The sequence below is a fragment of the Lepisma saccharinum genome, chromosome 11 (genome assembly GCF_977018435.1).
Source record: "Lepisma saccharinum chromosome 11, izLepSacc3.1, whole genome shotgun sequence".
NCBI lineage: Eukaryota > Metazoa > Arthropoda > Insecta > Zygentoma > Lepismatidae > Lepisma > Lepisma saccharinum.
The window spans coordinates 33,451,008-33,523,096 of NC_139239.1; the positions used below are offsets into that span (position 1 = coordinate 33,451,008).

The 72,089-nt window shown below is 36.5% G+C and overlaps 2 protein-coding genes across 2 annotated transcripts; one reads left to right on the forward strand and one right to left on the reverse strand.

Annotated features, from left to right (window-relative positions):
* The first annotated feature begins 22,635 nt into the window (after positions 1-22,635).
* On the forward strand, positions 22,636-55,296 carry LOC145995194 (armadillo repeat-containing protein 6 homolog). Its single transcript, XM_083131750.1, has 7 exons — positions 22,636-22,719; positions 32,265-32,406; positions 39,033-39,678; positions 47,033-47,178; positions 48,932-49,051; positions 51,418-51,567; positions 54,635-55,296. The coding sequence occupies exons 2-7, from the start codon at positions 32,290-32,292 to the stop codon at positions 54,845-54,847; spliced, it is 1,392 nt and encodes a 463-aa protein (XP_082987876.1). The 5' UTR covers positions 22,636-22,719; positions 32,265-32,289; the 3' UTR covers positions 54,848-55,296.
* Positions 27,169-27,612, reverse strand: LOC145994995 (uncharacterized). Its single transcript, XM_083131527.1, has one exon. The coding sequence runs from the start codon at positions 27,610-27,612 to the stop codon at positions 27,169-27,171; it is 444 nt and encodes a 147-aa protein (XP_082987653.1).
* Positions 55,297-72,089: the final 16,793 nt, after the last annotated feature.

Consider the following 72,089-nt stretch of genomic DNA (forward strand, 5'->3'; position numbering starts at 1 on the left):
ATGGTGATAATGAATAGTTATAGGAAAATAGAGTAAGAAAAGGTCACACCTTACACAAGTTAACCTAGAATGCCTATATAGCAACCACCCCATCTCGAAGTTGTACCTATATGGAGACGCATAGTGGTTCGGATCCCACTTTAAACTGTAGTTCCAGTCCCAATTGGCCTTACTGTGAATAAAGTTGACTTAAAACACCAAATCAATCAATCAATCGAAGTTGTATGAAATTTCACTTTTCTGGTTTGCATGAGAGTAATTTCAACCCATTTCTAAAAACGTGTGAATGTTTGTAAGATATATTATTAACTAATCACTGCATGCTTATTCATTTTAGTATTTGTCAAAAATCCCTAATTTTTAATCTAGAATGGGAGTAGGAGTATGTCATACAAGCGAGTTTTGTTCGAAGTTACTTACTGGAACCACTCTACATATTGACTACAATTTCATCATATGGCATTACATATTTCATAGTTACACAAAAATCTGCACTCGAAATATGAATGTCTTAGAAAAAAAAACAAAGCAGTCATTGAGTATGTAGGATCAAGCTAGATAAGCACACTCCCAGCCCCCCACTCCTAAACACACACAATGGAATTAAAAATACACCACTGAAAGATCTTATCCTGCACAGATATGTATTTTATATATTCATATACTTAATACAGTACTGAAGATGATACAATCTATGCATTCAGAATAAATATTGCACATGAATTTTTTAAAGCTAATTAAATAACAAAAGAAATGTGCAAATTTCCAGCTGATGACAAAGAAACCAACAGTATTTTTTTGCAATTTAGAGAGATTTCACACTAAAGTGACATGTGACATATGCCACTTGGAAATGAACCAATGAACAGCAACATTTCACTCATAGTGGATGCCATATTGACAAAATCCCTGCTACTTCTAAATAATGTCACACATGTTTCTAGGCAGTCTAAAAGAAAGTGAACATAAAGAGTTAATAAATAATCATTCTTTCAAGCTTCACACTATCAGGTCGATCATTGGTGCAAGTTTCTCATATCATCCCTTCCATCAAGAAGTAAATTTAACTTGGCCTCGTATTGAACATAGGTATCTCACTCATGATGATTTGCTGCAAGGGCTAGACCATCCAATGTGTCATGTCTAAATGTTAAGTGATTGGCTTATTCCTACCTAATGTGTAGATTATACTTTCCTCAAACTTTTGATCTTACCAATTATTGACCAGGTTGGGAGATAATGAAAGCACTTTAAGAAATGTCATTACCTTTTTGAGAAGAGCTGGCTCTTATACTGTCTCTGAGGAAGTTCGTAGTTTTGTGTATATCCTTTGCAAGTCTTTATAACATTTCACTTTCAACCTTTCTCAAGGGGCTCTTCACACCCATTTTTTAACTCAGGTATGGGTTCGATACCCGGTGGAGACCCATAGTGTTTCGGATCCCACTTTAAACGGTAGTTTCAACCAAATTAGCCTTTCTGTGCATAAAGTAGACCTAAAAGAACAGTTCAAACTCAAGTAAGGATATTAGATAAGAGGATTCTTCCTCACATACATTGAATGGCCCAATATGGTCATTATGCCTACAAGTCCCAAAATTTATTTCAAGCATCTTACTTCCAATTACACATAAAAATTATATTGTTAGCATTAAACATATGGAATATAAAGTAAAAGACTATAAGAAATCCTTAAAACCCTACATCAAATAATTTCCACTGTATTGAATATTATCATAATATTGTTAATGAAATTCCATTAGACAAACCATTGATAGTCATACTGATAGGTTTCTTGGTCGGACACTCACTATGGTGACATGTTATACTTCACCAAGAATGAATTTACATGTTGAAATACTCCAGAAGAAGAGAACAGTTTCAGAGTAAGTACATTACTCTTAATGATTTAATACTCATACTGTGGAAATGTAAAACATTATATTCTATTGCTAATAACAAATGTAAGGGAAAATAAACAAACACGTTGTTATTCAGGTATATATATATATTTATTGAATCACTAGTAATTAACATATTTTGCATAAGGTATGATAATCTCTTTGAGGTCCTACAGACTTTCACTGGAATAAAAGTTACTGAAATTATTAAAGCATCATTAACACACTCAACAAACATTTCCATAGTAGGTTCACATATGTACAGTCTCAAACAGAAAAATATGTGCATTTTATTTCCTTTAATCAAACTTTTCAAATATTTTACAGGACTGTTAAGCTGAAAATCATATCTTTTTCATCCATCCTGCTTGGAATATTTAGTGAAACATTAAATACATTTGTTTCTAACATCCTCAAGCAATGTATCGTGTTGTTAGGTGTTATGTACTTTAAGCAAAATTTATCTCTAAAGCATATATTTTTTTAATGCAGAAAAATGAAAATACAATTTCTTATGCATGAGCCACATAACTGATGACAATGTTATTCCATAAGAAATGCAATATACTTACTTGGTTCTACATCTAGATATGCATCATGCACTAACTTATTTCTATTAGAATTCATAAACATTTTCTCTGAAAAATTGTCTCCACAAACTCTGTAACTTTTGTATGTTTTGTGCCTCAAGTCCTTTCGCCATATTTTCTCCAACCATATCTCAGCTCTACGAGAAAAATAAAAGACGAAAAATTATTTTAGAAACATATAACTATGCAAGATAAAGCATTCTGCATTTTATGTCACTCAAAAAAGATAAATTCCAAGATGCAAGAGTTGTTAGTGAGCTAAGGTCAAAGCGTGTCAACACAAAGAAAAGTTACTGAAAATGAATATGCATTAAATCACTATCTGTATCTGTTGAATAAAGTAGTGTCAAATGTATAAGGGTCCATTCTATGATAGCTCCTTCAACAATTGCGCAAAATCTTATGAGCTTGTCACCATTCAATTGATTTATTTTTACTCAATTTTCACATTATTTCTCATCGTAACTACTTCTTATGGCACCATACAATGTGTGGTAATGCAAATAAAAAAATATTATAGATATTGCACTAAACTTCCTAACATATGAAGCAAAGTTTTACCACATTATATTTTAGAAAGAGTCCCTGAAGCTTACTGCCTAACCTACAACTGGCTAACAATGCAATTTTTGTCATTAAATGGATCATGGAATCTATTCCCGGGAGTGCTTTCAAGAAAAATGTTATGACACAACATATTTCTGAAGAAGATACCAGGGCAGGAAATATGTCAACAAATCAAAATCACTCATACCATCTAGTAGATCAAAGCCCATGACCAACAACAAGAGCTATTACAGCAATAATATTAACTACAGGTATAATTAGATGATTCAATCAACAAAATATATTATTATTAATAATAAGAGTAACATCCATAATTCTGTAGGGTTGGATTAAAGCACATAGATTAAAATGCGATTTGAAACACAAAATCTTCCTCCCGTGGCACCAGTGAGAAAGGATTTTTCTTTACAGTAACACATGTGTAAATGTTCGTAAAATATTTTGCATATAATGCACATGTAGGTCATTTCGTTTCCAAAACTAGTGATTACTTATGATTTGGTTCAATGTATGCTTTCGTAGTTAGGTTAGGCAGGCCAGGTTTGGTTCTCTTAGCATTATAAATAAATTACCTAAATTCATTTTACTAAGGTTCCGATTTACTTCTACATTAATTCCCACTAGTCTACGATACTTACAGTCCCTTGTCAATGGAAAATACATTGTCCTTGGGAAGCGTGCAAGCTTGCGTAAGGTAATTTTTAAGTTGTTTTTTCAACATAAATATTTTTTAAAAAAAATCCAAAGAGTGCTAATTACTTTAAGAAAGGTTCAAATTTCGTGTGACAATGATTGCTAAAATTCTACGATAATTAGTCTTCCTGCTAAGAGAATTTTTTAAAAAAAATCATAGAACGATAGGAACCGTTACCTTAGGTTTCATTGCTTGGAACGAGTTTACAATACCGGACCACTCTCCAATTTCTATGAAATTTCGCCTACTCACTAATTGTGAACTCCTAATCACGAATCTGCATGTAATAATTGGCGGTCAAGTATGGAAATCGAGAAAAAAACGAAATAAACTATGTTTTCTTAACGTTACGTTACCCTACCATAAGAACAATAGCTCCACGGAAGACGCCATTTTTTCAACATGAAGAAATCAACAGGCAAGACAAGGAATAGTTCTCTTAGCTAAAACATTAATTTTTCTTTGTATTTATGCTAATGGAACCTAACCTAACAGGCCTAACCTAACCTCGTAGGCATTCCTCGTCTGACGTCAGCAAGATTGTTGTGCGTAAAGAAAGACCATTAACGAATTGCGAAAGAAAGGTGGTTCCGAATTGCTGTGTATGGACAATCACCGTGGTAAATCGCAAGGTTATTTTACAAGTTCTACACGTACATGTACAATATTAACAAGTGACCGCCAAATATGAACTACAGATACGTCATCAGGACACCGAAATTAGTAAGTAGACGAAATTTTATAGAAATTGGAGAGTGGTCCGGTATTGTAAACTCATGCCCATTGCTTTAATATTTACACGCTTTTTTTCATCTCCTGTACATGTTGACAAAGTTTTAAATGCTAGAAGAAATAAACTTCATGCAGAAGCGAATAGGAGCGCGATAACTTGCAACTTTCTGCATTATAACATGCACAAATGAGCTTTTCCGAACTTCAAACAAACTTCAAGTCATTCCTACTATTCTCCTGTGTAACTTATAAATAACATTAAGTTACAAAATCGAACCTTTAATCTTTCAGACGTTTTTTTTAACACATGTCCTTTTACTTAAATGAAGCAAAATACAGAATACGAAGACATGCTAGGAATTATTCTCCGTGGAAACTAACTTTATGGAAATTATTTTTACATAAAGAGCGAACAGAATTCATAAATAACTAACCTTTCAGGATATGACAGAACACGAACACAGCTCTGGATTCCTCTTCTGACAGTTTTTACAATAAAAAGCTGCACAATAAGCCGTTGTTTTTATTTTTTGTTCTTCTACATCCTTATTAAAATAGTTAGTGTACGTCCATGACAGATCATATGGAACGATGTTACGTCATGTAGAAGTATTGACTTTAATAATACGATTTTTCTTATACATGTTTAAGAAGGGAAAGGCATTTAATAAAATACAAAATCACGTACAAGTGATCATCATTGATTAATAGATACATAAACTAAATTTTTAATGAGAAAATTAGGATTTAGCATCGATGGTGGTGCCGACTGGTAGCTGGTTAATTCATGCACGAACAAATGAATTCCGAAATTAACCTTATTCGGATTTTTGCACCAGTGCGGGAGGCCTGACGGTACGCTATTCCTTATAGCCCCAACAGCGTGAGGGAAATACGTGGCGCCGCTGGTAAAGGTTGAGGCTCTTAACATAACATGAGAAGTTTAATTTCACTTTGCGGCCTCATTAAACTTCTTGCATCTGTGAGATTTGCTTTTTTCTTATTTTCATTTTAACAAATTTAGCAACGTGCTATAGCACGGTAGCACGTATTAAGCAGCCGCCACTGATTTTAAGTCATTTTTCTGCTAATTTTGATAATGACGACGATAAGGTTCAATGGTGATTAGATTAAAATAACGAAGAGGCGAAAACAAACACATGATGACACTCAAAATACAAACCCTCATAAATGATTACTTTGACAGTGATTCCAGGCGCCAGGACTCGTTGGCCTGAAAGAATAAAGTTTGCAGGGTATGCTGCACAGGATAGAGGTTGACATTCTAGTGTGTTCGAAATGGTCATACAATACAACCCAAGTCATCCATGAAAAATAGATGAATTATTACTGGTACGGTGATCAACTTCGATGACTTCCTTGTGTCCTAAATCATTTTGTTACCTCAAAAAATATGTTCAAGTAGCCATACGTGTTTTGCTTGCTTCTCCCGCATTAGTAACATGACAGTTCAGAAAACGAATAGCAACTTAACTAATAATCTCTTTAATTCTGAACAGATTTTTCAATCTTACACAGTCCGTCCAGTGGGAAAGGTGACAATGAGAAATAAAAGACAAAACGTTGTGGACTGGTAGTTTACAATAACGTTTATTCAAAATAGACACCTTGTGAGTCAATACATGCACTGAAGCGATTTTAGAACTTTGTGAAGCAGTCTTGGTACTCCTGTTTTGGAATTGCCTCCAAAATCGCGGTCGAAGCCTTTTGGATGTCTGGAATGGTGTCGAAACGACAGTAGAATCAATAACCCTTGGGAGCTTTTTTCATCGATTTTCTGTCATTTTTAATTATGATTAATGGGTTTTTTAATTCAGTATCGAGGGGTGACGCTATTGTTAATTAATCAAGCGCCACGTGTCGTGGGTGGAGGAGGAGATGAGTCATCGATGACTCATGCACACGTGTGAGTTTGGAATTAATGGTTTTCCATTATTGCACAAAATATACTATTATGTACAGGCGCGTGCCCAGGATTTTCGTAAGGGGGGGGTTATCAATCTAACACATTTTCCAGTTCACAGGTCAAATTTCTTGTAATAAATTAGATAATTAATATACTTGGATTTTACCCCAATGAACGCAATCAATGTATTTGCTATGGATGCTTCATGTTTTTATTGCATCATATAAAAGCACCTGCTTGAATATTTCCAAATTATTAATATTTTATATTTAATTGCTCAAATATAATTTTTAAACAAAAAATATGTACACTCAACATTGTAACAACATTAAAGAGATTAAGACTACTTGATGTCTTAAAGACAGTAATAAATAAGGTACCACAGTTCAACAATTTAAATTCTGAAATTTAGGCATCGAGGTTTCTGTGCGAGTTCTGACAGTATGTCGTCACAAGTAACTTTTATATCCCGGTGAATGTTCAGAGCAGCTAACCCATTTAATCTTTCTTCGCAAATGGTATTTCGAAGATAGGTCTTCAAGTGCCTCAAAGTTGAGAATGATTTCTCATTTGATGTTGTTGTTACCGGGATTGTACATAATATGAGCAAACGTGTGTTTACCCAAAGGAAATATTACTTCACTGCATATATCAATTGCTTCAAGAGCATTTACTAGACGTCTTTGCATTGCTGCAAGATGACGATACCACAGTTTCATTTCAGTGTGAGCGTCGTCGCCTTGTAATCAAGGTGTCCCGGGTTCAATACCCGGTGGAGGCTAATAGTGGTTCGGATCTCACTTTAAACTTTAGGCCCAGTCCCGATTAGCCTTACTGTGCATAAAGTGGATTTAAAACATCAATTCAATCAACATTGTACTTGTTGTGGAGATGGTTTTGCTAAATATTGTGTACATTTTTGGCATTGTATTATTATATTATTGGTCAAAACATTTGTTTGACAGTCGACAAACAAATACGAACCCCTTCAGTAATTAACATTTTCTACTACAGTGTCATTAATGTGTCATATTCATTTTCATATTAGGTCTATGGAGAGGAATTTTGTATAATGTTAACGTTATGGAACTGCGAAACCAACTGTTGAAGGGGCCACTCCCCCCTTCCCCTCCGAAGCCCAGTACCGCACCACAGGATCTGTCACTGAGCCCGACAAAATCTTGCCAGACAGTGCTCGAAATGCAAATTCGTAGCCGAAAAGGGAGGGGATGTTTGATCGATTTTGGAAATACGAGGGGGTACATCCTTGTATGGATCAACATGGAGACAATACAGTAGGTGGAGGATGCTCAATATGAAAATTATTCTAATTGGGGGTATGATTTGTGAAACTTTCTTAACTGAAGGCAGCATCCCCTACTTCGACCACTGATGCCAGAAAAGATGCTTTCAGAAAATGAATTTATTACTGCACACGTATATTACTTATTGTATTTGTTGCGTTTGTACAAGAGAAATATTCAGAAGATTTGTAAGGAATATTTACAGTTAATAGGATGCCTATCTAGTCTATCCCGTGTCGTAATACAAACTTTATCCCTTTCCTACAAAATAATAAAACTGTCCATGCCAACCGTGATTTTATAATGTGGTTGCATACATATACACTAGCGACATTAGTGCCACTGCTCCGACGCCAGGGTTTCAAATACCTTGGTGGATCTATAAGATAGGTAATATCGTTTTTCGAGGGTTCGTGAACAAAACAAAAAGTAAATGATTTTAAAGTCCATTTTATATTCAGATACGTTAATCGGGACTGGTCTTAAAGTTTAAATCGGGATACGTACCACTGTGCAATGCACCTTCACAGGGGATCAAACCCAGGACCTCTTTGATTACACCACCATCGGTGAGGCCCCTGAAATCATTGAGGAAACTTGTACATCATAATGTTCTCTCGCCCTGCGAAAGTTTATTGGTGATATAGGGTGACATCCTACACACGTCTTCCAGACATACACACGCGGGCACACCCCTCCCCTGCACACACACGATTGTATGCTTACAGCACATGCTATGCCCTCCCAGAAAAACAATTCTAAATCCGCCTATGGATATATCTGCTATCAAATAATGAACGTCACTTACCTCGACAGTTCCTTGACATAATTTTGCAACAAGGTTTGCAATATCTTCTGTTATGCCTTCTTGTTGAATATCAAGAGTCTGAAAGTTCGCACGTTTCACTCTCGCAATTCGGATGGAATTCCTCTGAACTTAAATCGACCTTTTCTGACGTTCTATTTGTGGAAGGTGAAGCTTCAACTTCCATTTTTTGTTTCTTTTTGAAATAATCTAATAATGTATTTCTCCTCTTTTTTCTATCCATCTTTAGTTCCACGTCAAAAATCTATTACACACGCAGAAACGTAACACACAACACGACCACTTCGACTTGCTACCTTGCAGACTGCAACTCGCTACAACCCCAGTGAACACCAGGACTTGGGACAAAGATACCGGGCGGTCGAATGTCTGAACCATGCATCCAGCTTGGTCCAGCTCAAGTTACGTCACCAGTGTTGACAGCAACCAGTAGTGTCAGTGTCAGTAGTGTTGGCAACTGCTAAATTATTTACGCACAAATTCAAGCGAGATCTTTCACACATGTTACAAGAAAATTCAATAAACTGAAGGCTGGAAATTGGTTGCGAAAAAATATCTAATTTGTAAAGAGCACAAGAGTAAAACGTATAATATTTTGGCATATTAATTGCTTTTATTTTGTTTATGAAACTGACTGGGCCAGTTGCGCTATATAACGCATCCTTCACCCCTCCCTTCCTCCCGACATGCTATTGTACAAAACATCGCTTGCCTCCTTCGTAAAACCAAGCCTCGCTACTGCCTGCAACAATTATTATTATTATTATAATTATTGATATTTTGAAATAAATATGCATCCAGGTGCGAAATAAGATTTTGACTTACTTTGCCTACTAATTGTAGTGATTCAAATCTCACAGAACTTTGCTCTGCTGGTATAAATGGTATAAGAGGGGGAAAGAAAGAAAAGGGAAGTTAGCAGCACTGTCGTAACAGGAAAGGGAGGGTCATTCTCCTAAGAGGGTCATCGTGCGCGAAAGAAAGGGGAGGAGGGATTCCTTCAGTTCGCATTCCAAGGGTTGCGGCTCTTTTCTTGACCATACTGAGAAGGAAATTCTCCTTCCTTTTCAGTGACTAAGGAATGAATGAATGCTTGTGCATTGCTGTAACTCAACTCCAATATTATCAAAAGTAATTGAAGAAGCAATACATTTCTCATTGCCAAATGTAAACATTTTACAATATTGGCAATTTATGAAATAAAATGTATTTCTGCTTTGAATTTTTTTAAATGACGAAACCAATGGGGGGGTTTTAACCCCCACCAACCCCCCCCCCCTGGGCACGCCACTGATTATGTATCCCGTTTTTTACCCTAACCTAACCCTATTGTTGTATTTTATATATGCGTTTCTGCCGGATATGAGTCATGAGTGCTTTATGCACACGGGGGAGTTTGAAATTAATGGTTTTCCATTAATGTACAAAAGACACTATTGTGGAGTTCGTTTTTTACCCTAACCTAACTCTATTGTTGTATTTTATATATGCGCTACAGCCGGATATGAGTCACAGATGATTTATACAGACCAGGGAGTTTGAATTTAATGGTTTTTCCATTAATGTACAAAATACACTATTATGGAGTTCGTTTTCGGACTATTCTAACACTATTGTTGTACTTTATATATGTGTTTCAGCCGGATATGAGTCACGCATGATTTATACAGTCATGGTACTTGAAGTTAATGGTTTTTCCATTAATGTACAAGCCATTTGATGGCGTCAGGCAAGGTTTCCAGACGTCGATGATGTCATGTGGCGCCGGTGCTGGATTATATTAGCTATAATTAAGGATCTGGATTTACCCGAATTTAACCGGTGCCGATGCGATCGATCAGAGGTATAAGATATTATAACACAATATATGGCGTTAGCCTATGTTCGCTTTAAAGGCGAAGAAATTGAACGATGTAGCCTATATGAAAACGAAGTATACGGGCAGAATGCATGTTATTAATAATAATTGCTCTTAAAAAAGGGAAGAATACGCTTACAGCAAGAACCTGTTACGTGGTTGCATTCATTGTCACCCCAAACCGCGAGCGTTCATTGACGCGTGAGGGGAGAAACGACTCTATTGTTATGTCCCCCTTACGGGAGCTGAATGGAAGTCAAGTGCCGCCAATTTTTTTACACGCGTGTATTGATTTTCTTTGAGGTTCCCAATTTTATTTTGTGGAAGTAATTTACGCGTTCTTTTTTCTTCCGCCTTTTGTAACATTGCAAAGACTCTTTGACCTAAGGCGTAAGGAATTTGGCTGAACTAGGAACAATCAGTTCCAGTATCTACAGGTTAAAGTGGATGCGATCCACTATTTGCCCTTATTTCTAGGTTGCGAACCACGGACCCTTTGATTATTGACTTATAAACATCAGGATTCACGTAAAATTGACCAGATGTTTTTACTGTTAGGGCCAATATTTCGCATTTTTTGTGTATTTTTACTCAGAAAACGCTATTTGAACGATTCAAGCAAGAGTTTGCATCGCAATTTAGACACACAAACTGTGTTTCTTCAACTTTAGCTGAAGTTTAGGTTTATTTTTTACTCTAATATCACAATTTCTTCTATTCAGGCAACATTTTTTATTAAATTTTGGACTCACAAAGACATTTTTTCAACTTTTAACTTGCTATTTTAAAAGTTTATTTCCATTTTTTACTCTAATATCACAATTTCATCTATTCTGGCAGGAGTGTTTATTCCAGTTTAGACTTGCAAAGATAATTTTTTCAACTTCTTTTATTAATTTTTCTATTTATTGCCTTTTGTATCTTATATTTTTTAATTCTTAACTTTGAGTTTTGTTCTTTATTTAAAAAATTTCTCTAATCACTAAGGAAGAAGTACTTTTAAGTAAAACTGTACCCACAAACGTTATTATTACTATTATTATTATTATTATTATTATTATTATTGTTTTTGTTTTGATGTAGTTGTTGAATCTTGTTGTTGTTGTTAGGGTTTATTGACTTCCACTACGCTATTTTTGGTTTGCTTCGTAGGAAAGTTTGTTTATTTTAGAGTTTCCTCGGTATTTTCTTACTGCTAGGGTAGGTAAAGTTTCCTAAATATATGAGTAGGGTTCCATATATTCTTGTTCTTGCATGTTTTTTTCATATGATGTGATCACCACAACTCTCCAAGTGCTTTTACTGCATGTTTCCATTTTATTGAGGCTTAGTGATTCTTAGAGCCACTTTATGCATGAGAGAAGCTTGAAAATTTCGATCTCAGATAACCGTCAACCTTATGTCAGAGTATTTTCGAGTATATTTTAGACTTATTATGGACCACTAGAATATCACGGCTTGCTTAATTTTTAAGTATGTTGCGCAGTTATTGTATTTTTGCTTTTGCTTTCAAGATAAACTATATGAAATGTTTAATATATATGTTTATAAGAGGCCAAACTTTTACTGTAACTAAAATTATTATGTCTCTAAGCACTGAAACCCCTTTACCAAGAGTACTATAACTGAATGTTTATTAATATTGTTTCTTTCATCCTTTAAATATAACAATTTAACAATATAATGACAAATCACAGGACAAGTCGATGTTAGCAGATGACTACGTGGCTCTTAAGTCCACCTGCCAAACTTTTCTTACCATGCTATTTACCCTTATAGTCTCTTATTCGGGGTACGTTTCAAGTACTGTTGACTTTTTTTGAGTGTTTGATTAATGCCAGGGGTTATTTGTATCTGTTATGCTGTATTATTCGAGGCTTCTATTTTTTATTCTACAATCACTATATGTCCCTGAGAACTAAATTCCACTGACTGAAGCTTAAAGCTTAGGCTCTACAGCAAAGCATGTTGAATGGTTAAGCACTGGTCAATATGAATTTTACAGAGGCTAGGAGGAGGCATAGGAACACACTCCAGAGCCTTATTAGCGTGCAAGAAGCACTTTCAGGGAGTTCTACGAGGAAACGAAGTTGATTTTTTGAGTGCTTTACCAGTTACACAGCCAATATTTGCTATTTCAAGTAACTACATGTACCAGAACATTTTACAGCCCAACACTAACTAGACTTCAATTTATACTTTATTAGGTGCTAAATGTAGCAAGAACACTGATTGTACATACTTTTGAGAATCCAACTATATCAGGATTTTTTCTATGTAAGTATATTTTTATTGATTACTAACTTTAACAAACCAATCAGGAAGACGGCAAAATTCACTAAACTTAGTACTATAGTGTAGGTGATTGCATGAAAAGTAGAAATTATAACAACCACAAGATTTCGCTTTTTTGCTTTTGTGACTAATCGTGACGCTGAGGATGAATGGATGGCCAAAAATCTTAAGGACTGGATGTATTTTACCACCACAGACGCCTATGTAGAAACACTAGAGTACTGTTAGCTTTCAAAATTGAGGTTATACTGTACTGTTTCTTAAATCTTTTGTATTTGGCACGCTTAACAAGTTACACTTATATCCATTTCAGGACAAATATTGTTAAAACTCTCAAATTTACTGTGTACAAGTTGATATTTCTGCTATCAGAGGAATTAACAACCCTATTTTACAAACAAATGGTATTGTTTACAAGTTTATGAGTATAGGGTCACATGCAAATGATTATTCAAAGGAGCTTCGTAGATCAATAAGACAATAGCGATTAAGTACTGCAACTTGACCGAAAATAGGAAACCTACACAAGAACATCAACAAAAGAAGGAAAGATACTTACTACCATTACAGCAGCCACTCAATATCACAAAAGACCATGCAAAATATTCTACAACAATCTGCTTCATAACATAAAAAACTGCTAAGTTCCCAAAAAGTATCCATCAATGAAAGAAAACTGCTTGAAAAGAGAGAACTCTCTACAGTCTTGCAGAATTATAGGAAAATAACAGCAAAACTTGGAAGCATACACACTCAATAATGCTCAATATGCATACACTTCACATGCAATCCCCTGCAAAAGGCACATAGCAGACTCTCATCTGAACTTGGACACCAAAAAACAGCACTTTGGGATTACTAATACTCATAAATACTACATTGCCTGCCCTTGTTTGAATAGCGTGGATGCAAACTTCATAGCACAATATTGAAAAACGTCAGATGTATATTCGTATAAGTGTGTAAGTGTGTGTGTGTGTGGCGTGCGTGTGTGTGTATAAAAGAGAATATATGTGTATTTACCAGAGTGTGATCTTACATAAATAGATAAAAACAGCAATATAGAACCTGATAGAATAAGAAATAGTAAAAATAGGGTTTTTAACATGCCAAAGTAATTAGTTTAGTTTGTTAATTATAAGAAACATAAGTTAATTACAAGAAATATAAATGAAATGCGCTAAATAAGTACAATTGTTTGGTTTGAAGGTAGTGAATATATCGAATTTGTGCAAAAGTTTGCATTATAACCATTGAATTAAACAACGTTTGCGTTAGAATAGCACAAAATAGCATACTTATTAGATAAATAACAAACTTTCTGATGCAGTAAAGTATTGACTAGGGCTGAATGATTCAATTACTGTAAAATATTAGTCTCAGATTGAAGTAAATAAAGTGTAAACAATACAATTTGTTTGTAAAATAGGGTTGTTAATTCCTCTGATAGCAGAAATATCAACTTGTACACAGTAAATTTGAGAGTTTTAACAATATTTGTCCTGAAATGGATATAAGTGTAACTTGTTAAGCGTGCCAAATACAAAAGATTTAAGAAACAGTACAGTATAACCTCAATTTTGAAAGCTAACAGTACTCTAGTGTTTCTACATAGGCGTCTGTGATGGTAAAATACATCCAGTCCTTAAGATTTTTGGCCATCCATTCATCCTCAGCGTCACGATTAGTCACAAAAGCAAAAAAGCGAAATCTTGTGGTTGTTATAATTTCTACTTTTCATGCAATCACCTACACTATAGTACTAAGTTTAGTGAATTTTGCCGTCTTCCTGATTGGTCTGATAAAGTTAGTAATCAATAAAAATATACTTACATAGAAAAAATCTTGATATAGTTGGATTCTCAAAAGTATGTACAATCAGTGTTCTTGCTACATTTAGCACCTAATAAAGTATAAATTGAAGTCTAGTTAGTGTTGGGCTGTAAAATGTTCTGGTACATGTAGTTACTTGAAATAGCAAATATTGGCTGTGTAACTGGTAAAGCACTCAAAAAAATCAACTTCGTTTCCTCGTAGTACTCCCTGAAAGTGCTTCTTGCACGCTAATAAGGCTCTGGCGTGTGTTCCTATGCCTCCTCCTAGCCTCTGTAAAATTCATATTGACCAGTGCTTAACCATTCAACATGCTTTGCTGTAGAGCCTAAGCTTTAAGCTTCAGTCAGTGGAATTTAGTTCTCAGGGACATATAGTGATTGTAGAATAAAAAATAGAAGCCTCGAATAATACAGCATAACAGATACAAATAACCCCTGGCATTAATCAAACACTCAAAAAAAGTCAACAGTACTTGAAACGTACCCCGAATAAGAGACTATAAGGGTAAATAGCATGGTAAGAAAAGTTTGGCAGGTGGACTTAAGAGCCACGTAGTCATCTGCTAACATCGACTTGTCCTGTGATTTGTCATTATATTGTTAAATTGTTATATTTAAAGGATGAAAGAAACAATATTAATAAACATTCAGTTATAGTACTCTTGGTAAAGGGGTTTCAGTGCTTAGAGACATAATAATTTTAGTTACAGTAAAAGTTTGGCCTCTTATAAACATATATATTAAACATTTCATATAGTTTATCTTGAAAGCAAAAGCAAAAATACAATAACTGCGCAACATACTTAAAAATTAAGCAAGCCGTGATATTCTAGTGGTCCATAATAAGTCTAAAATATACTCGAAAATACTCTGACATAAGGTTGACGGTTATCTGAGATCGAAATTTTCAAGCTTCTCTCATGCATAAAGTGGCTCTAGGAATCACTAAGCCTCAATAAAATGGAAACATGCAGTAAAAGCACTTGGAGAGTTGTGGTGATCACATCATATGAAAAAACATGCAAGAACAAGAATATATGGAACCCTACTCATATATTTAGGAAACTTTACCTACCCTAGCAGTAAGAAAATACCGAGGAAACTCTAAAATAAACAAACTTTCCTACGAAGCAAACCAAAAATAGCGTAGTGGAAGTCAATAAACCCTAACAACAACAACAAGATTCAACAACTACATCAAAACAAAAACAACAATAATAATAATAATAATAATAATAATAGTAATAATAACGTTTGTGGGTACAGTTTTACTTAAAAGTACTTCTTCCTTAGTGATTAGAGAAATTTTTTAAATAAAGAACAAAACTCAAAGTTAAGAATTAAAAAATATAAGATACAAAAGGCAATAAATAGAAAAATTAATAAAAGAAGTTGAAAAAATTATCTTTGCAAGTCTAAACTGGAATAAACACTCCTGCCAGAATAGATGAAATTGTGATATTAGAGTAAAAAATGGAAATAAACTTTTAAAATAGCAAGTTAAAAGTTGAAAAAATGTCTTTGTGAGTCCAAAATTTAATAAAAAATGTTGCCTGAATAGAAGAAATTGTGATATTAGAGTAAAAAATAAACCTAAACTTCAGCTAAAGTTGAAGAAACACAGTTTGTGTGTCTAAATTGCGATGCAAACTCTTGCTTGAATCGTTCAAATAGCGTTTTCTGAGTAAAAATACACAAAAAATGCGAAATATTGGCCCTAACAGTAAAAACATCTGGTCAATTTTACGTGAATCCTGATGTTTATAAGTCAATAATCAAAGGGTCCGTGGTTCGCAACCTAGAAATAAGGGCAAATAGTGGATCGCATCCACTTTAACCTGTAGATACTGGAACTGATTGTTCCTAGTTCAGCCAAATTCCTTACGCCTTAGGTCAAAGAGTCTTTGCAATGTTACAAAAGGCGGAAGAAAAAAGAACGCGTAAATTACTTCCACAAAATAAAATTGGGAACCTCAAAGAAAATCAATACACGCGTGTAAAAAAATTGGCGGCACTTGACTTCCATTCAGCTCCCGTAAGGGGGACATAACAATAGAGTCGTTTCTCCCCTCACGCGTCAATGAACGCTCGCGGTTTGGGGTGACAATGAATGCAACCACGTAACAGGTTCTTGCTGTAAGCGTATTCTTCCCTTTTTTAAGAGCAATTATTATTAATAACATGCATTCTGCCCGTATACTTCGTTTTCATATAGGCTACATCGTTCAATTTCTTCGCCTTTAAAGCGAACATAGGCTAACGCCATATATTGTGTTATAATATCTTATACCTCTGATCAATCGCATCGGCACCGGTTAAATTCGGGTAAATCCAGATCCTTAATTATAGCTAATATAATCCAGCACCGGCGCCACATGACATCATCGACGTCTGGAAACCTTGCCTGACGCCATCAAATGGCTTGTACATTAATGGAAAAAACATTAACTTCAAGTACCCCGACTGTATAAATCATGCGTGACTCATATCCGGCTGAAACACATATATAAAGTACAACAATAGTGTTAGAATAGTCCGAAAACGAACTCCATAATAGTGTATTTTGTACATTAATGGAAAAACCATTAAATCCAAACTCACACGTGTGCATGAGTCATCGATGACTCATCTTCTCCTGCACCCACGACACGTGGCGTTTGATTAATTAACAATAGCGTCACCCCTCGATACTGAATTAAAAAACCCATTAATCATAATTAAACATGACAGAAAATCGATGCAAAAAGATCCCAAGGGTTATTGATTCTACTAACGACTTCGTTTCAACGCCAATTTCAGTTTTGGAAATAGCCAGAAGTCGCATGGAGCTAAATCTGGAGAATATGGGGGGTGATTGAGCTCCACTATCCCTAATTTGACCAATAACTCGCGTACCAACTTCCTCTTGTGCACGGATGCATTGTCGTGCAACAGAGACCATGAGAATTTTTCCCGATATTCAGGCCGAAATATACGAATCCTGGCCAAGAGACAATGCGTAATACTCAGCGTTCACAGTGTGGCCGTCTGGAGTGAATTCCTTGTGGATGATGCCTTTGGAATCGAAGAAAACCGTGAGCAGGGTTTTGTTTCGGCTCTTCCGCATGCGCTTTCTTCGGTTTTGGAGAGCCTGGACCCTGGACCATCACGAAATCTTGCATACCACTTAAACACGTTCTTATGGTTCAATGCCTCAATACCGTAAACAGTTTAAATCATTTGAAACGTCTCTGTTGCACTTTTACCCAATTTGAAACAGAATTTAATGTTGGCACATTGCTCCGTTTCCGACCGATGTTCAGCAGATACTGTCAGTCACGAGATCCCTATGCGTCGAAAGTCGACGCTAGTGCTTTGCAACTTTGCCGGAAGAAAGTCGAAATGTGTCGCTACGTAGTACATATATTTCTCTATAGATGGCACTGGTGGTTCCGTGGTAAAAAAAAAAATCAGTTACCTTTCCTACTGAACGGACTGTGTACTTGTTTATTACTTATGAGTGATATTTTGTCAAAATAGCCTTTGATAAGCCTAGGAATACTTCATGAACAATGAACAAAGAATTGGTTTTCCGGTGTGGTTTATATCATTCCTAATAAGACGTTCGTTTTAATCCAAACATTCAGTGACGGCGATTAGGGGGAGCGAGAAGTGGGAGGATGCAGTTCCCCCCGCCACTTTTTGCCCCCACACTATCACCTCTTTATGCTAACCCTTTTCTGCCAAGAAAAAGTATATTGTCCTTGCCCCTCAAATGTTAGCACCCATTCGCCGCTACTACAAACATTCAGATAGATTTGTCAGTTGTATGTACAAACCTTGTAAGCTAGGAAAAATTACCCCCAAGATGTAAGATAACTCTTTGTCAAAAACTCATACGATGAAAATACTATGCTCAGGAACATGCATTTAAATTACGAGAAACTTCACGATTGTCTACCATCACAATTTCTATTATTGTCTACCATCACAATTTCTATTATTGTCTCCGAATACAAAATCAAGTATGTGCCTTGTATTTGCAACACAAGCTTAAACCTAATTCACATTTACTTCACTGTATTAACATGCATGAAAGAATGTGATCAGATGTATGGCTGCGCATGGGTAAACACTTCCTTGAAATAATTGTGTCCATCAGAGACAAAGCGAGAGGAAATGGAACAAGATGCGAGAATAGATTAGAAAAGAATAAAGAGGAAAACAAGAAAAGGAAAGAGAAAAGAAGTAAGAGGAAAATCGGAAGTGTAAGAGAGAAGGGGACACATACGTCTTACATACACATATTTATACTGCCCACCCTACTCTATCAATATGGAGCTTCTGCCCACTCGGTCGAAAATTTCTGGCGCCGCCCCTGACTGTCTACAACTGTGGCCCGATATGTAGTCGACTGTAGCCTGTAGACCGCTGTAGACAGTTTCGAGAATCGCAAATTCAGGAAATGACTACAAACTTGACCACAAACCTGACGTGGCTACATATTAGGCCACATATCGGACTACTAACAGTTCGTGAATCGCGCCCCTGGGGTAGAAGATATTATAACACAATATATGGCGTTAGCCTATGTTCGCTTTAAAGTCGAAGAAATTGAACGATGTAGTCTATATGAAAACGAAGTATACGGGCGGAATGCATGTTATTAATAATAATTTATTTAAAAAAAAAAAGACATGAACACGTTGACCGCAAGACCCCTCTACAAGGTTGCGGACGAAATTCGCACCAGGAAAGAAGAATATTTCCCCCACAGCCAACCCCGAACCGCGAGGGATCACTGCAGGGCGAAAGGAGAAAGGGTCTCTGTCCATTGTCAGTTCCCGCGGTCAGTGCCGTGCCCAGGATTTTCAAAAGGGAGGAGTTATGTATTCTTTTTCTTGGTGATCAGCCCTCATTTTGACATATTTTCCTACCTTTGATGTTGTTTTTTTAGGAATGCTGGGCGAAAGGGGGGGGTTATAGCCCCCATCAACCCTCCTTGGGCACGCCACTGTCCGCGGTCACCCTACGGGAACTGTATGGGATAATAATTTGTAATGGAAGTCATGTGCCGCCTATATTTTAACACGTTTGTATTGATTTTTTGAGGATCCAATTTTGATTTGTGGAAGTAACTTAGGCGGATTTTCTTCCTCCTTTCGTAACATTGTAAACACTATTTGACCTAAAGCGTATGGGATTTGTCTGAACTAGGAACAACGCGGGCCAGAATTTACAGATTGAAGCAGTTTCGAACTACTATTTGCTTTTATTACGGGGTTTCGAACCACAGACCCTTTGATAATTGCCTTATAAACAGCAGGATTCACGTAAAATTGACCAGATCTTTTACTCTTAGGGTCAATATTTCACATTTTTCGCGTATTTTTTACTCAGAAAAAGCTATTTGAACGATTCAAGCAAGAGTTTGTATTGCAATTTAGACACACTGACACAACGTGTGTTTCTTTTACTTTAACTGAAGTTTAGACTTATTTTTACCAAAATAACGCTATTTATAGTATTCAGGCAACATTTTTTATTAAATTTTGGACTCACAAAGACATTTTTTCAACTTTTATCTTATTATTTTAAAAGTTTATTTCCATGTTTTACTCAAATAACACAATTTAAGCTATTTGAAAAAGTCACGCCACGCCACTGGATATATTTCGTACAAGGTACAGTCAACGAAGTTAGTAATAAGTAAAGCCCGGATTTCTATGTAATTACATATTCTTTTCCTTTATATGTACAAGCGTGAAATTAAAATATATTGACGAATTACGTCAGTAGAGATGTCACAGTGAAGTTTTATATTACATATTTTTACATATTTTACTAAATGTTACATATTCCTAAGATATGAAATATTTTTTACATAAAACAGTCCTTAAGAGGAAAATCCAATGAACTTTTGGCTTACTAGTTAAAAAAAGTATCTTCTCACTTCCCCTCCCCATTTCCAGGTCTAAAAAATATAGTAACTTAAAAGTGCGATTTGCCTTCGTTGTACGTACATAACAGTTCGTTTATTCGCCGCATCGTAACAATTACATCAAGATTCGACAGTGTTTCAGTTTCCAGTTTGTAACATGGAGCGGCAAGCAACACACACCGAACGAAGAGAACCAACAATGGAAGGCGGCAAGTACAAAGCTGAGAGGCACTTAACTTTCATCCGTACATTGTTGTGATCGTTTTGATTTTTGCAGCCGGCGGCGACAAATCTTGAATGAAGTATTGTTAACTCAACCGTAGAATTTCGTATATATATTTCGTCGCCTTTTCATTTTAACCATTGGAGTATTAAGAAGAGATTGCCTCAGTATTTAAACAGTGTTTTAGCTGTAGAAAGCTGGAATGGTTCCGCCTACCTCCTCGTTATCTCAAAAGTTGCGATCTTGGATAGCAGTCGATGATGCATTTACTACGGATGGTAAAGTTATTTTTTGTCGAGTGTGCGATAAAAAAGTTGGGTGCACTATGAAGTCTCAATTAGATCAACATGTTCGCACTTCACTTCATGTGAAAAACAAACAACTACGGAGTGAAAAGAAGCTAGTTTTACTAACCCAGATGCAAGAGGATTCTTCATTCAGTGTGTTTTACAAGGAAATGTGCGAAGCAATGATTGCAGCAAACATCCCTTGGTATAAAATTCAAGTACCGAAGTTCCGGGATTTTCTGGAAAAATATTGTGGCCGTAAACTTCCTGACGAGTCAACCCTTCGAAAGCGATATCTTCCACATTTCTACAAATAAACTTTAGAATCAATTAGGGCAGAAGTAGGCAGTTCCTATGTGTGGATTTCCATCGACGAAACAACTGATGCTTTGGAATTTCATTGTTGGAACGCTAATTGCTGATTCTCCATCTACACCACATCTCATTGCATGCAAAGTTCTAGAGCGTACTAATCATTCCACCATAGCACGATTTGTGAATGACAGTCTTAAATTGTTGTATCCGGATGGCGTACAAGAAGAGAGAGTTCTTCTCATGTTCACAGACAGTGCGTCATACATGTTAAAAGCTGCTACGGCACTTAAAGTGTTTTATCCTAACTTGATCCACTTTACTTGCTTGGCACATGCTCTCCAACGCATTGCTGAGGAGGTGAGAGGCAATTTCCCGGAAGTCAACCAACTTATTTCTTCCACGAGAAAGGTATTTCTGAAGGCACCACAACTTGTGCAAGTTTACAAGGAACAATTGCCAGGTGTACCACTTCCTCCGGAACCTATTCTTACTAGATGGGGCACTTGGATCCGGGCAAGTAAGTTTTACAACGAACATTTTGAAGAAGTGAAATCTGTGCTTGACTCATTTTCGGCGGACTCAGCTGTATCGGTACGCACTGCTCAAAATCTCTTCAAGGACACCAAACTTGCTTGCGATATGGCATACATAAACAGCAATTTTGGTTGGATTGATACAAGCATAAAAAAACCCTCCCAATGATATTTCTCCCGACCACATTCACCTCCTGAAGTACGCTCCGGTTACTTCTTGTGACGTGGAGAGAAGTTTCTCTGCGTACAAGAACATATTATCTGATCGGCGACAAACATTTACTTCTGAACATTTGGAAATGTACCTGGTAACATATTGTAAGTTAAATAATTAAATACAGTGCCTGCCCCAAGATCAAAGGTAACCTGAATTTTTGTAAGTGCTTTTTGAGTGAAAAATTTGGGCAACGAAAATTTACTACTGAATATTTTGAATGGTACATGGTGACATTGTATATTAAATATTGAATATATTCAAATTGTGGTTAATATTTTTGCTCTATAAGAACATAAAAAATACTTAATGTAAGCATTGTAATATTGTAACTTCAATTTTTGTAAGTCTTTTTGAAATAAACATATCCCTTTGTGAGGAAAAAATGTAACAAAAATAGGAAGTAACGTTTGGAATAAATATTTATAGTACATATTTCATTATGAATTTACATATTTTTTACATATTTCAGACATTTTTATTACATATTTATGTACATATTTTAGGGGTTGATATTAAATAAAAATCCGGGCTTCAGTAATAAGGCATGTTTTATACAGCGTATATTGATACAACTGTAGGTCTTCTGGAAATAGTGTACAAAGAAACACACTGCCGGAATTGGCAACACTGGTCGATTGTCTTTTATTGCGGTGGGAAGTCTGGCGATTGACTAATATTTTTGTTTTTGTGAACAGGTGTGTATTATACTTTACTTTTGGTAAAACCGAAGTGTTATGGAAATCTGGTGTTTTTGTATGGTTTCGGTATGAAAACTTTCGATATTCGAAATAATAGTATTTTGGAAATTAACGTAACGAAGTTTCACATGACGTCTTGCATTTTAAAATTTATAAACTAGCCTAATCACATACTATACCTATATGGCATAGTATGTGACAACAGTATGATATAGTGAAAACACATTTCACTCGTTTGTTTCCGAATTATTTACATTTGTACTTACCTTATATGCATAGTGGGACAATTTTCAACTTGGGATTATGTTTTTTTCACTGAAAAAAGCGTAATTTTTCACATTACAAGTATTTATTGGTCGCTTTCGTTACACATAATATGGCGGGCAAATCTTGAGTCACGTTGTCTATCATCAAACTAAATGTCTGTTATATCGGAGACACATTTCTAACGCATATTTTAAATTTCAAATGGTTCATACTTACCAAGTGTGGGTAACACTTTACTATACCGGAGACGGATTTCGTCAAATTTACAGGAGAAAGTACTTACGCGAATAATTTTCTGTAGCGTTGTTGATGTTCAGGAATGTAGTTTTGATCCATTTTAATGCAAATGCATGTAGTTTTCTATGAAAATCTATTTCCGACGCGCTATTGCTGCTGCTGCCATTCGCTTTCTGCACGAGAGCACAATACGCGCTATTTCTGCTGCTACAAGATGACGTGTCGAGGATGCGTCGTGAAGTTGTTGCCGCGTGTGGAAGATGCCATGAAATTTGTAATTCCGATGTTGTCCGTATATGCTAAATTGAACGTAAGGAGTGCTAATGGAACCTAACCTAACAGGCCTAACCTAACCTAGTAGGCATACCTCGTCCCCGTGATGGTTCGTGGGGCTATCGTATGTAAGAAATAGACACTATTTTCGTTAGAAATAAATCATTTCACCTAAAGAAATGTTCCGCAATGCAGAATAGTATGTTAGCAATCTAAAAAATTGTGAAATAAATCATAGATAGGTGTCTCCGGTATATTAAAGTAGTACCCAATTGTGTATTGCGGAACCTATTTCAAGGTGCCATTATGCTTTTTACATGAAAATAACTTTGATTTTTCACATTACGAGTAATTCTTTTGGGTCCTTTCTTCCGTTGCGGAACATACAATATTTCGCGCACAGCTGTGGATCATCACGCGTCGTGCTTGTGTTTTGTCGATTTGGAGTGGGCATGCAGTGTTGCAACCTTCTTAACCGAAAAATACCTACTTTCGTGTTCATTATGTCATCACAAACCATTGACGGATAGCCCCAAAAACCATTCATGTTAGCCCCACGAAACATTTCTGGCAAGGTTAGGTTAGGTAAGCATAGTTAAAAAAAATAAAAATAAAAAAATTCTGGTAAAAAAAAGGCACGTTTGGAAACACTTATTCCTCTTGCGAGACCGCGTGACTCTCGACACTCGCGCCATCTGCAGGTTCATAATGGAAACAACAGCATAATGTGTCGCTTCGCACAAAAGGCTACTTTATTACATCAAAAGTGCTTATTTTCTGTTGTGCAGCATTCCATAGTGACAAAATACATCCACGAAGTTTTATAAATGCAACAGAAACTCAAAACTCATTTCCGTAAGTAATTTCTCCTGTAAATTTGAAGAAAAGTGTCTCCGATATAACAGACATTTACCATCATCAGCTGATATGCAGTGTTTCCAAACTTATGAACTGAAAAATGCTGCACAAACTATTCACACAAGGTTTTTAAGCGAAAATTGATCCACAAACCATTAACGGAAGGTTAGGTTAGGTTAGGTTCAGTTAGTTTAGGCAAGCATAGAAAATTAAATTGGAAAAAAAAACGCTCACACGTCATGTTGTAAAACTACCACGTGGTTGCTACACTAACACTTATTAACCAACAAATGCTGCACAAACTATTCACAGATGGCTTTTAGGCTAAAATTGATCCACAAACCATTCTCGGAAGGTTAGGTTAGGTTCAGTTAGGTTAGGCAAACAGAAAATAAAAAACCGTTCACACGTCATCTTGTAAAACTACCGCGTGGTTGCTACACATGTCAGGGGGTTACATAATCGAATGCATGGAACATTTGATTCACGTAGTCGATGGTAATGGTGGCATGAGCTATCATGCAACGGAGATACATTAATGTCGAAAATGACATTATTTACCGGCCGAATAAGTTGCACAAATGGAAAAAAATACACTATTCCCAGCTTCCAAAAGTCCACAGGAACTCAATTCCGTAAGTAGTTTCCCATCTTTTCTCCTGTAAATTTGAAGAAATGTGTTTTCACTATATCAGTCTGTTACCCATATTTGCATGCATAACCTTATCTTACGTCCTTTCGTTGTCACCTTGGGATCAAGGATTCCCTGGTTCGATACTCTGTGTAGGCACATGGCACAGTGGTTCCGATCCCAGTTGAAACACTGTAGGTCCAGTACCAATTAGCCTTTCTGTGCATTAAGTGGACTTAAAACCACAATGAAATGAAATAACCATATCTTAGTAAATTAAAAAATACACTTTGCATGAATTCCATTTAAAAGATGACGCAATACGATAGTTCTATTTTGCAATATTTTTATTGGTAAAATTTAAGTATCCCCAAAACGTATTTCGTCAATTTTACAGGAGAAAGTACTTATCGAACTGACTTTCCGTACACTTTTGAAAGGTCGTGCAAGTGTTTTTTTCCCATCGCTTAATTTATTTCGCCGGTAAATCATGTATTTTTGAAGATTAATGTCTCTCCAATGCACGAAAGCTGTAGCCTCTATGTCCTTCCACTACGTGAATCAAATGTTGCATGCGTTTGATGACATAACCCCCAGTCAGTGTTTCCAACCACACCGTTGTTCTCCAACAACATGAGAATTTTAACTATGTTTGCCTAACCTTGCCATGCATGGTTCGTGGGGCTATTTATGAATGGTTGTGGGGCTATCCGTGAATGGTTCATGGGGCTAATTATGAATGGTTCGTGAGGTTTTTGAACCTGGAAAAAAATACAAAATCAGTAACACGAAAGTAGGTATTTTCGATGAAGAAGGTTGCAACTTTGCATAACCACTGATTATTGACAACACTAGTCAAGATTTCTCCGCCATATTGCATGTATCGCAAGCGAAAACGAAGAAACAAGAATTACTCGATATGTCAAAAATTGAGATTATTTGCATGAAAAAAAAAAACAAACGAAATGGCACTTTCAAGAATCCTTAGGAATGCACAATACGTAAGTACCGATGTGCAAAAGAAGAAAATGAAGGAATTTCAGACGTTTCGGGGATACTTAACATTTATGTTTTTATTTAACCCTATAACACTACCATACGTAAAATTTACGTATGCTTCGCGCTCAATTCCCTCCCCTACCTCCCACATGGCACCCACCTACCCCTCTGCCTATGGTATTCCTCGGGCATTCTGTCAGGCACGTGGCAGCACTGTGGTAAGGAGGGCGTAAGCAATGAACGTCTTTAGTTTGTTCGTTATGTGGGACTCTGCACGTCAATAATACGTAGCGATAGTAACAAGAAAAATCTTGCACGTAATTTTGACATGCATGTAGTAATAACGGCATTTGTATTCACGTAAGATAGGCGTGCAGGTAGTAATATGCATAGTGAAAATGTCTTAAAAACGTATGACAACTGATATTTTGGTAAGTTGTGAAGAAGATATTTTGGAAGTTGAGGACTCTGATATTAGTGATTATGATAGCGAGGACCCAGAATATGTTCCTGATGATTCGGAGTTACTGTGAAAAGATACAAGAAGCAGAGGTTTGCGAAGAAACATCAAGGACTCAGGACAAAGGTCAGAAGAGGAAGCGGACCTCACGTGTGGAACGTCATCAACCACATCAAATTGGTTGAAACTGTTGCTGGAAGCAACAGGAACATGACTTGTGACAATTGGTTCACAAGTGCTCCACTTGTTGAAAAACTTCTCAAAGAAAAAATACTAACAATGGTCGGAACAATAAAGAAAAATAACCGAGAACTGCCATCAGAGTTCAAAGATTTAGATTTTCAAGATAGAAAGACTGGATCAAGCCTCTTCCTGTTTCACGACGATGTAACTGCAGTATCATATAACTCCAAACAAAACAAAATTGTGGCTTTAATTTCAACAATGCACAAAGATGCAACAATCAACAGTGAAAGTAAGAAACCTGAAATAATTTTGACCTACAATTCTACAAAGGGTGGAGTAGATACCTTTGATCAAATGTGCCGACAAATTAATGCTGGAAGAAAAACTAAGCCATGGCCCTTCTAATTTTTCTACAATGGTGGCCAAAAGTCTCGAAAATCATCAAAATTTTCAATTATTCATACTTTTAAATTCTCTCACCCTTAAAACAATTGATGAAATTTTACATATTATTTATAAAATGTATACTATAAGATTACGAACAAATATAGATACAAATTATCATAATTTCCATACTCTCGTATTTTGTAGCATGTCCTTTGATTTTTAACACTTCCAATATCCATTTGGCCATAGAGTGCGCCAAGCGTTGACAGTAATCTGGCGTAATTTCAGTGACCCATACTTCCTTGATTTTTTGTACCAGGTCATTGTATGACGTTGGGGACTTCTCCGAGACCTTCATCTTCATGATGGACCATGCATTTTCTGTGATGTTTAGATCTGGTGAACTGCCTGGCCATGGATGGAGCAACTGGTAGTTGTGCGAGGTTAGGCAGGATTTCACTTTCTTAGTACCATGGCAAGTAGCTCCATCTTGTTGAAAATAAGTACACTGATGAATGTCCATAACAGCTGGGAGCTTCTGTTGAAGGATCTGTATATACACCTCTCCATTTATGGTAGTGTTCCTTGGCATTATCCATAGTGATCCATGTCCTTTTGCGGAAAACAACCCCAGACCATCACTTTTTCTGCTTGCTTCATAGTAGGGACGACATAACGTTGGTCATACCTTTTGTTTTTGGGGCATTTACATATTTATTATAATGGAAAAGCTGAGTAAATGTTGATTCATCAGAAAACATCACTGATTCCCAGTCCTCTGCTGTCCAAGCCACGTAACGACGACACAATTTTATACGATCAGCGATATTTTTTTGTGATTTACAGTTTGACGTTGTGTGCGTGTATTGCGTGTGTGTCTGTGAAAGTGCATGTGTTTGGTTAGTGAACGTTAAATTCCATAATGCCTCCAGTACTGTTGTTCATATTTTATCACTTTAGAATTGCTCAAAAGAAAGAAATTATGTGGATGCATGACCATTTCAACTCTCGGCTCCGGTACGTGTTCTTGTAGGAATTATATGAAGGAAGCTGTTATTTTTGCTGCTTAATGCGATGCATGTTTTTTTTGTGTGTTAAAATTGGCATGCTTTGATGGGTGACAAGTTCATAACAAAAGAGAAAGCCACACAGCTTATCGTCTGGTGGCAATATATGTACTTCTTACTTATTCTTGTTATTATTGCAGAAGCCGGCATCGTTTGTAAATATGTACAGTCACGGACACAGTCGGCTTTTAATGATTCCATTGAAAGTCAATGTATTCTTTGCAAGCCGGCAGTGTCCGTGACTACAAGAAAGGCAGCTGGCAGTCAGCCATCACAAAGGCAAAAATACTGCTTAAGTAGGAGTGTTTGTGGTCCAATTGTGTCACGGTTTAACATGTTTGCAAGTTACACTGTTCTACAAATTTTCACTTTTTTCTGTTACGGATAGGAAAGTAGCTCCTTCTTACTGAAATTGACCTCCTGAACACAAATATGTACTTCATTTTCTAAGATTGGCTCTTAACTTGAAGTTACGGCATAATTCATGTTACCCATAAGCAATGCATTGGTGCTTATTTTCAAGATAAGCATAATTCACGTTACATAACAATCATAATGAACGTGGGCATAACTTAATAGATATATTAAAAGCACCCGCAAAAGGAGGCCCCCCCGCACTTGCTCCCCCACCGATATATCTGGGAAGAATTAATGCAATTCAAATTTTGAAATAAAAGCGTGAAAACATAGATGAGAGATGCCGTGAAAGACAGATGCAGATTAACTTAATGCTGGTGATGCTTTATGATAATTCTTTTAACTGGTGGGGGGGGGGAGCATAACTCTGTTTTCTCCACTTTAAACACTTTCGTATTCAGCATCCTCATATTAGTAAAGATTGAGTACTCTCATTTCTGTAATAAAACGTGTGTAGAACAGTGTTATTAGTTCTCAAACCAGTGGTAGTGTCAGTCGTGTACAGTGATCAGAACGCTACATTTTAAAATAGCTTCGCTACAGCTACCACTACTTGTCCAAAAATGTAGCTTCGCTACAGCTACAACTACATTTACTAAAAAGTAGCTCGCTAATGCTACTCGCTACTTCACTACTTTTGCGCTACTTCTGCATAAGAAAAAAAGCTTGAAACAAGCACAAGGATATTCAAAAGAAGCTCCTAGTATGATAGTTGTACTTACTAGAAAATACGATCGTAGATCGTTATACGAGCATAATTCGTTAGATGTTTGCTCTAACTTTGCGGATAGCTGGGGAGTGCTTCTTTGGTATAGCTAAATGAGTGACAGGTGGAGGTTTTCTTTATGTAAGTTTCCGGTTGGGAATGCTTCCCTGAAGGCACAGTGGAAACTTTGTCACCTTGTAATCAAAGGGGTCCCAGGTTAGATACCTGGCGGAGGCAATAGTGGTTCAGATCCAGTCTGGATTAGCTTGTCTCTGTGCATAAAGTGAACTCAAAACAAAAACTAGGAAAAACATCTAGTTGGGAGGATGGATTCTCCTGCTCCTCCATTCCCCACACTGCTCATCATCATCATTCACCAGTCTTCCTCATTCCCACAATTAGCCAAAAGTGGCAGAAAGCGACTCTAGAGAAGATAATAACAAAATAAACCATTCATCCTCATTGCCATGATTAGAAAAAGGTACAGAAAAGCGACGTAAAAGTAGAATAATTACATACATGTGGAAACTGTATATTAACTAAAGAAAATTATAGTTTCTGCAGAAAAGTCAATATCTCGTACATACTTTTTACAATATCATAAAATATATTGAGGAAAGTGATGTGTAAACTCGAGTGTTGTACGTTGCAATTTTAAAATTTCTGAAAAAATATTGTATGTCATTGTAGGGGAGACTGGATCGCTCGTTTTTGCGCTACAAGTTGTGTTTTACACAGATATTAATGACATTTACCTGCCTCTTACACCATGGATATCAACAGGATTTGTTCCTGGGGTGGCGCAAATGAGGCCTTTTTTTAGGGTTGACGCAAACGAGGCATGTTTCTCCCCAAAATAGCGATGCAGCTAAAAAAACGTAACCGTTAGCCAGAATATATTAATATATACCAATTCAGTTTAGTTATCTGGATATTAGATTTATTCTATACTAATGAAATATATTACGCAGATACCTATAATCTGCGATATCAAGATATTTGTAATCTAGATTATAAGTATTTGCAAGTAATAGACTGTCTTTATGAACCTCCTCCAAAAGTAAGCGTTATTGTCAATTTTTTTTAACGCTGTCATCACTTTCAAAAGTTTCCTCATAATGGAGAGAAGAAATGTAGCTGTAGCGAATATTCGCTACAACTACAGGAATTTTGTAGCTTCGCTACAGCTACCGCTACAAATTTTGTTGCTAACTACAGTAGCGACGCTACAAGAAGCGTGCTACTTCCGACCACTGGTCGTGTATCACATGTCGTTGCAGTTCCAGTGGATGTGCTTATTGGGAGTAAAATGCCACCAGGTCCATTAATGCAATGGAAAAATAATAAATTGTTTAATTTTATTTGAAATCACTATGAAGTCTTCTTCACATCGTTTTGGGTAATTGTTCACATGAATTAGTCCATATTTAGTGAAGTTTTAGTCCATATGTATGTTCAATAAAGCCACTTGTTACCACATAATAATCCCAGTTCTGGTTATAATGCATGGTGTTTAAAACTCAACATTAGATAGAGGTGAGTTCTCTAATTTCCTTGTTCTACGAACAGCTGTGCTTCGGCGCATTGCAGCGATTTCTCTGTCGAACAGATTAGCAACACTGGTTCTCACATTCTGCTGCACCGATTGCGGCAGAAATATCTGAGTCAGACTATAGCTATTTCAAAAAGGTGTGGCTCAGTGATAGAAATATGGAGGAAGGATGGAAGTAGTGGTAGCCTGGCCCTCCTGAAGGCAGTCCCGAATGATCCTGATTGAAAGTCCCAACTCCCTCTTTTTTAGCACCTAAAAAGAATCTGTTCCTTAAAAAAAATATTTATATGAGGATAAAGTTACACTAGCAAGATTTTTTGTTTCGTATAGAGAGGTGAGGAGCAGAATGGACTGACCGACTGAGGGTTGAGTTTCACGTGAACCTCCTTTGATGTCACTGTGTCAGGAGGAAATTATGTGAACAATTTGCAAGTTACTCACTTCTCAGAGTACGAGACTGCTTATCTCATTCCATAGATCATCATTTCAGCCTATAGTTGATCAGATGGGTGTTGACTGTTGACCCGACGTTATGAATGAATAAAAATAAAACATAAGTCAACACAATGCTTACTATGGGTTTCGAATGAGCTCCCCCCCCCTCAGGTTTTCTGATTATCTACTGCATCTTGTGGAGTATGAAATATATATTGAAAAACTGGTACCAAAAATATCAGAACATTTGGGCACTTACATGATCATGTTCCAATTCTCCACTACATGGCCTGCACACTTCTCTCATGCTCTAAAGGCTAGAAGGTTTAACCTGGCATTGCCCCTACCAAAAACTGATCAGTTGTTTATAGGACGTCGTTGTCGATGATTTCAGCACAAGCAAGCAAACATGCCATGTTGCGAGTAGTTACTGAGGAGTCCAAGTGCAGACCTCTCCACTACCAGAAAATTATGTCCATGACAATGTGGAAACAAAGGACTCAGATTCCACAAACAAGGGAAATGGCAATCCCTGGTAGGCAGAGAACTAAGCATGTACTCTCTCCAAGGCTTCTGCCAGTGGATGAACACCCACTTCATGCCCGGGAAAGTCAGCTAGCAGAAGGAAATCTACAATTTGGCACCAACTTTGCCAGGTTAAGCCTTCTAGCCTTTACATGATGTAAATACACTGCAATACAGAAGTCAGGGTCTCAAGTTTTCGCATACTGATACCAACTTGTAGTAAAGAAAACAACAAAAAAAAAACACATAGAAGTAGTAATTGTAGTAGTAATAATTGCACATAGACAGGCTAGCGTCAGTATTTCAGGCAGTTTTTGTTTGCAGAATGTGGGTGTATGAAAAGAAACACCATCCCAACACACCCCGTGAGATAAAATATCACCACTCATATAATTTCTTTATATAGTTTCTTCACAAGCTATTCCATTTTTTTTTTTTCTTTTTGCAAGGAGTTATGCGTTGCCACTGACACGTAAATTACATTAGCTTCGGAAGAAGCACACATTCTTGTTTGAAATTTCTAACAGCTTTTTTTATTGTAGGTTTGGATGTGAGAAAATATAAATTATGCCTAGAGTAATCTCACAAGAAACATTTGATGAAACTGTGAGGGAGAACATAGAGGATTTTCAACTAGATGTAGAAGAAGCAATCCAAGATGCCGTGAAACAGTTTGAAGCTCAGGTTTGTGGTCATAGTTCTCGGTGACATTTTCTTTTCCTACTAATCCACCATCTTCCAACAAATTTGTGAAGTTGTTGACATTGTGAATTAAATGTGTATTCTGTGTGAATTTTTATTCATGGAAGTTGTTGTCCATGTTAGCATCTCCTTCATAACAAGTACTAAAAGTATATAGCATACCTGTATTGATTAGAAAACTTAAAGACGTTGATGTTTCAACCGGAGCACCAAGGGTCTTCTTCACATCAGGAATTAAAACATAATAAAACTTATGAAAATAGTTGAATAGACACACAGGAGGTGATCCGGACAGGAAAGTGAAGCAGGGTCAGATGTCATAATATTAAGGTAATGGATATCCCCAGGTAAGCTCTAACATGCATGGTTAAGAACTAATTGAGTTGTGTTTAGTCACCCAATGACTTTTATCAATCATTTCCAAAAGATATTATGTCACCCACTTCTGGAATACATCTGCTGTAGCAGCAGCTGTTCACATTGCCATACTTGTTTTTATCATTTCTATAGTGTTTTATTCTTGTCCTTAATAAGATCCTTGGTGCTTAAAGTTGAAATATGAAACTTTATTTTAAACTTTCTATATGTTATATATTCTTAGTATTTTTGTCAGCAATCTAATAGTTAACTGAACCAAGATTCATGCTAATTATCTTCAATGAAACATTAATAAACCTTGAAATAATGTATATGCATCATCGTTGTTTCTCCATGAAATCAGTACACAAAGGTATGTTAATTTTTGAGACACTCCATTCTCTCCAATTGGTCCCACTTCGAGTATGGGGAATTATTTTCAATGTTTGGAAATAACTTTAAATTCATATCTGAAGTTTGTAGAAAATAAACATGCCATTTTTAAGTCAGGGAAATCAGTAAATCTGCAAGAAATCTGTTAAAAGTATATTTTAGGGCTTAATAGGGTCATTCATTTCATGTCAAATCAAGAAGGTCCACAACCTTACATTTTTTATTCATTTGAAATTTGACATACTGGAAGGTCACTTGAGGTAGGAAAATATGCAACTTTGCAGATCCATATCTTTTGTATTTGCGAAATTACAGTGTTGCAAACTGCGATATTGACCATTTTTTCCAACATCTTGTTAACTTATATTTTAGCAATATAGGAGGGATACGGATGGTTTTGGAAAGGTCTTGAAGGGCTCTTTCACACAAGATATAGCATGTCTATGCCAGGGTAAAGAAACAATTGAAGGTGATGTAAAGAAAACTTTCATAGCCATTTTCTCAAAAATGGGTCTTTTCATTTTTTTTAAAAAAATACATGTCATACATACAATATTACTCAATAAGTATACAAAATTTAAAAATGGGACACTAATGGGATCCGGAGTTATGTTAGATTTAGTTTAGGTTAGGGTAGGTTAGGTAGTGGATGATAACAGATTTTGAGAGACAAATTCCTAATATTCAAAAGTAAAAGTCTAACAGAAATGAAATACAATAGTCTGTGAATTAACATACTTGAATATGATGTTTAAATTCCAGTTTATTAGAAATACAGGGTGACTCAAAAGTTTGGTTCTATAGGCAACTCCGTTATTAGTGCACATAGTGAAAAATGAAAAGAGGGGAAAGTTGGTGGAAGTAGGTGAATTTCAATCTAAAGTGCTTGAATTTTCAATGTAGCATGTACCATTCAGGATGTACACTGGTACAGCCCTAGTTGGTAACAAAAAATGCCACGTGCTTGGTCCGGAATATTGTATTACATTGGAATATCACACAATAAAGGGTAACTTAAGATCGATTGATTAATTTTGTGTTTTAAGTCCACTTTATGCACAGAAGGCTAATCGGGACTGGACCTACAGTTTAAAGTGGGATCCGAACCACTATGTGCCTCCGTCGGGTATCAAACCTCAAACCTGGACCCCTTAATTACAAGGTGACGATGCTACCACTTCACCATAGCGAAGGCCCCAGGTAACGTGAGAATTGATGACGATAATTAAAGCTCCAGACCACTAGAAAAGGCTAAATCACGGATTTCATCAAAACTTGTTATCCAAATTTACATTACCAGTGTTTTATTGTAGTTTAATTACTACTACTAATACTACTGCTGTTACTATTTATACCACTACTACTACTATTAAGTAGTAGTGATTGTACATAAATATATTAATGAAGGCAATAGAACAATATTACTTTCTAGTCAACAGTTATTTATATATTATTGATTGATTGATTCAATTGCTTTATTGTACTTCGCTTTTTGTGCCACTTTGGCTAATTTGCGAAGATGAGGATGAGTGATGATATGATGAAATTGATGAATGGACACTCACAAACATCCATGACCAGGCCAGGATTTGAATCTGGGACCCCTGGCGATGTAGTGCAATGTGCTAACCACTCTGCCACAGAACTGGCTTTATGTATTATTGATGAGACATTTTAAGTGTGAAGAAGATCCATGAGAACAAGAAAATAAATTGAAATAAGCATAGCATGGAACTCACCCAAAGAGGCAATTATGATCATTAGAGCCCGGAAGTTTGGCAAAATGCCTCTTTTTATCTACTGCATATATTGATAAAATTTTTCCGGATATACGTTTTTTCGAATGTTTTAGAAGCCTTTTCATTTTGCCTATTTGGGACCCCACTGCCTATTTTTAATTATAATGCCTTTTTTTGCCTTTTTCAATGAAATTTGACCATTTTTTTAAAAAAAAATGTGTATATAAATTATTTTTCTCCCAAAAAACGTTGTTGGCATTTATTTTTCTTCCGTTTATTATGTGAATAATTTTCGCCTTATTTAAGTAATATTGAACTCATGCATGTTTCAACATTGCTGAAGGAGAAAAGTGTGAGAAAAAAGTATTTCATGCTGAGTTAGGATATTGCCTTTCGGTTAACATTTCCTTGTGCATGATTGACTGCTGAAGTGGACAGGTTGATTTCGAACACAAAGAAGATATTTCTGAAATCTCCCTCTCGAAACCGAAAATTTCAGGAAGTTGCGATTGAGCTTAGTTTACCTCAGCAACCAGTCTTGACGAGATAGGGAACCTGGATATCAGCAGCTATATATTATGCTAACAACCTTGAAAAAATCAGTGAGGTGATAGATGCTCTTCCAGAAAATGAAGCGGCTTCAATTCGTGAAGTGAAAAAACTCCTGTGCTATTCAAGTTTATTTTTGCACATTATGGAGCATTGCCAGAGACAATTACAATTATAGCATCCATGAAAATCTTCGAGGAATCTATGCAGCAGATGATGGAAGTCCCAGAAGAAAAGGGGTCAGCTGTTGCGGAAAAGTGCAAACCGGTAGTGAGTGCAAATGAGGACTTGAAACAATTGAAAACAATTTGTGATATTCTAAAAGGTGAAAATGCTGTTACCGAAATGAGTCCAGCTACATTAGCTTGTTTTATGTATGCTCCAATAACTTCTGTCGAAGTAGAAAGATCATTTTCTATTATGAGAAACATTCTCTCTGACAGACGACTATCAATGAATGTTGAGAACTTTAAAAACACCTTGTAGTTAGTTATGTGCAATCAAGACGGAAAAATTGAAATGCTCTTCCCAATGTAGATCTTAACATTTTGCCAGAAATTATAGATAAAAGTAAGCGACTACCAAATGTGCCTTTTTCGGTTTATTTTGCCTTTTTTTCATTTTTAGTGCCTATTTTCCACATTATAAATGCCTTTTTGCCTGCCTATTTTAACGAAAATAAATGCCTGAACTTCCGGGCTCTAATGATCATCAATTCTTAATTTACACAGAATTGTATAGCATTTCTGATGCCATACAGTATTCCGTGCCAAGTATCTGGTATTTTTGTTACCAATTAGGGCTGTACCAGTGTACATCCTGAACAGTGCATGCTACGTTGAAAGTTCAAGCACTTTAGATTGAAACTCACCTACTTCCACCAACTTTCCCCTCTTCATTTTTCACTATGTGCACTAATAACGGAGTTGCCTGTGGAACCAAACTTTTGAGTCACACTGTATTTCTAATACACTGGATATAAACATCATATTCATGTATGTTAATTCAAACAATATAATATTTGATTTCTGTTGGACTTTTACTTTTGAATATTAGTAATTTGTCTATCAAAATCTCTTATCAGCCATTTCCTAACCTACCCTAACCTAAACTAAATCTAACATAACTCCGGATACCACTGGCATCCCATTTTTAAATTTTGTATACTTATTGAGTAATATTGTATGTATGAATGTAATTTTTTTTAAAAATGAAAAGACCCATTTTTGAGAAAATGGCTACGAAAGTTTTCTTTACATCACCCTCAAGTGTTTCTTTACCCTGTCATAGACATGCTATATCTCGTGTGAAAGAGCCCTTCAAGACCTTTCCAACACTGTCCGTATCCCTTCTATAGGTGCCCTGGTTGCTGAAATATTGCAATTTAAAGTTAACAAGATGTTGGAAAAAATGGTCAATATCGCACAGTTTGCAACACTGTAATTTCAGAAATACAAAAGATATGATCTGCAATGTTGCATATTTTCCTACCTCATGTGGCCCTTGACTTAATTCCTGTTGTTCCCTGTGGAACATAGGGCATCAACAAAGCATCTCCACCTGGTCCTACTGACAGCAATTCTCTTCATTGCATTCCAACTCTTTCCTTCCTCCAAGGCCTCAGCGTCTGTCTAGGCCTCCCTCTTTTCCTTCTTCCCTGCAGGTTCCAGTCTAGTGCCTCTCTCTCGACAGCCTCATTTTCCTTCCTCAACGTATGCCCTATCCAATTCCATTTTCGCTGCTTTATTTGTATGGACACCTCGGTTTCTCCAGATTTTCTCCAAAGTTCTTGGTTTTGAATCACTTCTGGCCAAAAGATATTTAAATTTTTTCTCAGGCAGCGATTGATGAAGGTCTGTAGTTTAGAGGTAACCTTCCATGTCTCAGACCCATATAACAGTACAGACTTAACATTACTTCGAAAAATACAAAGTTTGGTCTTCATAGATATCTTCTTGTTTTTCCTTTCCATACTGGATAGAGCCTCACAAAGGTACAGTCACAAACACTGCCGGCTTGTAATGAATACGTTGACTTTCAATGGAATTGTTACAAGCCAGCAGTGTCCGTGGCTGTACCATTTGCTTTTTGGATATGTTGAGAAACATCCTGTTCAGCCCCTCCATCTTTTGCCATCACACTTCCCAGGTAAGTAAAGCTATCCACATTTTCAATAATCTCTTCACCAATATTAAACGGGTCTGTTTTTTGTGGAGTTAATCCTCAGTGCCTTGGTCTTCTTGGAGTTAATGACAAGTCCTACTTTCTTTGCACTTTCTATCAGATCTGCTAGTTTTTTTTTTGCATATCACCATGTGCTTCAGACAAGAAGCACAAATCGTCTGCAAAATCAAGGCTTTCTAGTCTGTTATTCAATACCCATTGGATACCACGTCTTTTCCCTCCTATTACATTTTGCATCACTGCATCGATCACAATCAGGAACATTGTAGGTGATAATATACAACCTTGCCTCACTCCAGACTGCACATCTATTGGCTCAGAAACACAATAAGTTTCTAAGATAAGATAAAGAATTTTTGTGGGCACTCCATATCGTTTCACTTCCTTCCACATTGCATTTCTGTTGACCAAGTCAAATGCTTTCTCGAAGTCAACGGACTGTATAGAGACGAGATGACCAATCTATACATTGCTCCAAAATTATCCGCAAGGTGTTAATTTGATCAATACAAGAGCGATTTGGTCGAAACCCTGCCTGTTCTCTTCTGATCTCCAGTTAACATGTTCCTTAATTCTGTTTAGGATAACTCTAGTGAAGATCTTAATCGGAATGGAGAGAAGTGCTATACCTCTCCAGTTGTCACACTTTGATGAATCCCCCAATTTAAAGTTAACAAAATGTTGGAAAAAAATTGTCAATATCGCACAGTTTGCAACACTGTAATTTCGGAAATACAAAAGATATGGATCTGCAAAGTTGCACATTTTCCTACCTCAAGTGGCCCTTCCAGTAGTACAAATTTCAAATTAATCAAAATATGTTAGTTGAAAAGTGCCTCTTCACTTGTTGATTTCAAATGGAATGCTCCAATAACCATTATATATATGGAAAGGAGAAGTAAATGTGGGAATACTAAGGCAGTATATAAACTTAATCTGCCTAACCTACTTGAGTAAACATTTTAGTAAGGAAGTAATGTTTTATGCAAACAAACAAATAGATGTAATGTAAACTGCATTTATTTCTGCAAAACTTAAATTAACATACTTGAAAAAAGGAAGGAAAATAGTTCATCACCAATAATGAACAATTGCTCTTGTTGTTAAATATTTTGAAGATAGCAGCACTTGTATGCTACCAGATCAATAGTCACCAATTAGCCACTTGCTGTGAGATGTGTCTCCAAGAAAGATGTAAGAAGTAATGATGTAAAATTAATCTCCACAATAGATTCAGCAAGTAATCACAAAACCTGGTCAGTATGCACGTACAGGCATGTGTAGTATCTGCTTCATGTAGAAAATTTGTATATCATGAGTATCGGAATTAGAGAAGATGAACTTTGGTGATAATTTGATATCATGTTGTTATTTTTTTTTTTTCAGGGAGTTGACCTTACTAACATAGTCAAAGATGTAAGCTTATATAAGAATGAAGACCCAGTAACAATACAAGCAATAAACAAGCTGGACAGCATCCGGAAAGAGAAGGGTAGTGCAGCAACAGAAGATGTGGTGAGCGAGCTAGTGACATTGAGGAATGAGTGTAGGCAAGGCATCGCACACAAAGTATTTGCAGGCAAAAATGGTGCTTACAAGGTCCTGGTATCCCTCATAGGAGACTTCAGGGAGAACGATCAGATTGTGAAAGAAGCTGTGAGCACTTTATGTATTTTGATGTCGGGGCAGCCAGACCTTCTTGACAGCGATGGAATATCGCTGATCATAAATTTATTGCAGCAAACGGACAAACAGGATGTACTGCAAAAGGCTCTTCGTTGGGTGAGGGAGTGCTGTATTAAACATGAAGCAAATAGAGAACATCTTGTAGAATCTGGTTTAGTGGAGAGATTGAAATTCCTCTTGGAGATGAATGATACCCCAGGACCTGTGGTTCAGGATGTATGCAATGTTTTCCAAGTTCTGGTGTTGGATGATGACATAAGAGTTCCATTCGGGAAAGCCCATGAACGAGCGAAGTTTATAGCTAGTGACAGCAAGTGTCTATTGATACTGACAGATCTTCTCAAAAGTGAGTAGTTCATATTTTCCTCCATCTTTGACACAATGTAGTTATAGTAGTATTCAGCCTTATCTTGAGTAACCTGCAGAATTAACTTCACTCAGCAATATTAATAAATAATTTGCATTAATACTAATCTAAAAATTACACAAATGTTTCTTTATACGTAAGGGTAACCAAGAAAGTTCTACTGAATTTTAACTAACACCTTCAAATTCTAAAAAGGTGTATGAAGTGGCAACTGCACCTGGCAGGTCAAACATAGTCTCCATCAACATCAACATGTGGCAATACTAAGGCAGTGTAAAAACTAATGACCAATGACCTATCTCCCAACGTTCTGGAAGACATGGATCCCACTGTGGTAGAACTCTGCAGAAGGTGAACCAAGAAAGTCCTGAAATGGAGTTTGCACCTCGTCTAGGTTCCGGAACTTTTGTCCTCTGAGGTGGTTGTCCAGTGAATGGAACTGATGATAAATGGACAAAATAATTTCTGGGGAATGAGGCAGATGCATCACTGTTTCTCAATGTAGGTGTCACACTTGTCCTTAGACATGTGTGACCTTGTATTATTTACTAAGTAGAGGACACCTTTGCAATTCATGAGTACTTGCATCAAGTTTTTCAGTATCTCGTGAACATGTTCTAGCTGCTAAGAGTAGACAGTTGCATTCATTGTCTGGTCAGGTATCAGTCTGAGTAGTTCACCAAACATAGAATGTAACCTTCTTTTGATGCATTAAAGTATTGTAAAGAACCTACTTCTCATTGCAAGTCAGCACTGCCTAGAAAGAAATCCTTCTCCAGACGTGACAGAAAGGAAACACAGACATCTGCACATGTTGCTTTCTCAGCTCAAGTGAAAGCATGTGTGTCCCATCGAACACCTTATGCCATTTTCAATGCTGATGGAGGCGTTGTCGAATAATTTCTGCACCGACATGGAATTATTCTCCCAAGTTGTCACAGCACATCAAGTGTGTCATTATCTATGGCTCTTATTCTTCTGGCAGTGGTGCATGTCGTAGAGGTTAATCGCCATCCATGAAAGGGTGTCTGACTGCCATGTGGGAGACCTGGGTTCGATTCCCAGGGGGGCTGGTCTAAGGTTGAAATTTTTCCTGCTTTGCACCTTGTCCCCACATAAAGCAGCTGTGGGGCTCACCCAGCTTCAAATCAATGAGTACCTGAGCAATGAAGGTGGCCAGAGCATGGTGCTGATCACATTACATCCAAAAAGGCCTACCTCGAGAATGTGTTGGGTCCCTACCCCCACATCTCCTAAATGTGCCTTCATGGCACGGTCCTATATGCACAGGGAACTTTACCTTTTACCGTAGCCTTTACTGTCTGCTCATTCACTAGAGTATATTGCCAAAAGCCTGGCATATTTGGGTCAGTCCCAGGTTCGATATCTAATGGAGGCACATAGTGGTTTGAATCCCACTTTAAACTGTAGGCAGTCCCGATTAGCCTTACTGTGCATAAAGTGGACTCAAAACACCAAATTAATCAATCAATATTTGAAAATTCAATCACTTTAGATTGAAACACAACTATTTCCAACTCTTTCCATTTTTACTATGTGCATTAGTAACAGAGTTACCTATGGGAGCAGACTTTTGAATCACCATGTATTTTTTAATAACTGAATTTAAACATTAGATCCATGTACGTTAATTCAAACAATATTGTATTTAATTTCTGTTTTACTTTTGAATATTAGGAATTTGTCTATCAAAATATATTAGATGCATTACCCAACCTACTCTATCCTACCCTAACCTACCTAAATCTAACATAACTCCGAATCCCATTGGTGTCCCATTTTCAAATTTTGTAGTTATTGAGTAATAATTTTAAAAAATTAAAAGACATGTTTTTGAGAAATTGTCTACCAAAATTTTCTTTACACCACCTTCAATTGTTTTTTTTTTTACTTTGACATAGGCATGCAATATCTCGTCATTGCCGTGTAATCAAGGGGTCCTGGGTTTGAACCTGGTGGAGGCACAGTGGTTCGGATCCCCTTTAAACTGTAGGTCCACTCCCAATTAGCCTTACTAGCCTTACTTACTATTCTTTCAGTACAGTCTCAGCTACACGCCTATTGTTGAAAAGATTCAATTTGCACTAACCAAATAGAAGAAGAAGAAGAAGATGAAAATTAATAATCTTATTTCATTTTTTTTTTTTACAAAATTTCAATTTCATTGAGCCCCCGCGTAGGCAACGCCAGGATGTGAGGGTTCAAAACAGTTCCTGCGTATTACCTAATATGTATTTCATTCTCGTAGCAAGAATTGTGCACTTACTGATGACACTTTTGTAGAAAAATATTTTGTAATATAAAAGCCATGCTTTTTAATGGGAATTTAAAATTCCAACAATTGTTATCTCGGAAACTATGAATCCTAGAGTTAAAACTTACTTCCAGTTTTCTTTCGTACACACTAGACAATACGCCAATGGTCGAATAAAATTAATTTTCATTTATCAAGTAGAAGAAGAAGACGAAAGTTAAATAAAAATATATTTTTACGAAATTTAAAGTTGATCAGGCCCCCATGTAGGCAACGCCAGAACGTTATGGTTAAAAACGGAACCTACATATTGTCGGATATATGTTTCATTCTCGTGGCAAGAATTGCAGGCTTGCTTCTGATACTTTCGGAGAGAAAATATAATTTTGAATGTAAAAGCAGTACATTTTTTCGGGGGAATATTGCACCAACTCCTCCCTCCCCAAAATATATTCAGAATCAAATTGAACTTTAGGATGCTTAAGGCTCTTTGTGTAGCACTCAAGACATGTATCTCTTAAAATTGCCCGAATCGCAGTATGCTCCAAAAGTCGAAAAAAACAAATGTGACTTATTTCACGTCTGAGCGTTTATTGTTTAAAAACATGTGTTGGAACAGATGACCACTATTCTGTATCAACCACAAACTTGGGCTTTAACCTCGCAAAAAATCACTAGAAAGGAAGTAGACGATTATTTACAGTTCTTTACACATACGTTAACAGGGTGAATTGACTATCATAGGACACCCTTTCATTTCAGAAAAGGAATGGATATGGATAATTAAATATTCAAGTACCACAGGTAAAATGGTGTGACAGGACCTACCTTTCAAGATAGAACTCCAAATAGCCACCGTACTGAAATCCTCCATCTTGGGTTCGTATTAGTTATTTTTAAAAGGGAAGGTTGTCATTAGGCATCAGGCAAGGATTTTTCTCCCTCAGAAATACCTTTCTGCAATCCACTTTGCCATATGTGGTGTATTTAAGTGTTATTATTTTGTTTCATCCCGCTAGGAGCATTCAGTGTCTAGTGGCATGAATATGTTCGATGTCAGTCGAATAGGATTCAACTGATTGCTAATTGCTTCTGTTTCCCAGCTGGCAGATGAAAATGTCAGCAGTATTCCTCCAAAGGACCACTTGTTATGTATCTATGTGATGTGGTCAGTATGCTACTCCTTTTGTGGCTGCTCACAGAGCGTAATGTACTCATTATGCACCCGCACAAGAATATCTGGAAATATTATGTTACAGCTTTCCAGGGTGTGTTCCTGCAAGTTATCTTTGTAGCGGATTTTCAGATATCAGATGTTCCACAGTTAGAAAGTGGGGGGTTAGGTCGGCTGATCTGGAAATCCATTCCTCTGGACAATGCCAACCAATCCAATGACCAGATAATTCATATCGACACATTGACGAACATTTGCTCCATACCATGATGGAACTTCGTTATATTGGAGATAACAGGGAAAATTGCCATCTTCACTAAGAATTGAAGAGAAGACTTGTCTCCTGCATCATTTCAAGCTAGCGCTGTGCATTTAGGGTGAATATGGGTGCCGCAAGGACTACCTGCAGTAAGGAATCCTAAAGGCCTCCAACATAATTCATTTCTCCAGATGTTTTAGGCATATGGGTAACACAAAATAGTAGCACATCATGTGGTCACTTGGATGTTGTAGTTATAATTTATTTAGCTAATAACTTTCGTACCACACCACATATGGCATAACAAATCTAATTGCAGAAATGAAATTATGTGGTTAAAAAAATGGCCCGATTTGATATATATCATATGCGAGTCTCACATGATATGTATGTAACCCTTTCCAATTTAAAAAATCAAATCCAAGATACATAAGATAGCAGATTTCAATATGGCGGCTATGTTGTAGTTCTATCTTGGAAGGTAGGTCCCGTCACACCTTTTTACCTGTGGTACTCGAATATTTAATTATCCATCTCCATTCCTTTTCTGAAATGAAAGGGTGTCCTATGATAGTCAATACACTCTGTTAATGTATGTCTAAAGAACTGTAAATAATCGTCTACTTCCTATCTAGTGATTTTTTGCAAGGTTAAAGCCGAATTTTGTGGTTGATACAGAAAAGTGGCCATCTGTTCCAATACATGTTTTTAAACAATAAACGCTCAGACGTGAAATACGCCACATTTGTTTTGTTTTTTCGACTTTTGGAGCATACTACGATTCAGCCAATTTTAAGAGATACATGTCTTGAGTACTACACAAAGAGCCATAAGCATCCTATTTGTATTTAGTAAAGGTCAATTTGATTCTGAATATATTTCGGGATTGGGGAGTGGGTGCAATTTGCCCCGAAAAAATATACTGTTTTTATATTTAGAATTATAGTTTCTCTCCGAAAGTATCAGAAGCAAGCCCGCAATTCTTGCCACGAGAATGAAACATATACAGTATCCGGCAATATGTAGGTTCAGTTTTAAACCATAACGTTCCGGCATTGCCTATGTGGGGAGCCTGATGAAATCTAAAACTCTTAAAGTATAGTTTTATTTAACTTTCTTCTTCTTCTTCTACTTGATAAATAAAAAATATTTTTATTCGACCATTGGTGTATTGTCTACTGTCTATGAAAGAAAACTTGAAATAAGTTTTAACTCTAGGATTCATAGTTTCCGAGATAACAATTTTTGGAATTTTAAATTTCCCCTTAAAAGCATGGCTTTTATATTACAAAATATTTTTCACGAAAGTGTCTTCAGTAAATGCACAATTCTTGCTACGAGAATGAAATACATATTAGGTAATATGCAGGAACTGTTTTGAACCCTCATGTCCTTGCATTGCCTATGTAGGGGCCTGACGAAATTCAAATTTTGTAAAGAAAAAATAAGATTATTAACTTTCGTCTTCTTCTTCTTCTATTTGGTTAGTGCAAATTGAATCTTTTCAACAATAGGCATATAGCTGAAACTGTACTGAAAGAAACAAGCTATAATTTGTAACTATGGCATTCATAGTTACAGAGATATAAAGCTTTATTTAAAACCTTGCGCAATTTTAAACTTCCCACTGAAAACGCGCTGGGCATTTAAGGATCTACCTTTCTGTGCACTAGGGCCTTGGAATAACAAGTTGAAATTTTGACATACATTAGATCTAATTATGTAGTGTATGCAACTGGGCTTGGATACCTCTTGTCCCTTTTGTGCTACACCATTTCAAAAATCCACCATTTTCTAGTGTTTTTCAATTTCTTGCATATTCAACCACATATAATATGGATTGGGTTATATATATGGAGACGACATAATGTGTGCATACTGAGCTCACATCAGGGTTACTAGAAAAATTAATGCCACCCTCTTGGTTGGATTACAGTTGTAACAGCAGGCACACAAGATATGCATTTTTTGCCACATAAGGTTTTTTAAGGCATATTTTAGGGTATTTTATTTGCTAATCTAAACAAGCTGAGGGTATTTTGATGCAATACACGTGTTCCTTTTTGAGAGGTTTGTTTGGTGTGTAAATATCACTTGGCTGTGATCAATAGTTCCAAAGTTATTGAGTCCTAAAGTTAGCTCTGAGGCTCATTTCTCATATTTGGATCACATTTTCTGTTGCGCACCACTTTCTTGACGGGGTGCTTGCGTACTCCTTAATTTTCTTCAGCACCCCCTATGTTCAACTGAAAACACTTAGAGTGTCATATTATGTCATGTCATATCGAGCGTCGAATGTTAGGTACTGAAGTCATTATTATTGTATGCATCAGGCAAACACTGAAAAAGGTGCCGATATACATACTTTCCTGTACTGGCGGATTAATGTGAGTTATGTTTTTCTTTCGTTTTCGTTTGCATTGTTGATAAACGGTTTATTTCCGCCTGTTTGTTCTTCCTCACACTGGAGCAAAAATTTCAGCTGCTTTCAAGGTATCAACAAGTCACTGACCAAGTCGTGCTTGGGAAATTATTTGAAGGGCTTGGGTGTAAAACATGGTGACATTTTGGTTATTTTTGAGTTACAAAGTAAAATGTGCCATCCTTCAATTGTCGAGTGAAATTGCCATATCATACAATTTGCATTGGACTCAGTGAAGCCTTCTGAAATCGGTAAACACAACACGAAAACAATTTATCTACAGTATAGTTTCTAATAACCTTTTTTCTTAATGAACTCAGAAATGACCAAAATGTCACTTACCATGTTTTACACCCAAGCCCTTCATTTAAGGCAAGTTGTAATGTGAAGGGTAGTTTTCTTGTTAATATGTCCTGTATATTTGTTCCACATAACATGTCTAGTAAACGTACCATTTCAGGCTTTTTAAAAACCTGTTAGAAAGAGGCCCAATGTTCAGGAAGACATTTTACAGTTCGTTATTGGGGATAGTGCGACAGAAGGGATTTTAACGAAGATGAAGTTGCTGTGCACTTCGCGTTTTGTCCTGAAGTAGCAGACGGAATGTACAATGTACTATGTATTTGGTACCTCCATTGGTTACATTGAAAAGGTTCAAAATTAAAGACAAGGATAATTTAATTTTTTATTTCACTACATAGTTCAATAAGACTGCAAAGTGAATCTGAACGTTTACACTGTACGACCACTTTCTTGGAGTATAAGACTTAATACATATCATCATGCAAGTCCAGGAGGAAGGCAAGGGGGCACACACAGCCTGCCTGGAAAATGAATGTCAATCTAAAGTTATTATATTTCACACAAACAATTTCATTTCAGTCAGTAATTTTTGTTAATCAGTGGCGGTGATTAGAGGTGCAGTTGCCCACGCTTTTTGGTATTTTTGCCCCCACACTTTTGGCACCTTGCTCCCTAGTATTGAAAGGTTGCATGTATATTTCATGGTTTTCCTTATTTTCAGTATCACACCCCCTACATTTCTTTCTGCACCCCCTCAGCACCCTTTGATGATTAATCCTGGCACCGCCGCTGACTAAGTAAACGTGAAAATAATTTTCCTTTCAGTGTTTTAGTTACATACATGGTGTCTCAAGTAGGAGCCAGTTTTTTGTAGTTTATTGTTACTGTTTCTTTTCACAGAGTTTCAAGAAGACAAAGAGACCTTGAGTTTGCTTTTATCTGCTATCTCCTCTCTCTGTGTGAGGCATGAGTACTGCCAAGAAGTATTTGAAGCTGGTGGCTTGAAGACTGTGATGGATATTTTGATGACATTTTCAGAAAGTGAGGTAAAAGTTGCTTGCTTACTGGGAATGTTTAGTTAGGTAGCCTTCGTTCTCTGATGTAGAGTCAGATTCTCATGTATTTTATGTTGTAGCTGCTTCACTCCAAGTGCCTACATAATTCTGTGTTCTTTCCACATAATCCCAAACTTCTTGGTTTGTTTCCTGTAGATTTTACCTATTTCGTATTAAGTGGCAAATGCTCCATTAAGGCTTTGCAAAGGTTTTACCTTAAGGAGAACTGCATATTTAGAAATTTAAGAGTGTCATTCAAGGAAAAAGTTCCACACTGGTGATAGTACGTAATATTCGTTACCTATTAACAGTTTCTGGCAACACTACCGACACTACCGTCAGTATTCAGTGCCCCTGTACTAAGTGACACTGTGCTACCTTTTTCTCTCATTAAAATGTGATATGTCCCGTGAAATATCAATGTCTTCTATTTTGTCTGGTAAGTGTTTACTGTCTCCTTCGTCATTTTTGTTTATCTGCCCTTCTGGCACTTTTCCTCATCCTATTCCTGTGTAGAGTCGGTCATATACATATTAGAATGTATTGCATAGTTATTAATGCTGTTACCAGTTGACATTTAACCAGTTAACATTCACTTTTCTCACAAATATGTAATAATTCTGTGTAATTTTTACTAAAAAATACTTACCTATTTGCTTATCAATTTCAGCGATTCACTGTCTTCATTCTTCTTCATTGGCATTCTAATACTTTTACTTTTATAATAGTCCTGATGCCTTACATTGCTGAGAGTCGTGATTCTGAGTAAGTTTTGCATCAGGCCTTGTCATCAGTAATGCCAAGATTTTTCTACACAAGTGTAACAGACAAATCCAGTGTGTCAAGAAAGAAAAGCATGAAATCCTTCACAACAATTCTATCTAAATGCAGACCAAAGATAGACCCAGTAACTTTAGTATTAACCTGTTAAATGGGCATGATGAATTTGTCTACAAGAATCACTTCATTGTAATTTGTATGACGGACCATCCTGTCACTTGTATATTACAGTGTATTCTGTATCCTGGGTATGACAAGTAATGGCTTATGTAGCGATAGTTTTGTAATGTTTGAAGGTTTCTGCACTAGGTGGCATAACCGCCCACGGCTAATGTGGGAATGTTCACCCTTTATGATGATTACTTTGAAATGCTGCAAATTTGGAAGCTCAAAAGCCACAGTTTGACAGTTTGTTGTAAGAATCTAACAGGATGTGGCCAGAAACAAAAAGACATGACATGCTCACTGATAAAGGTATATTTGAAGTGCTTGAAGAAGTTTTGTATGAGGAAGATCAATGTGATATTTTTGGAGAGGATTCCAATAATTCGTTTATCAGTACAGGAGGAGAAGATTTCACCAAGTGAAAGCGTGTCTGTAGACATTACGTCAGATCAACATTTCCTAAGCTAACCACACAGTGTAGTGCACGCATGTGAATTCAAATGTGAATTTAGAAGATGAAAACAGCTTCAGTTGTACTTGTATCCATATCTTCCTCTAAAAGAATAGCAGGTAGAAATACCCAGGGAGGGTAACACCACCAGCTGAAAATTACACAGTTAAGAGGTTAAAGAAAATTATTCTATATTTGTGCAAGAAGTGAATTGTGACAATAAATAGCATGTTTTTAAGATGCTTAAGATTCATTGTATGCAGTACGTTAAATATGTAATATGAACATTACATCACAAGTTATGCCTTGAGAGTGTTTGTACTTAATGAGATACTCTTTTCTTTGCAGGCATTGTGCAGGCAGTGTATGAAGTTTATAAGGGTTCTTGGAGGCCATGATAATATCAAAATAGAAATTATCAAGTCTGGATCTGCACCTTTATTGATGTCAGTTATTAGGAGACATCAGGTAGGATTTCGTTCACTTTTATTTTTTATTAATTTTGTTTTTCTCATTATACAGCATCATCTGTTGTCAGCTTTAATGTAAGTGCACTAGTGATCATGTTCTTTCTCATGTAAAGAAGGCAACGAAACTAAACTGGAAAATCATTCCAACTTTCAATTAGACCTAACAGCATGAGACAAGGCAATATCTTATTGTTAAGTTCAAATATCAATGGCAATGCATTGAATCATTAACTGAACTGGAAATGACGGAAATTGTACCTTTTCCCCAAGTTTGATACTAGTTTTTTTCATACTCTTATCTTTAAAATCCTCAAAGAGTAATAATACAGTAATATGCACTGTTGAAGTCAAACAAAGAAGGACAAGTGATTTCAGCACAGTTGAGCTTCCATGCTACAGCTTGAAATATTTTTGTGCTGTCCTTACAGTTGAGTTAAGAGGCTTTCTTCATATTACTTAAGGCTTGGCTGGACCTTTTGCCAATGGCAGGGAAGCTGTGTTTGAAAATTCCTCTCCTTTCGAAAAAATGCTATTATATTCCAAATTCTGAAAAATTACATCTGTTTAGAATTCCTTCTTAAGCATTCACATGAACTTTTGTGTGACTTGCTTTTGTTGTCTAGATATCTGTGGTGTAAAATAGGCTTACATAGCCACAAAACTATTGTGAATGAACAGCAAAAGCAAGTCACATAAATGTGCGTGCATCTTCTAGAAAGAATTCCAAGGAAATGTAACTTTTCAGAATGTGGAATATCCTAGTGGTTTTTTGAAGGAAATGAAATTTCAAGAAATGGTTCCAGCCGAGCCTTTAAACAGTTTCACATTAACATTGATGATGATCAGTGGCAGCTGGCAGCTAGTATGATGGGTAGTGCCAACGTGATCAAGAAATCGAAAAATTTTTGCTAGCATATGTCATAGAAATCTAATGAAAGAGGTAATTTTAATGGAACTTTGTTTACTAAAATTGCAGACAAAAATTCAGAGTTCCTAAGATTGGTTTATTTTACTTCGCATTTGTACTACTTTTGGCTAATCGTGAAGATAAGGATGAGTGAACACTCACAAAGAACACTCATGCTGCCCAGGCCGAGATTCGAATCCGCAATCCCTGGCATCGTAGCATGCTGTGCAGAGGTCGGCCAGAGTTTCTAGGAAATAAATGCGACTATTAAAATTTCGACGCCTGTCACCTTTACCATTTTTTTGATATTTTTAAATACAATTGATGTTTAAATCTGGCGTGGGACAGCCAAGTTGTTTAACTTTTAATTTAATATCGTATTGTACCTTGGAAAACGGTGAATGTAATAATGCTCTAATCTGACTCATCTTTACTAACTACTCTTCCTTTCACACACCATCGGACACTTTCACTTCACTAAAAAGAAAAACACTGAACAATTAGAGACACCGAGTCGATCACGGTATTCTCGCCTTGCTTTGTTTATAATTTGCAACCCCAGCATAGCAGACGGTACATCAACGATCGGTGTTACTAACAACTGAAATATGATTATCTGCTAAATGAACTGTAGATCTACAATTTTTAGAATTCAATGCAAGAAATTGAATTGTATCTCCAAGTGAAATTCTTATACTGATAGATTTTCCGTGTGATTTATTAGAAATATTAATGTAAAAAATCCCCTGGTGATGCAAATTCCCTTTGATATTTAGGCAATTCTTTTGTACAGTAAATGTCTTTAATGTTGTCAACATCAGTTGCAACACATGAGTGTCTGTGTGTATCTTTCTCGCGAATTACTTCTCCGAGTATTACAAATTGGTCAAGATTAGTCACTTCTCTGTGAAGTTTGCAACTATGTCAACACAATGCGATAGCTCTCGCGTCGTGGCACGACGCAAGCTGGCATGAGTGGTTGTCTTATGGCTGCCACCCCACCTCCTCGCTCGTTAACTGTGGAGACGTTTTCATGCCTCCGCGCAGGCCTCTGCACACCGGCCAGACTATGCTAGCCCAGAGCAAGTGAGAGAACAGCTGGGGATGCGGCGCAGGAATTGAGGCAGCCGTAAGCTGGAACGCTTACGAGATTTCGAATCTCCTCGTTCGTAAATGTATTAATTTAACTATATTTTGGCAAAGCAAGTGCTTTTTCTTTTTCTGAGGGTAGAGCCATGGCACGGCGGCTCTCCCCTTAGAGCCACTGCTGATGATGATACATTTAATGTGGTGTGCATAGCATTAACTTATGTAACGATAATTATCACTCAGATTTCCAAAAATCTTTGAACTATATCTTAAGTCATTGTCATCTATTCAAAATTTCTATTTCTTGAATAATTTTAACCTTGCAGTGACTTCTACATCTTTTTGGCATTATTATTGTTTTTGTGTAGTCTTCAGGTCCACTCCTAGTGCATGGATTTGGTGCTATAGCCTCATTGTCATTAAGGAGTCCGAGCAACAGCTATGAAATATGTGAAGCTGGAGCAGCAGAGACAATTATACAAGGAATGAAGATCCATAAAAACGATGTTAACGTTCAGGTAAGTTTTCTTGATTTTTATTATCAATATGGTATCAACATTCTTCATTTGTATTTCTTCTTGCTGAACTGGGCCCAAGTTCAAATTGTTCATTGTTGTGCATTTGGTGGAAACAAAATACTTCAGTAATAATAATTTCCACGGATTCACAAATTGATGGAAATTATGGTGTGGGTTCAGAGGAAAATATTCAACGATATCCGCAGTGTAGATAGTTTGTTGCATTTTTTTAAAACAATAAATCAACAAATGTCACTTATCATAAGATTATACAAAATCATAACAGCCAGTAACAAAACATAAGAGCATCAATATTGCATTGAAATGTGCAAGATAATCTTCTTCCTTCATTATGTCTAGATAACATACAATTGATTACAGAAAATAACTGCCACATGCATCCATGTACAAAGCAAAAAATTAATACTTACTGTCCCTTCCTTGGGAATAGTATTTTTGTCCCACATATTTGTTTACACAAACTGGCCATACTTTCGTTTGTCTCTCGGAGTAGGAGTTTTTTTTTTTTTTAGGTGCATGCAATGAAAATCAATTTGCCCTACGGGTTTCATCCATATTAGTGTCTGTTTTCTTTCTGTGAAATATCATACCTTTACCAAAATATATAATTAGGTTAGCAGGTTCAATTACATTCCCTTAGTACGAGGGTGACTCAGATATAAATGGGAATTTATTTTTCATAATTTATTGAAACAAAATAGAAATACAAAACAAATGCATTACTTTGCTAGATAGATCCCTGCAACTGAAATGCGCATTTGCCAGCGGATAGGGAGTTTGGCAATTCTCATTTTCCCAGAAAGTCGACGGACGTATACGCAGCCAGTTGCACGTAAATTCTTCCACTACTGCTTTATCCTCAAAACTCTTACCTCCCAGTGATTCTTTCAGTGGCCAAAACAAATGGTAGTCACAGGTGGATAAGTCTAGACTGTATGGAGGGTGTTCAATTGGTGTCCAATGAATTTCCTTCAGTTTGTCATGTGTTGCTGCAGCTGTGTGAGGTCTGGCATTGTCATGAAGCAGCAGGTCCGGTAAGCAGCCTTAGCACTTTCCAGGAGTCGACAGTAGTAAGCAGCATTCACTGTTCTTCTTTCATGAAAATAATAAATTAAAGTGACACATCTGAAATCCCCAAAAAAGTGGCAGGATCCTTCCCAGCTGATGCGTGGCTTTTGGCCTTGACTGGCCCAGCTTCTTCTTTTTCCGCCAGTCCATGCTGGCCTGATTTCACTCTGGGGTGTAGTGATGGACCCTGGACTCTCCAAACTGAGCTCAATGTCTCTTTAAAATTTCAACCAGTTTTACCCTTTCTTTTGTAAGAAATTTGATAATGATGCATTGTGCAACAGACGGATGTACCTCTTGTTATCGTTGAACATATAACTGAAAAATTGATTATCTGAAAGTTGTATAACTGAAATATTATGATACACGACCTTAGGGGAATTGGCAGGGACTGCCAGAAAAAAATGCACTATCGCAAAATGTATAACTGCAATTTCATTGTATTACATTCGAGTGAAATCGATGGACACATTTCAAGATGGCAAACTTTATAGCTACCTTAACAAAGTTTTGGGGGAAAATTACTTATTACTGTTTATGTGTGAAAGATATCTTTCTATGGAAAATACATAAGATGATATTTTTTCGTACATTGTTATGGACCTATAGCAATTTTTTCCAACTAACATATGTGGTACAGTCAAAAATAAAAATTGTCTTTCTACTGCCTGGTGGTTAGCAAGTCTGTCATGTTGCTGCGTGCAGTACAGACACTGGCAGGAGTGTTGCATTGCCAAATATACATACTTTGAATGTAGTGTTATGTAAAACCTTGCATCTCATGTGTAATAAATGTTGTCAAAAGTTTGGTTTATTGTTGACTGTATCACATACTAGTCAAGCAATGAGTGTTAATCCTCTTGAATTGTGTGGTTATGAATACGTTTCTACCAATTATTATCCACATAACTTTCAATGAATTTTGATTGATGTGAATTGACTGTAGATACTGTCTTAAAATAGAGTAAAGAAATACAAAAGACTTCTGAAATCCAGGCAGACATTGTGACACATTTCATTACAATTTGTACTTATATCTTCATTCACAATTCCACATTGCCTCGCCTTGATGATTCACAAATTAGCAATTGAAAAGTTGCCAATCATATGTATCATTCAAAACATTAGAAATGTTTAGTCAGACCTTTTGCAAGAGGAAAAACTGATGACTTTCAATGTTCAATCAGAACTTAAAATCAACTCTATATCTGAGAAAAAGAAGTGAATTTTTTATTATTTAGGGCATTAGAATTATAGATTTGTGTGTGTGGGTTTCATTACCCAGATATTCGGAACATATGTAGATATTCTATCTATAAGGACTTAACTGTTTCAAGAGTTTATTGTTCTCATTGAAAGGCTAAGGGGTTACCCTTTGCGAAGACATCCAATGTCAACTTTTATTTCATGCAGTACACCCTGGACTTCATTTACAAACTAATGAGCTCTGCCATCCAGATTCACAGCCAGTATAATTCTCTGTGAAGCTTTTATTGTGTCCTGTCCATGCGTGAGTGTTTGTGATTATCCTTTCTCCAGTTTGATCGTATTATCTTTCTTCCTTATCTTCACAGTGGCAGAAAAGTGAAGTAGAATAAAAGAAATCAATCAGCAGTGATTGAAAAGCTAACTCTTCCACATGGAAACTATAGTAAATTTTAAGAAACATTATGAATATATCCATATGAATCTGCAGTATATATTTTTTTGGAATTATAGGCAATGACACTAGTTAGCCTATCTGAGCATAAAGTGAACCTAAAACAAGAATTGACAAACTTAGTACATATTTTGTTCATTCTTTCAGAAGCCTTTTTAACAGCACCTTGTACATAACTTTCACAAAACATAACTAAAGAAAATAGCATGGGAGATACACACGTTACTAGCAATTTAACACACCATAAAGGAAAATTGCAGCCCAGCGCTTCCACTGAGTTGATCATATCTTTTTAACGAGTGCAATTGCGTTTTTCAGAAACATGCTGCCCTGGCTATTCGCAACTTGGTAGCAAGAAGCAAAGACTTGACAGATCAGTTCTTGTCACAGGGTGTTGAAGATCTGCTTCGCACAGCGATGAAAACTCATGGTGCAGCTTGTGATGATCATGTGAAAGCAGCTCTCAGAGATCTCGGCTGCAAGGTTGAATTCAGGGAACTTTGGACTGGGAAAGGTGGGGCCTTGAACTGAAGCAAGTGATTGCATCAGTTTGAATTTATTACAATAGAAGTGCTTTACCAGACATTACTACACCCCTTCACCTTATTTTTTTTTTTTTGAATCTCCTCTAATTTTTCTTTTTGTTTGGTTATTGTTATATATATTGTTATTGTAATTCGAATTAATGTAATAATTACTCAGATATAATTTTCATTTGACCATGGATAATAAAGTGGAAGAGTTTTGTGCCTAACAGAAAATGGGAAGGTACTAGTTCTGACAAATAAGAATAATTTGCTTTCAAGTAATGTGCATACTAAATGGAAGATGTTTGTATTTACAGAAATTGTTAACAGATTACTTTTTTGTTACTTTTAACATTTAAACATCTTATAAGGATGTTGCATAACTTATTTGTATACTTTTAAAAAAATGCAATTGTTGTAAATTTTAATAAAAACATTGCTATTGCAAGAATATTAACTTGTGAATATCTGTTTAGGTTGGTTCTATCTTTTCACATTTACTGCATTTTATACAATCATAGTAAAGAGAGAATCTGCAACCAGGGTGGCGACACACCTGGAAAACCGGGAAAATTGTAACTGTGTACAATTTAGAACACCTGATCGAGGAAGAGGTGTTTCAATGAAAAAAACTAAAAATCTGGAGTTTGCCCCCTCTTCTCCCGCTATTGGGGAAGAAGGCACGAACTTTAGTATTCTCCTCAAAGAATGGACATTTCCAAAGAGATTGAAACATGTTTCATGTTCCTGGGTGCCATACAAGTTGAATAATGAGCCAAAATGTGAAACTCTGTTTGGAAATGTGGCATGGATATGTTGCTGAGAGTGGGAGACATTGGTCATCAATATGAATTTCCCAGGCTTGCTCCAGACCTGTGTCAGAGTTTCCACCCAAACATAAGAGTATGAAGGTCCAAAAAAAGTACATTTATTTCATAATCAGCACCATGATATCATATGCTATCATCGGGCCTTACTCTGGATGATACCATATGGTATCATCGGGGGAGTAAAGGTTAAGCCTCTAAATATTACGTGGAAAATGCATTGAATTATCATTTTTTTTTTTGTTTGGTTTGATTTGGTGTTTTAAGTCCACTTTATGCACAGTAAGGCTAATCGGGACTGGACCTACAGTTTAAAGTGGGATCCGAACCACTATGTGCCTCCACCGGGTATCGAACCCGGGACCCCTTGATTACAAGGCAACGACGCTACCACTGCGCCATTGGGGAGGCCCTTATAATTTATTTTTTTTGTCCGTATGGGAGTAGTAAGGGGACTTGTCAACAGATGGAGGGGATAAGAGCAGGTGGTGCTGTCCGATAGTTGTCGACGTCGTAGTAAGGCATTTTGTTGGGCAAACTGAAGGAACATGGAAACAAATAGATTCCATTGATATATACGTTTTTTGTCAAATATCACCACCCGACATAGTATTTCACTACAACATGTGACAGAAATTGCATGGACTGCAACATCCAACAAAAATTGCATGCATAAACAAGAAGAGCTTTAGACTGCAAATATGCTGCTGGAATTTTATTACTCTTCTGGCTCACTTCACTTTATTTAATGTAGCAGTGCTTACGAAGGTTTTCTTTCATCATCCTGATGCACAAGTTAACATACGTTTACAATGACATTGCACTATTCTTAGATATCAAGAAGAATCCAACCAAATGGGATATATATTGAATACTATCATGAAAAAGTGAAACATAAATCTGCATTGGTGAATGTTATAAAAATTGGCAAGTGTATGCTCCCAACCTCAAATTTACTGCAACACTAGTATTGCAATGAAATTAATGCCACTCTCTGTCCTGTCTGTTTAAACTCATGAGAGATGATCATTAATCTCACACTGAGTAAGGTTAATGTTCAATATTATGAAATAAAATACTAATAATAAATACGTAAATATTTTAATATCATATTTACTCGAATCATTCAATCATAAAAGCAAATCACTTTCTTCAAGAATTGACTTTTCTCTGCCAGCCCTGCTAAATTTTCACTTTCCATCTACTGATTTATACGAGGGGTGGGCAGAAAGTAATGTCCAATTAGTAGGGACATTGATTTTTCGCAAATGCCAAAACTGTGAAACATGGTAATTTTTGCGAAGTTATGTTTATGTATGTTCAGTGATGTCTGGACACATTTTTCGCTCATTCGAAATATTGAAATATTGCGAATTTGGCATAAAATGCGAATTGTTGGCGTTTTTAGCGATTTTTTTTTAAAGAAATGTCCTAAAACAACGAAAAATTCCATGAATCCAACATTCTTGTCTTTTCTAGGCCATGTTTGTGTACATAGAACATGCAAGTTTTCCAATATTTTACTCAAGAGTAAACTATAGAGTTATACGTACATGGGATAATTCCGACAACCACATTAAATCATGTATTTCCCACGATTTTTTCAACTTCTATCAAAACCATTTGATCACAGAGCAAAGTGGCAGGGTTCTAACAAGAGATCGAGTGCTTATCTACCATCAAACAGGAGCCACATCTACAGTATTTGTCATGCGAGATATGTTTTGAATTACCAAGCTAAGTGCGCACCATCGGCATTTGTCGAGCGAGTAATAATGGAGCTCAGTCGTTAGGGCGTCTGACTACTATGCGAGAGACCCGGGGTCGATCCCCTGCGGGGGAGAACCGGGATGTTTTCCACCAGCATCATATGAAGCCGGTACCTTCAGGAAACTTTGAGGGATAAAGGTAGGCAGCAGAAATGTGGTGCTGATCACATCACCCCTACCTTCAGCCGTGATCAAGAAAGAGTGGGGCCCTAACTCCACACTACTATACACCTTCGTGGAAAGTGCAGGGGAGCACTTTACTTTTACTTCCTCAAAAATCTGTTCCAACATATCAAACTGTCACGAAAATACGTAGACCATGTGACCTACAATTTAAAATAATAGTTTAAAAGCACAATCAAGTATTACGTTTCAGTACATTTGGCAGAAAAATGTTCTAAAACAAAAAATGCGAATTTTGGGAAACATAACAGATAATTCCAATTTTTGGTGCAATAATATATCGGTATCTGTTACGTGAGATTGATTGATTTAAATTTTTTGGGTGCGTAGCCACTTATGGTCATTATGCACCCTTCAGTATATACGGGGAAACTTCCATTATCTAAAAATCCTTACCTTAAAATTAAAAAAAGGGTATGGAAAATAACTTTCCAAAAATAACTTTCAAGATATCAAACTCTCACCAAGAGGCATAAGCCATGTGACTTACAATTTGAAACAGTAGTTTAAAAACACCATGAAGGTATAATTTCAGATATTTGCCACAAAAATGCGCTAAAATGAAAATGTGAATTTTGGGAAAAATAACACCATATCATAAAAATAAGAAAATACACCAATTTTTTTAAAAAAAATAACAAAATATCAAGGTCCCTACCGATCAGGCATAAATAAAACAAGAATATCAGTTGTAATTTATTGCGTTAGTAACAGTGAGTCCTAACCTAATTTTCAGCATAATCACCTCCGTTGTTCTGGCATTTGTCATAGCATGGCACTAAATTTTGTCTGCCCATGGCATATGTGTCTGACAGCAGAGACTGGAACTATATCTACCGCAGTGTAGCTGTCAAATCCTTGCCCTGCCAGAAACCTCTTCAGTTAAACAAAGAGATGAAAGTCAGTACATGCAAGGCCAGGGCTGTACAGGGAGTGGTCCAAGATCTCTCACCTGAAGTGATGCAAAGGGCCCATGTGTGCTCAGATGTATGGGGTTGTGCGCATTCGATTGGCCTTCCATGAATTGTCTGCACCATCGTCTGACCATACTATCACTCACGACATACGGTCTGCACACCTCACATGATTGCTGGTGGTTCTGTGAAAAATTCTGAGCGTGGAATGTAGGCTACATCGCAGTCGGTGGGAGACTGTATGAGAGCCGCAATCTTTATCCTAGAACTGTCCTAAAACGGCTGTTCCCTAGCTTGTGAATTGTAATAATTTTCCAAATTCACTATTTTGCAGTTTGAATTCAAATCATAGAGAATAGAGAAATTAAGTCAATTTCATAGAAGATAATATTGGTACTTAACAAAACCATATGTGGATCTGTGCGAGTTTATTATTTATATTTGCAAAAACATCGATTTAGTTTAGTTTGTAATTCTCGGGGGAAAATGTAAATTTTGTCCTGGAAAACCTGGAAAAGTCAGGGAATTTCATTTGTGCTTGTTTGTAGCCACCCTGCTGCAACAGAAACATTCTAGATTCCAGGTCATAGGAATACTGGTAAAAAGTTGTAGTTCAGTCAAGGACTAACAGTAGAAATACAAAAGATATGTTCCATCTCTTGTTACTTTTTCCTCCAACAAGTATAATAATGTGATAGCATCTAATCATAATTACTATACAATGACTGCAGCATGATGCAGAAATTATAATGTACAGGGTGGTCTATAAGTGTGGAAACAACCACTTTAAAAGAAATGTGGATAGGGAAACAAATCAAAACATCCCTATACATGCTATGGGAAAGCAGGAAAACTTGCCAGGATGTGTTACCAAATGGTAGGCAAGTTGAAGTCTGCTGCATTGGAGTAAACATTTTTTTTAAATGTAAAAGTGCCCATATGATGAATGAAACACAATAGGCTAGGTGATTTGATAGATGATAATAATTGTATTAAAATTGCATATTAAACTTGTAACCTGTTTGGATGATGCTCATTGAAATATTTTGCAGTAACACATCATCAGAATGAACTCTCCTAGTTTTTCTCGGGTCAACATAATTTTCAGTCAGGTCATATGTAATGACAGGGTGGCTAGTTACCAGGAGTTCCTTGAATTCCAGGAATTATGCATGAATTTATTGGCACCGGGAATTTTTTTTCCATAAACGTGAAAAATTGCAATTTCATTAGTCCAAGTCCCATTGAATTACTACATATTTATTAATGCTCTGCGGCAAGTGTTTTCACAGTTTAGCTTTTATTTTTATCAAGCAAGGAAAGGAAAAGAAAGCTGCGTGGAAGATAAAACAGAATTCTGTCAATCCATTTGGTTTGTTAGTGTCCTTTGCAGAACAATCTATCTGACAAGAAAGATTATTGCAAGTATCTGACATAAGAAAGATTATTGCAAGATAAGAGATATCTTCAAGTTGATTAGGTCAATTTGAAATTCTTATACAATTAACAATTTCTCGTAGATTACTATATCCCGTAACACTTGTGACGTGTCTGTAAATGGGTCATTCCACGTGAAAGACAAAATGTTGCTTTATAGAGGTGGATTTCCGTCCATTTTTTTACTGATACGAGGTACTGGGTCCAATATGACAAATAGGTAGTATTAGACTTGTCCAACAAATATGTTCAAAGTTACAAATTTTTGAAAATTGGAAGATTTTCAGAAATTGTGTGGATGAACGAACACACCATGTGACACAAAGCATAAACATGTCAGTTATATTATGGCCGAGAGTGGCATAGTGAGTAGTTGTGAAAGGTATCAGTATTTGGTGTTTGATAATAAGTTGGGTAGCAGATGTATTCTGTTCATTCACAGCTCATTATTAAAATAGTGATTATACTTTCAAGACCATACACCAGTGCTATTGAGTGTATTTGTAGGTTAACAACTTCTTTCCCCAAGTCTCTGATCTGCAAAGCAACCTCTACTGGGGTTAAAAATAAGATAATGGAAATGTGCTAAAAAATATAACCAACCACCTGATATACTTGGCCCATTATTATAACTCAAATTGTATGTGGCTCCAGAACTCTACAATTATAAATCTTGTCTTGGGTCAACCTGTTAAGATTAAGATGGAAGCAAATGTGTGGAACATGGAGTTTAATAAACTCACATGAAGTTAACAACAGACAGTATAGCTAGTGCAATAGATTTAGGTACACAATAATGCATGATAAGGACATGGTAGCTCAGTCGTTAGGGGTCTGACTACCATGCGAGAGACCTGGGTTTGATCCCCAGCAGGGGAGAACTGGTACTTTTTCAACCTTTTTAAGCAACTCTGGCGCCGACCCAACGTTGTATAAAGTGGGTACCTGGAGGAAACTCTGGGAGGTAAAGGCAGTCAGGGGCATGGTGCTGATCACATCACCCCCAGCTCGACCGAGATCAAGAAAGTGTGGGGCTCTAACCTCACACCCCTATTTGCCTTCATGGCGTGGCACGACTCTGTGTGTGATTTCTGCCTGTGTGGTTTCATCAAAGACAATGTTTACACTCTTCCACTTTCACAGACACTGCCAGAATTGTAAAGGTGAATTGACATAGCTATCTTAAACATCACACAAGACATGCTTGAGAAGGTTTGGCGAGAATGGAAATACCTTCTGGGCATCTATCATGTCACACATGGGGTACACATCGAATGCATTTAAGGTCTGTGTAAAATGGCAAGTATTCCCCTTTCAAATGGTGATAATATCATGTACTGTATTTCTGTTCACCATTAGTAAAAATATGCCTTAGAATATTGGGCAAGAATTTTTGCACAACTGTATTCATATCTACTTAAGCTTACCATCATGTTTGTCATGAAATTCTAGCCCATTTTGATGTCACATGATGTCTTTAGCATCATAAAATTGAAATTGACTCCATGCTGGTGGACCTCAAGATGGTGACCATGTTGCTAACATACTCTGAATATTACATGAAAACCGCTGTACCTGTGATGCTTGTTTCATTCAGTTTTAATCTATGTACATGTGTGTTAATTTCAAAAACACTCCCTTCATTGAGGTGTGTGTGATGCTAGTTGTATGAGGTACAAGAGAAGACACCATAGACAATCAATGAGCCTAAGCATTTCTTTAGTCCTCCTTTTATAACATTGAGCCATCTGTTGTTTATATCTCCTTGCATTCTCAAGAATTATTGTTGTCTCACACACTTATCAGCAGCACTTGTCGTGGATTACTCTTTTTATCATAATTTCTCCAATATGTAGTTCCTTGCAAACCACCAAATAATCATTCTCTTCAGCATTGAATATCCTCCTTACTTTTCCTGACGAGTATCCTCATTTGTAGGACTGAAATGTTGGATTTTATATTATTTTTCATCATAACAGGATTTTATATTATTTTTCATCATACAGGTACATTTTAAAATTTTTGTTTTAACAACATGAGTGTAGTAACATACATATATTTATTGTAAATAAAACGTTCAAAGTATATACAATTATAGAACATACACTAAAAAAATCAGTTTTGGGGATAAGTGTGTACTTCCTTTCAGTACATTAATATACAGTTAAAATTTCACACTGCTGAAAATAGCCCCATGCGCTAGAAGACTTTGATTACAACTTGAAAACAAGCTTACATTATATTATGTGAAATGTATTATGCAAAATTTGTCAGAAACCTTACTCACATCGTATCACAGTGCTAGTCATACCTCTATAAAATTAGATTCTTTCATACTTCACACATGCAACAAAAAGTATTAATCACAAAAATGTCTATGTCCATGGCATAAATAATATTTCAATACCACTCATTGGTATTGATGTATTTGCATTGTATCAAACTGTGACGATGATGAAACTGATGCATGAGAACAAACAACAAAAGACTGTTCTTTTACAGAGATTTGAACCAAGTACACAAAATGCTAACCACGGAGACAGAGTCAAGACCATTCAGAATATATACAGTGGAACCCTGATTTTACGTTCCCGGATTTTATATTTTCCCACATTATTCATTCAATCTTGATGGTCCCAAAATAGTAAAATATTAATAAATTTTCCTGGATTGTACATTTTCCCATATTTTAAGTTCTTTTAGCTTGGTTCCTGAAAAATGTAAATTCGAGGTTCCACTGTATCTCTATAAATGTATGTAAATGTGGAATTTCGATTAAATGTACGATAGGTCACACTAAAAGTTTTTAGACACGCGCAAGTAAAACACTGGAGACCAAAAGTATGAATGCTATAATTTTTCAAAGTATTCTCCATGACAGTTGATACACTTGTTCATCCGCTCAAACCAAGTGTGAAAGCACTGGGACCACACATCTGCAGGTACCTCTTGAATGCACTGAACGAAGGCGGTGACTGCCTCCTCGGGAGTAGGAAATGAAGAACCTCGTAATGTATCCTTCATTTTAGGGAACAGGAAGAAATCACAAGGGGCGAGGTCGGGACTGTAAGGAGGATGAGTCATTTCTTCGATGTTGGAGGCTTTGAAGAATTCAATTGTTCGTACTGCTGTATGGCTCCTTGCATTGTCTTGATGCACAATAATGCGACTTCGTGGGCGTTTTTCACGAACTTTCCGTACGATCTCCGGTAAACAAACCGTAGTGTACCATTCAGCATTAACGGTCCGACGTCCCTGTAGCGGCACTGTTGCAATATGGCCCGTCCGACTGAAGAAAGTGGCAACCATTTGTTTGCCAATACTTCGTCCCTTCCTGACTTTTGTTGGTGGGTCTTCATCCGGGAAGATCCACTGCGTCGACTGTCGTTTGCTCTCGGGTTCATAACAGTACACCCAAGTTTCATCACCTGTTACGATGTCATACACTGCATTTGATTGTCCTTGGTTAAATTTGTCCAGCATTTTCATGCACCATGTGACCCGTGCCTGCTTTTGCTCCTGAGTAAGATGGTGTGGGATCCATCTGGCACAGAGCTTCCTGACACCAAGGCGGTCATGCAGGATCGTTTGAACCTGACTCATACCAATACCCAGTTGCACTAATAACTGCATATGTCACCCGGTTATCCTCCTCTATCATGCGATGCACTCTGTCGACGTTTTCTTGAGAAGTTGCTGTCACAGGACGACCATCACGTAATTCATCACTGAGTTTCTGACGTCCACGTCGAAATTCTAAAAACCAATTAAACACAGTCGCACGGCATGGGGCTTCCTCCTGAAATGCATTTCGGAGCCTTTCATAACATTGCTGCTGCGTTAAACCTGCTCGAAAATCGTAAAAAATCATTGCTCTGAAGTGCTCCCGTGTTAAATCCATTTTACTGTACACACACGACAATAATTGACTAATTTCTGGCACACAACAATTAATAACTATAAATTATGCACCATTATCACACTTCACAGACTACTAACCAACATATCCTAGAGACAATGTATTGCTGCAATCAGTGTTGCCGCATCTAAAAACTTTTAGTGTCACCCACGTAATTTAGGGACCAGAGCTAAAGATAAAAGCCCTGAAATGCAGTAAGGGAGGATGAATCTTTAAATGTTCTGTGATGCAATGGACCATCATCAAAATTTGTACTTTAAATGCCCAGTGATATATCTGAAGTCAACAATTTCTCTTCTGGCTAGGGCTTGAAAATCGTAATAAAGTTGTTGAAAATATTGATTAATATTAACATGTGGTATTTCAACTGCATTTATATGCAGGAATTTAACAGTTTTGCTTTAAAATATTCAACAATTTTATCAGAATCCTGGTGGAGGCACATTGCACATTGGTTCAGATCCCACTTTAAACTGTAGGTCCAGTCCCAATTAGTCTGTCTCTGCATAAGGTGGACTTAAAACAATTCAAATTCAAAATTATATTAGAATGCTAACATCTATTTTTCACACAATACTGGTGCTGAATAAATGAAAATTTCAAAATTTGCATAATTACCATTATATGTAGACTATGTGAAAGTGTCAGACTCTCCTTTTGTTCATAATTGAAGAGCTCGGGTGTAAAACATGGTAAGTGACAATATGCAGGTTTCAACATATTGAAAGTTGATGTTTCAAAAAAAACTGATTTACAAATTGAAATAAATTTCTAAATTATTTACAGCAAATATGATTTGTTTGAGGGTTGTTCAAGGAATTGTTGTAGTTACCATGCTTTACATGCAACGATATTATCAAGATGAGTGATCACTAAAGCCTGGATTTTTATGTAATATCAACCCCTAAAATATGTACATAAATATGTAATAAAAATGTCTGAAATATGTAAAAAATATGTAAATTCATAATGAAATATGTAGTATAAATATTTATTCCAAACGTTACTTCCTATTTTTGTTACATTTTTTCCTCACAAAGGGATATGTTTATTTCAAAAAGACTTACAAAAATTGAAGTTACAATATTACAATGCTTACATTAAGTATTTTTTATGTTCTTATAGAGCAAAAATATTAACCACAATTTGAATATATTAGGGATGGGCCGATATGAAATTTTGGCCGATACCGATAAAGTACCGATATAAAATTTACCGATACCGATAACCGATATTCTACCGATCCGATATAAATTAGAAATGGTCCATGAAAAACCTGAAATGTTCATTGATCTCCTTAATAAGCATGTGTTTCGAGGTGACTGCAGTGCAAAGGAAGTTGAATATTTAGACAATTACTTTTTTTAAAAGTAGGGCATCTAGATTATCCATAAAAATTACAACAAAATGGCAGAATTTTGCACTGAATTATAAGATATTTATCGATATATCGGATCGGTAATTTTACCGATAAACCAATACACCGATATGCCTATATCGACCAATACCGATAGAGTACCGATTAATCAGTCCCATCCCTAGAATATATTCAATATTTAATATACAATGTCACCAGGTACCATTCAAAATGTTCAGTAGTAAATTTTCGTTGCCCAAATTTTTCACTCAAAAAGCACTTACAAAAATTCAGGTTACCTTTGATCTTGGGGCAGGCACTGTATTTAATTATTTAACTTACAATATGTTACCAGGTACATTTCCAAATGTTCAGAAGTAAATGTTTGTCGCCGATCAGATAATATGTTCTTGTACGCAGAGAAACTTATCTCCACGTCACAAGAAGTAACCGGAGCGTACTTCAGGAGGTGAATGTGGTCGGGAGAAATATCATTGGGAGGGTTAACTGTTTCACCATTGAGAATGCGGCTCACTGTAAATAAGCTGACATAACCTGGGTTTCTTTCAGTCACTGCGTCAAATTTTCTTCAAGCTTTCTCTCCCACATCTCCTCCAACAGCAGACAGTTTCTTTCTTGCATCCTCATATATATCCATGGCTTCCAGGAGAGGAAGCCCAACAGTTTCAAGTTTGTTTATGCTTGTATCAATCCAACCAAAATTGCTGTTTATGTATGCCATATCGCAAGCAAGTTTGGTGTCCTTGAAGAGATTTTGAGCAGTGCATACCGATACAGCTGAGTCTGCCGAAAATGAGTCAAGCACAGATTTCACTTCATAATGTTCGTTGTAAAACTTACTTGCCCAGATCCAAGTGCCCCATCTAGTAAGAATAGGTTCCGGAGGAAGTGGTACACCTGGCAATTGTTCCTTGTAAACTTGCACATGTTGTGGTGCCTTCAGAAACACCTTTTTCGTGGAAGAAATAAGTTGGTTGACTTCCGGGAAATTGCCTCTCACCTCCTCAGCAATGCGTTGGAGAGCATGTGCCAAGCAAGTAAAGTGGATCAAGTTAGGATAAAACACTTTAAGTGCCGTAGCAGCTTTTAACATGTATGACGCACTGTCTGTGAACATGAGAAGAACTCTCTCTTCTTGTATGCCATCCGGATACAACAATTTAAGACTGTCATTCACAAATCGTGCTATGGTGGAATGATTAGTACACTCTAGAACTTTGCATGCAATGAGATATGGTGTAGATGGAGAATCGGCAATTAGCGTTCCAACAATGAAATTACTTACATACCGTCCCAAAGCATCAGTTGTTTCGTCCATGGAAATCCACACATAGGAACTGCCTACTTCTGCCCTAATTGATTCTAAAGTTTATTTGTAGAAATGTGGAAGATATCGCTTTCGAAGGGTTGACTCGTCAGGATATTTACGGCCACAAAATTTCTCCAGAAAATCCCAGAACTTCAGTACTTGAATTTTATATCAAGGGATGTTTGCTGCAATCATTGCTTCACACATTTCCTTGTAAAACACACTGAATGAAGAATCCTCTTGCATCTGGGTTAGTAAAGCTTGCTTCTTTTCACTCCGTAGTTGTTTGTTTTTCACATGAAGTGAAGTGCGAACATGTTGATCTAATTGAGACTTCATAGTGCACCCAACTTTTTTATTGCACACTCGACAAAAAATAACTTTACCATCCATAGTAAATGCATCATCGACTGCCATCCAAGATCGCAACTTTTGAGATAACGAGGAGGTAGGCGGAGCCATTCCAGCTTTCTACATCTAAAACACTGTTTAAATACTGAGGCAATCTCTTCTTAATACTCCAATGGTTAAAATGAAAAGGCGACGAAATATATATATGAAATTCTACGGTTGAGTTAACAATACTTCATTCAAGATTTGTCGCCGCCGGCTGCAAAAATCAAAATGATCACAACAATGTACGGATGAAAGGTAAGTGCCTCTCATCGTTGTACTTGCCACCTTCCATTGTTGGTTCTCTTCGTTCGCTGTGTGTTGCTTGTCGCTCCATGTTACAAACTGGAAACTGAAACACTGCCGAATCTTAATGTAATTGTTACGATGCAGCGAATCAACGAACTGCTATGTATGTACAACGAAGGCAAATCACACTTTTAAGTTACTATATTTTTTTAGACCTGGAAATGGGGAGGGGAAGTGAGAAGATACTTTTTTAACTAGTAAGCCAAAAGTTCATTGGATTTTCCTCTTAAGGACTGTTTTATGTAAAAATATTTCATATCTTAGGAATATGTAACATTTAGTAAAATATGTAAAAATATGTAACATAAAACTTCACTGTGACATCTCTACTGACGTAATTCGTCAATATATTTTAATTCCACGCTTGTACATATAAAGGAAAAAATATGTAATTACATAGAAATCCGGGCTTTAGTGATCACTAGAGCCCGGAAGTTTGGCAAAATGCCTCTTTTTATCTACTGCATATATTGATAAACTTTTTCCGGATATACGTTTTTTATATTTTTTCGAATGTTTTAGAAGTCTTTTCATTTTGCCTATTTGGGACCCCACTGCCTATTTTTAATTATAATACCTTTTTTTGCCTTTTTTCAATGAAATTCAACAATTTCTTTTAAAAAAATGTGTGGGATAAATTATTTTTCTTCCAAAAAATGTTGTTGGCATTTATTTTTCTTCCATTTAGTATGTGAATAATTTTCGCCTCATTAAAGTAATATTGAACTCGGGTATGTTTCAACATTGCTGAAGGAGAAAAGTGTGAGAAAAAAGTATTTCATGCTGATTTAGGATATGCCTTTCCGTTAACATTTCTTTGTGCATGATTGACTGATGAATACCTGTTGCAGAACACCTGCACAATTATGTCATTACGTCCAGCGTCCGTGTCAGGAGGTTATTGACAAGAAACAGGACTAATGCCCAAGGACCTTTGCATGGATTCCAAAATAAAGTCCTCTATCTTTAGTTTAGTTCTGAACTTTGGAGGGAAAGGATCGTGTAGTTGTCATCATGCCGAAATTTAGTGTGCCATTAAGTGGTAAGTTACATGGTTACGTGCGTGAATTTGGTGAAAGCACATTTTCTTCTCTGCAAGATATGTGAAAAAACAATCAATCATGAGAAAAAATACTTTATATCTCAGCATGTGTCAACAGCAAAACATAAATCTGCAGCTGCTAAAATGATCGGACAGAAGAAGATATCCCTAATTTCAACAGTGGGCACTTCATCCAACAGGCAATCTCAGTTTTCTCTTGAACTGTGCAAAGCTTTTGTGGAAGCAGGAATACCTTTCTGGAAAGTGGAAGACAAGTCACTGAGGAAATTCCTGGAGAAATACACTAAAGAAATGGTGCCGTCGGAATCTACGCTGCGGAAAACATATTTAAGTGTCTGCTACGAAGAAGCTCTGCAAAGAATTCGTGCTGAAGTTGGTGGAAAAAAGATCTGGACTTAAATAGATGAAACTACTGACACTATGGGACGCTACATAGCCAACGTCATCATAGGAACTATGGAACCAACATGCGGAGAATCCTCGTCATTTCTTCTCACGTCAGAACAACTAGAGAGAGCCAATGGTTCGTCAATGGCTCAGTTATTCTCAAATTCCCTACTTCTGCTCTGGCCAGATGGTGTACATCATGATGATGTGTTACTTTTTATTAGTGATGCAGCTCCCTATATGAAGAAGGCTGCCATAGCATTGAAAATTCTCTTCCCGAACATGCTTCATATCACATGTGTAGCCCACGCAATGCACAGAATCGCCGAAGAAGTTAGTGTGTTGCACCCAGAAGTGGACAGGTTGATTTCGAACACAAAGAAGATATTTCTGAAATCTCCCTCTCGAACCCGAAAATTTCAGGAAGTTGCGCCTGAGCTTAGTTTACCTCCGCAACCAGTCTTGACGAGATGGGGAACCTGGATATCAGCAGCTATATATTATGCTAACAACCTTGAAAAAATCAGTGAGGTGATCGATGCTCTTCCAGAAAATGAAGCGGCTTCGATTCGTGAAGTGAAAAAACTCCTGTGCTATTCAGAACTCAAGAATGAACTGTCGTTTATTTTTGCACATTATGGTGCTTTGCCAGAGACAATTACAAAGCTAGAAAAAAAGAGGTCAGACTCTTATAGCATCCATGTAAATCTTCGAGGAATCTATGCAGCAGATGATGGAAGTGCCAGGAGAAAAGGGGTCAGCTGTTGCGGAAAAGTGCAAACGGGTAGTGAGTGCAAATGAGGACCTGAAACAATTGAAAACAATTTGTGATATTCTAAAAGGTGAAAATGCTGTTACCGAAATGAGTCCAGCTGCATTAGCTTGTTTTATGTATGCTCCAATAAATTCTGTCGAAGTAGAAAGATCATTTTCTATTATGAAAAACATTCTCTCCGACAGACGACTATCAATGAATGTTGAGACCTTAAAAAAACACCTTGTAGTTATGTGCAATCAAGACAGAGGAAATTGAAATGCTCTTCCCAATGTAGATTTTAACATTTTGCCAGAGATTATAGATAAAAGTAAGCGACTTCCAAATGTGCCTTTTTTTGTTTATTTTGCCTTTTTTTCATTTTTAGTGCCTATTTTCCACATTACAAATGCCTTTTTGCCTGCCTATTTTAACGAAAATAAATGCCTGAACTTCCAGGCTCTAGTGATCACGTACCGCTGTATTCAATCTCACTTATGATGTCAGTTCAATAATATTTTGACATTAGACATTTTATAGCAATGATAAGAATTTGTAATACAGAAATGAAAGCCTTTAATAAAAATAATGTTATTCAATAAACAATAACGTGAGCTACTTGTTGTAAAAAGTTCTTGTTTTCTTATGTCTATGACTGAAATGAACACCATTAGAAAAGTAGATTTCTTCGTTTTATTACGTTAATATTTAAAAAAAATAAGTTCTGAATGGTTGTGATTAAAAATAACTTCCTTATATCTACGTATATGGAGATCAATATTCGTAAAAAAATGTTTATATATGAGCAGTTTATCAGCTTCACATATCTACTCTCTCTCTCTCTCTCTCTCTCTCTCTCTCTCTCTCTCTCTCTCTCTCTCTCTCTCTCTCTCTCTCTCTCTCTCTCTCTCTCTCTCTCTCTCTCTCTCTCTCTCACTCTCTCTCTCTCTCTCTCTCACTCACTCACTCACTCACTCACTCAGAGAGAGAGAGAGAGGCTCTATTTATTACCTCAGCATGCCAAGCAGAATTCGATTTACAATCCTCTTTTGATACAAAGCTGTGTTACGTAGACTATCCAAATTGCATACAGTGGCAGTATTAGATTTTTGTGATTCAATAAGCAATTTATACATAAAAAGGGATGGCCTCCTTTTTTTTCGAAAAATTGGTAATTGAAAAATGGAAGTACGATTTTTATTAAAAAAACCAAGCGAAAAACTATTTTTTTTTCGCCAAACGAAAATTTTTTCGAAGATAAGGCGAAAAACGAAATTTTGCTCTAAACAAATTCTTTTTCGAAAAACTTTTTTTTTCCTTCGAAAAAATATTTTTTTCAAAAAACGAAAAATCGAAAAACATTTTTTTCGAAAAATCCATCCCTAGTTTAAGTCTTTATCTTCAAGATAACAATTGCCAGCCCCTTGTGGCGGAGTGGTTAGCACATCGCACTACGATGCCAGGGGTATTGGGTTCGAATCCCAGCCTGGGCATGGATGTTTTTAAATGCTTATTCATCAATTTCATCATATCATCACTCATCTCCATCTTCGCAAATAAGCCAAAAGTGACACGAAAAGTGAAGTAAAATAAAGCAATGAACACACAATTATGACCTTGTAACTTTCTGTTGAATTTTTCTTTAATTTGACATGTTTGTAAAGAATGATTTTACATGTACACAGGGCTTAAGGTTTTAATAGTTTTCAGTGATATTTAGCTCGTATGGATTAAAATAGTTATAATTTCGAACCAAGAAGAAGACATATTTGCAATTTCAAGAATAAAATAATTTGCTTTCATCAAAGTCACACATATCATAAATACGAAAGTTAATTAAATTACAAATACATTATTAGGTCCACAATAAAAATATAACTTTTATAATGAGCATTACAAATTCATGAAAGAAATATTAATTTTATAAGAAAACTAAACTGTTCCAAATAATTGGTACGATTCAGATCACATTACATATTCCTTAAGTGTAATACATTTTTGACGTTGCTTGTAAAGCATGGTATCTTAAAGCAGCCTTGAATGTGCATACCCAATTAAAAATCAAACTAATTTCTATGTGACTACAGTTATTTATATCTAGTAGAAGAAAAGTATGTGCTTCTCTACTAGATTGCAGTTCACCTCCAGGTACAAGAGTAAAATTTAATTCGAAACTGCCATTATGCACACTGCTGCATGTAAACAATGGTATATACAGTAGATACCACGTTTTACATGAAATAGAATGTATGTAGCCAGTCAGTCAGTCGTATTTTTGATTGGCAACCTCTTCATTCTCCTCATTCTTTGTCGGTGGTACATATTCCGGGTCTTTATGAGAATCATATACACTTTCTAACTCATTATTCAGAGTGAACACAAAACAATTCTTATCCACCAATGCGTACATCACCAGTTTTGGCAGTGTAATTCACAGGGAAATATGGGTATGCTCAATATAGCCTTTAGTCAGTCTCCATCGTACAGTGGCTAGCATAGTGTGCTGGCTTCAGACCTTGTTAAGAGAGATGGGTAAAGAAAAGGGTAGAGACGGATATGGTTAGTAATACATTCTTGGATGTGGGAGGTACATTTTGCAAGACT

What these genes read in the sequence shown, in the direction of transcription:
- LOC145994995 (XM_083131527.1), bottom strand. Translation starts at nt 27,612, where the DNA reads ATGCCAAGGAACACTACCATAAATGGAGAGGTGTATATACAGATCCTT.
- LOC145995194 (XM_083131750.1), top strand. Translation starts at nt 32,290, where the DNA reads ATGCCTAGAGTAATCTCACAAGAAACATTTGATGAAACTGTGAGGGAG. An exon ending in TGACATTTTCAGAAAGTGAG is followed by an intron (nt 47,179 to 48,931) that starts GTAAAAGTTGCT and finishes TTTTCTTTGCAG; the next exon opens with GCATTGTGCAGGCAGTGTAT. An exon ending in AAAACGATGTTAACGTTCAG is followed by an intron (nt 51,568 to 54,634) that starts GTAAGTTTTCTT and finishes TGCGTTTTTCAG; the next exon opens with AAACATGCTGCCCTGGCTAT.